Raw genomic sequence first — 72,089 nt, forward strand, 5'->3', positions numbered from 1 at the left:
CACACACACACACACACACACAAGTGTATATTTTTGTCAACAGGTCAAAAATTTGGGCTGCCACCTGAAATTCTTTGTTGGCTTTCTTTTCCTTGATTTTGTTACAGTAAATTCTCAAAACCAGGACATTTGTAAATTTCCTGATATTAGCATGCCACTTTGTGCTGAACAATAAAAAATCAGTTACAGTAAACTTGTCAAATTCTTCAAATTAAAAAAAACATACCAGTTTTCCCTCATTTTGCATTCTGAATTTAACAGATTGGAGAAAGTTACACACACACACACACACACACACACAGTGACACACATACTATGGAATTTTTGAAAAACTGAGCATTTGAAACATCAAATGGAAATTTGTAACCGGAATGATAAATAAAGAACAAAAAGTAAAAGTGTAATAAACTTGCTACATTTCTGATTGAAATGTTACGTTTACACACAAAAAACACTCAATAAATAAATAGATAAAACGATAAATGATTTCGTTTGTGAAATAAACTGCAAGAAAGATAGATGGACTCTTTTCATTATAAATTTATGCAAAGTTAGAAAAGAAACCATGTAAATGTTGCGACCCATCTCGTCATCGGCGCTTTTCCGGAAATGACCTGCGCTTTGTTGGAATTCCAACAATGGCCGCCATTGTAGGAATTCCAACTTTGCGCTACGCGATTCTAGAAATGTACCGCGTGCATTGTGAGAATTCTGCTCTTTCTTAGAATGCGATGTAAAATGATACAAGTCATGATGGCCTATGATGATCCTTGTGTTTTAAAGTGATCAATGCTTAGTCTTGAAAAAGCAGATGCATTGTATAACGCACCATACCAACCAAAAAGCAAAAACACTTTTGATAACTTCGGGGGGCTGTAACAACACAGTTCAGGTGTTGCGACCCATCTCGTCATCGGCGCTTTTCCGGAAATGATCTGCGCTTTGTTGGAATTCTAACAATGGCCGCCATTGTAGGAATTCCAACTTTGCGCTACGCGATTCTAGAAATGTATCGCGCGCACAGTGAGAATTCTGCTCTTTCTTAGAATGCGATGTAAAATGATACAAGTCATGATGGCCTATGTGATCAATGCTTAGTCTTGAAAAAGCAGATGCATTGTATAACGCACCAAACCAACCGAATTACAAAAAGCAAAAACACTTTTGATAACTTCGGCGGGTTGTAACAACACAGTTCAACGACCCATCCCGCTCGACCAAAACGCACCAATTTTACGTAATTTTTAACGTTTCAGATCTTACATTTTACAACAACAAAAACACAACAAGAGTGTTCCGATATAACTTCAGTTTCACTGGTAACTATCGATTGTAATATTTTTTTACTCAGTCTTAACTGATTATATATTAAACTCACAGTCTCTCTGGGCTGCAGAGACAGTGTTGCGTCCCATCTAGTCAGCGGCGCTTTTCCGGAAATGACCTGCGCTTTGTTGGAATTCCAACTATGGCCGCCATTGTTGGAATTCCAACTTCGCGCTACGCGATTCTGGAAATGAACCGCGCGCAGAGTGAGAATTTTGCTCTTTCTTAGAATGCGATTATTAAATGTATGGAACGCCAAAAGGCCCACAGTATCGAGACTGAGTCTCGATACTGGGAGTATCGAGACTTAAAGTCTCGATACTCCGAGTATCGAGACTCGTTCATTTCATTGGTCTTCCCTCGATACTGCGAGTATCGAGTATGGAAATGAACCAATCCGTGGTATCGAGTATGGTTGCTATGCCGCCCTAGTTCAGTATCGAGTGTCTACAAAACGATTGGTTAAATTCTGATCTCGAGTGTGAACAGCACCCTGGTGCGCCAAAAGGCCCACAGTATCGAGACTGAGTATCGATACTCAAAGTCTCGATACTCAAAGTCTCGATACTCCGAGTATCGAGACTCGTTCATTTCATTGGTCTTCCCTCGATACTGCGAGTATCGAGACTTTGAGTATCGATACTCTGTAATTTCATTGGTCGGACTCGAATTTCAAGAGTATCGCTACTGCGCATCTCGATACTGGTTGCCATGCCAATCGATCTGATCAAGAACGTAACAAGACAAGCGATTGGTTCAGTACTTGAACTCCAAAAGGAACTGGTAAATTAAAAAGTGAAACCAATTTTTCTGCTTTTATTGCCTTCAGTGGAATAAGGTTAGTTCATGCTTTGCCGGCAAGGTTATTTCTTTTATTTCCTGTGTGTGTTTGCGTGCGCGACAGATCATCGAGTATTTTCTATGGCATCAGTATTACAAAATTGAAATTGACGTTCATCGGCGCTTCAGCAGTCTTTCATCGGCATGGCCCCTGATGTCATGTTTGAAGAGATCGAACCTGAACTTGATTATTGTATTGAGTGAAAATGCAACCAGAAGTATTCAACTGGTAGGTAAAATACGATGTTCCATAATGACTAACATAAGCTTATCCTTCTCTTCTCCCAATGCCACCCAGCCAGGTCAAGTTGTTGCATTGTTGATCTGTTCGGTATTTTAAAGCCAAGTTGTATCCCAACACTCACTAGATCTACCTCTTCTGTATTTTGGGGGGTATTCATCGTGCTCCTTCGGGTACTAGGAGATATTTCTTTAGCCTATAAGTCTCATGCTTTTGGTATTAATCAGCATTTTCAAAATCTTCAAGCCACAAACAATTTTCGGATTTTTCCTCCTGTTGATACACTTGTTTAGATTTTTTCATTTTAAATTCCGATCTGGATTGCTTGCTTTCGAAGATGACAACTGTTGGACGTCAGCCAGGCTTCTGACAAAATTAACTCTAGACTCACGTACTGCTTACCTGACAATTTCAAGGGGCACAATGATTTGAGGTAGAAAAGATCGAATGTCAAGTTCATATATATGTCAAGCGGATTTGGAATAAATTCGACCCAAAAAATTCGATTTATTCGAACACGCTGAGCTAGATTACGTCCCTTGAATGAAAAAAAAGAAGATTTTGCGACGAAGCGCTTACCTAAGTCAAAATACATTTGTTCACCACAAATTAGATAAATGAGTGGAATACATGGTCCAAAGTTCGATTGGCAGTACTTTGGCGGGTAAGGGGATAGTCAGTATGGAGTTTATGCGACAATGTTCAACTAAAATGTATAAATTTGTTTTTGTAGCGCCACTCCAACAAAGAAGCAAAATAGTGTTTGCAAATCTGTGTGTGTGTGTGTGTGTGTGTGTGTGTGTGTGTGTGTATGCACGCACGCGTGTTTGTGAGTGTCTTAGGGTTGTTGTGGTTAGCTTAGCTTCTTTGGTTGATCGATCGGTACTTTGTGCTCCGATTTATTCTTCAGGAAAATGAGTTTTCAACTGTCCAGCACACCAGTGATATCTGGAAGGATGCGAGCGACATTGTTAAAAAAAAAGGTCAGTCGTAACTCATACAGTTGGGCCCTTCTGAGTTGTTTCACCAATCCATGTGAAGTATTCTTTATTTTCCAAATCAAAGAACATGTACATGAATTTACAACGATAAGTCCATTATTGTACGCCAGCTAATCATAAATGGGTATTTGAAATACGACTCACATATTTGTTAGATTCAGCTGTATATTTTCAAAACTCTATGAACAACAATAAAAGACAGATGAAGTCTGGCAGGAATGTCAAAAGTTGAAAACTAATGTTCAACAGTGCCTCAACTGTAACCATGCGTGCGCCTGTGCACGGACCAGACATAATCATGTTCTGTACTAGTGCCAGTCATGCAACACTGCAGCAAGACTGGTTCTGTGCAGAATTAAAGTCGTAATCCCACCCCTCCTGTTTAATACTTGCTTCAGTCTTGGTATTTTACTTTTTATTGTACACTTATTATTTTGGGTGGTTGTAAGCTTTGAACGTTTACGTTTTATGATGGATTGAATTTGATGAATAAACATTTGGTGCTCGTAGGTCTGTTTGGTTGTTAATCGCGTGCTTGTGTTCGAAATGTTGTGTCCAATGCAGCGCTACGAGACCACAGTCTGGTGGGGAACAGGGCTAGAGAACATTTTTAGTATCACTTTTACAAGGCTGCTAACAGAATAATACTGAGTGTCTCTTGCATGACACCCAAAAAACAAAACAAACAAGAAGAGCAAACGCTCGATCGAGTCACTTTCGCAGTTCTGAATATTATATGAGGCATCAGAGAAACTATTCACAACACAATGCATACCTGAAGCATACCTGTGACCTTGAAAAAGGTCAAAGGTCACCAAAGCAGACGTCAAAGTGTAGAGGTCACTGGGAGTCACGTTCACATAAAATTTGAGCCCGGTCACTTTTATAGTTTCCGAGAAAAGCCCAACGTTAAGTTGTGTGTTGCCGAACAGAAAAGGCTAGTTATCTCCCTTGTTTTTCTGATAACGTTCGTAAAAGGCTACAGATGTAAATACTTTGATGTAAAGAATAATCCTACAAAGTTTCAATCAAAGATATAAAATGTCTAATTTTTCCTTTGACGCTGACCTGTGACCTTGAAAAAGGTCAAAGGTCAACGAAACCATCGTTAAAGTGTAGAGGTCATTGGAGGTCACGACTAAACAAAATATGAGCCCGATCGCTTTGATAGTTTCCGAGAAAAGTCCAACGTTAAGGTGGTGTCTACGGACGGCCGGCCGGACGGCCGGCCGGACGGCCGGCCGGACGGCCGGCCGGACAGACTAACACTGACCGATTACATAGAGTCACTTTTTCTCAAGTGACTCAAAAAGCATTACCAACTAACATGTATAGCAGACTGGCACAAATCATCAGATGACCTTTTTGGGGGCGTTGGTTCAGGTAATAAAAGAATTATTTATTTAAGTAAGTGAATTAAATGTATTTAACGCATTGCCATAGAAACTGATTTTACAAACACAATGCAGACACACACAGAGACAACCAGGCAAACAAATATTAGGTTTATTCCATGACATTTTTGTTAAAGACTACACATACAAATTATACATTTGCCCACCATCTCACTAAACAGATACATGTAAAAATAGGTACACATTAAAAAAATAATACTAAGTCGTGTGAATCATGATAGTTCAATGATAATAAATGTGAATATTTGCCCAGATTTGCTCAAGAGGTGTGCAACCTGACCATGGAGAGTGCAGCCATGGAGAACTGATGGCAGAACAGCTGAAACCTTCGCTGAAGTATACCAATCCTGCCCTACATGTTCCTTATGCTGCCTTGCTGAACACATTGATTTTTGGGTAAACACACACAAAAATTGAGAGTCCATGAGTGATAATCTGCAGTCTGAAATGATTCGCTAAATTTTTATCAGACGCGTATCATTGTGATGGTTTAATATATATAATATATATAAGATATATTTCAGCGAACAAAACATAAACTGAAACAGTAAGTTCAGACTTGATCCAAACACACATTTTCCTCAACAATAGTCCAATGCAAATATGTTGTGGATGTGTCCTTAAATCATTTATAGAATCAAAGAGACACAGGAATTGCTTGCTCGAATGGTTGAAACTGTAAATTTAGACAAATAAAGAGTGATCAAAAATACTGTGTGGAAATGTTTAGGTAATTCTGTTATGGTCATATATGTAACACTAATCAGTTGATCAATTTGCAGACGATTTGTCTTCAGTCAATGGTAAGTAGCAAAGGGCTTTATGTTGCCTGAATGGCGGGGTAAAAATAGTCATACAGGTAAAAACCCACTCGTGCTAAAAACATGAGAGAACGTGGGAGTCTAAGCCCAAGAACGAAGAAGAAGAAGAAGAAAAAGAGTGTCTGGGGGTTGATTATAAGTTGGGGTTGATTCTTGCAGCAGGTTCTTTAGCTGCAATATCCCCCATATAATCAAGAGGGTATAAATAAGATATTCTATGGATATGGAAATGGATATGTAAAACCTATGGAAACCATTGGTACAAAACGAACACAGTTAAAAATTATATGAGACTGTATAATTATGTCTACTGGCAGGAACAGCAGCTTGTCCCTGTGAATTTTAATTTTTCTCTACTGAGACTGTTCCCAAGATATATTCTTGCCTTATTGGCTTTGAGAGCTAGCAGGTTGTAGATAGCACCCTCAAATTAATTCTCCGAGTGATTGTTTGAAGTTGCGCCCCCGGCCCCTTGAAAGTGGAACAAATCAAAAAGCTGTATTTATACACAGCTTGGTGGCCCTGAGATTAGACAAATTAGGAAATCACATTCTCAAATTTTGATTGCCCACATTTTTTGTGAGTAAGAGGAAAGGGTAAAGGGTCAACCACTAAATCAATGACAATGTCTGTATAACCCTCAGTACTATAAAGGTAAAAGGTCAACCACCAAATATATGTCTTTAGCCCTCAGAACAAATGAAGTCCAGGCATAGTATTGATCTATGACTTCAAAACACAAACCATCTGCAGTGTGATCAAATAACCATTTCATCTTCTTCGTTCATGGACAGAAACTCCCATGTTCACTCATGCTTTTGCACAAGTGGGTTTTTACATGTACGACCGTTTTGACCCCACCATTCAGGCAGCCATTTGCCGCTTTTGGGGGAGACATGCTGGTTATTTTCATGTTTCTATAACCCACCAAACTCTAATATGGATTACAGGATTTTTTCCATGCGCACTTGTTCTTGTGCTTGTTGTTTTGGATGGACACACACAGGGGAATAAGGCACAAGCAGGTCTGCACATAAGTTGACCTGGGAGATAAAAACAAAAATCTCCAGCCTCCACCCACCAGGAGCGGGAGCTTGGATTCGTAACTGTGACCTTCCGTATAGGACTAGGAGGCCGATGGCTTATCCACTAGGCCACTGCGCTCGTCAATTAACCATTTAATATAAATCATTTAAATCAATGTAAATACAACACTGAGACTTTGACAGACACCTACTTCTGACCAAATGTACACAGTTTTGACCAATCCAATAATGGATCAAGCATGCTCTTCCTGTGCGTAACTTGGTTTAAAAAGAACATGTATCCACAAACATTTATGTTTCACTATTTCTGAGAATGTTCGTGTTTGAATGGAGTGTCCAATTACTGTTGGAATGTTTCTAAGGTTCATATTTGTATTCTCTCCCTGCATTCTGCTGCCCTATTCGCTTTGGACAAGTTATCCCCTGTGTATCATTGCTCCTTCAGTTTATTATCTCCTAATTTGTACCTTCAAACTTCACAAGATCAATAAAGCTGTACTCTCTCTGTAAGACTATCCTGTGACAGATTCTTTTATATAAAAAAACAAGTCGCGTAAGGCGAAAATACAACACTTAGTCAAGTAGCTGTCGAACTCACAGAATGAAACTGAACGCAATGCAATGTTTCAGCAAGACCGTAGCATCGTCAGTCCACCGCTCATGGCGAAGGCAGTGAAATTGACAAGAAGAGCGGGGTAGTAGTTGCGCTGAGAAGGATAGCACGCTTTTCTGTACCTCTCTTCGTTTTAACTTTCTGAGCGTGTTTTGAATCCAAACATATCATATCTATATGTTTTTGGAATCAGGAACCGACAAGGAATAAGATGAAAGTGTTTTTAAATTGATTTCAAAAAACAATTTTTGATAATAATTTTTATATATTTAATTTTCAGAGCTTGTTTTTAATCCAAATATAACATATGTATATGTTTTTGGAATCAGCAAATGATGGAGAATAAGATGAACGTAAATTTGGATAGTTTTATTAACAAAAATATTTTTTTTTTACAATTTTCAGATTTTTAATGACCAAAGTCATTAATTAAATTTTAAGCCACCAAGCTGAAATGCAATACCGAAGTCCGGGCTTCGTCGAAGATTACTTGACCAAAATTTCAACCAATTTGGTTAAAAAATGAGGGCGTGACAGTGCCGCCTCAACTTTCACGAAAAGCCGGATATGACGTCATCAAAGACATTTATCAAAACAATGAAAAAAACGTCTGGGGATATCATACCCAGGAACTCTCATGTCAAATTTCATAAAGATCGGTCCAGTAGTTTGGTCTGAATCGCTCTACACACACGCACACACACCACGACCCTCATCTCGATTCCCCCTCAATGTTAAAACATTTAGTCATAACTTGACTAAATGTAAAAAGGACCACTATCACTACAAGGCATTTTCAGTGTCTTAACCAGCCACGCCTAAGTGAGCAAATTCTTTCCAATAAGGGGAGACAACACCCAAACGCATCTTTTTGATCACTGCAATACATTATCTAATAGATTTACATATGGGTGCGTCTCAGAAACTGATCCTTTTGTGTGTGCCATAATCAAATTAGCCCACAATTGAAACATACTGAATTTTAAATCATGATATTGGTATGTTTGAGAAGTAAAATGAATAAAGAAATAGTACAAACAAAACTGAGTATTTTGCATGATTATTATGAAGGTTGTTTTGCGAAAGAAATGATTAAATGCGTGAAAAATGAAGGTCTGATCTGTGACATGAACCATCAACTAGTTTTGTACCTCACTACAAGAATCGTTTAGAATGTCCAAGGACTGCTATTTTTGTTATGTGTGTTTGGTTTAAGTGTACTTGACAGTTGAAATGTTATTTTGTCCACAGAATTGTTTTTTTAAACGAAATTAATCGCTTGAAAGTTTGCCATCACTGTCGTAACATATGTTTCCGCACGCGTGCAACAGCAACAAGTCCTAAATTTGAACTTTAGAATTTGCATATTCATTTTCAACACGATCTTGACATGAAAGGGCATAGAAAATCGCTAAGCTAAATGTTATTTAAGTATTATTTTCTCAAAATTGCATCTGCAAACTAAGTTGAAAGTTGCGCAATATGACATGCTTCTTCAAAATTCCGTTACGATGGTGAACGGTTTTGCAAATAATGTTCAGAGTTTTGAAGAAAGATTAGAACTATTTTGCGCGTAGTGACTTAGAGGTGCGGGTGACTACGCATGCGCAGTTACAGAGAGAAATAGTTCAGCTTCCAGCAGCGAAGAAAGATTTCGAGAATGTTTCCGAAGTCTGTGATTTTGTTACGACAGTGATCAACACCCAAGGTTCTTAAGAAAAGGTGAGTTTTTGCTGCTATGATATTCTATGAAGTGAAAAATTAGGCTACACATTTGTTAATAATAGTTTTTCTTTCGATTTCACGTAGTCAAAACTTGACTAAATGTTTTAACATAGAGGGGGAATCGAAACGAGGGTCGTGGTGTATGTGTGTGTGTGTGTCTGTTTGTCTGTGCGTGTGTGTGTGTAGAGCGATTCAGACTAAACTACTTGACCGATCTTTATGAAATTGGACATGAGAGTTCCTGGGTATGATATCCCCGGACGTTTTTTTCTTTTTTTCGACAAATACTTTTGATGACGTCATATCCGGCTTTTTGTAAAAGTTGAGGCGGCACTGTCACACCCTCATTTTTCAATTAAATTGATTGAAATTTGTGTAAAGCAATCTTCGACGAAGGCCGGACTTCGGTATTGCATTTCAGCTTGGTGGCTTAAAAATTAATTAATGACTTTGGCCATTAAAAATCTGAAAATTGTAATATTTTTTTTTTTATATATAAAACGATCCACATTTACGTTCATCTTATTTTACATCATTTCCTGATTCCAAAAACATATAAATATGTTATATTTGGATTAAAAACAAGCTCTGAAAATTAAAAATATAAAAAATTATGATCAAAATTAAATTTCCGAAATCCATTTAAAGGAACGGTAAGTGTCAATGTTTTCTTTAATTGTAAAAGTTGTATGTTCAATGGAATGGTAAGTCTGAACAAAATAATTACTTTATTTTGTTTTTAGCCAGTGAATGTGGATGCATCAAAATCTTGATAGACATTAAACAAATTCATGTTAGTGAAACTAGTCAGGGCCGGACTACCGGGGGGGTTATGGGGGTTGCGCAACCCCCCCCCCTAGCCTAAACATGTACCTTACTTATTTAATTTTTTTTTTATTATTGCTTATTTTATGCCGTCTCATGCAAGGAGCGACCATTTTCCTATCTCAGAATATGACCTACCCGTCAGCTTCAGGGGGCTTTGCCCCCTGACCCCCACAACGAGGGGGGGGGGGGGGTTCTAGGGTTTCCGGACCCTCCCCCAGCCAAAAAATAAAAATATTGAATGAGGTATGCATTTCTTTATTTTACATTGAGTTTCAATTTTGGGGGTATTAATCAGTGACAAAATCTGCTGCCTGAAACTGGTAATGATCATCCTCAGAATGCACCAGATTGCACCATTTTGCATCCTTTTTTTCAAAATTTTCCGGGGGGGCATGCCCCCGGACCCCCCTAGTAAGCTAGGCGCTTCGCGCCGTCGGCTCGGCGCTTCGCGCCTTCACACCCATATCTTCACAATACACTTTTGACAAAAACCAGTCATAAAATGAACTGATCCGCCCCTGCCGCCAGGGGGGACATCCCCCTGGGGCACCACTGGCAACCCCCCCCCTCCTCTTCGCCTAGTCCGGCCCTGCTAGTACACATATTGCATCAATTTTTAGTTGAAATCGCAGGTACTTGCATGTTTCAGGTGCAAGAGATTCGACCTGATGAACTGGTGGTAACGTTCCTTCGAAGGAAACCGGAGGGGAACTACTATTCCAGGGATCGATGATATTTCCTTAGTCCCTACATCTGATGCAACCATGATTTGTGACCCCACCTTCAATGCCAGGGGGCATTATTTCTTTTAAAATAAATTAATTAACTGCAAGTGGCAACTGTTCTATATGTAACCAATGCCTTTGGTTTATTGTCTCAACAATTGAATGAACCACTTTTGAACATTTGCATTCTTCATGTCAAACCTTATAATACATGTCTGGTTGTTCGTTTCCGAGTTACGTGGGTGATGAACTTTTCATTAATGTTTCTCTTTTTTGGGGCCAAGTTTGCTTGATTTTGTCCAGCTTTTTTTCTTTCTGTTCCTGTTTTAGTGTTTGGCATTTTACCTATGAAGAATCTGGTTGCAAAATCAGCTTCATTTAGTAAAGTTTGTGGGAAAAAGCATAACCGTTTCTTTGTTACAAAAGTGATGTTTCCATGTTACATCGGTGACCATTTTGCATTCTTTTGGGATAACTTTCTAACATTTTGTCTTAGAGCAACAAATCTTTGTATATATGCTATTGTGAAGGTTAAATGTCAATAAGACTGAATGAATGCCATGTATCAACATGTTCTGATCAGGATATCATTAATTAATTTTCATTTTTGTATTGAAATTTTGACGAATGCATGGAACTTTGAAAAAAACATTATTTTGTTGTTTGCATGTAGTCATTTCATATTGAACTCTATAATGGCTTGTGATTCAACAATAATAACTGAATAAAAGTCGTTTTCAGCCTTATAAATGCAGTTTTTTTGTCTTTTATTTTTTCCATGTTACACGGGTGATTTTGCACACATGGTCCAAATAATGCTCAATATATGGCAAACTAAAGGCAATGTTATATTTTTTCTTGTTTAAACTGAAAAGGTACACCCTGAGAAGTGTGTAAATAGTATTATCAAAGTTTTCTGGGAAGATTTTACTTTTGGTGATAATGTCACAAACAGAGGACGAGATTCTGAGACGCACCCATATACTCTTCAAAAAAAGTTAAGGATCACTTTTTGACAAGCACACCACACAAAACAGACAAGACCGAATTCTTTCTTTTTTTAAAAATTATATAATTGAACAATCAAGGAGTAATGACAAACAAAGCAAAGATCGAACGCGGCCGCCACAATTTAGCTAGAGTGGTACAACAATGTGAATCAGTGTGCCCTCCGTTGTGTGTCAGGCATTCAACACATCGTTGGCGCATGGAGTGGATCAGGTTGCATATGAATGCTCTGGGAACTCCATTCCACTCCTGCTGGAGCCATTGCAGCAGTTGACCCAGATTGGCAGGAGGAGGGTGATGTTGCTGTACCCGACGACAAAGTTCGTTCCACATGTGCTCTATGGGGTTCAGGTCCGGGCTGTTGGCTGGCCACAGCATCCTGTTGACCCTGGCCTGCTAGATGAAGGTGTTTACTGCTGGGGAGGTGCGTTGTCATCCTGAAGAATCGCAAGAGGGCCGATCACTTGGACTGGAACGACTAGGGGTTGCAGGATCTCATTCTGGTAGCGGACACCGGTCAAGTTGCCCACTACATGGTACAGAGGTGTCCTTAGACGTGTGCTGATCCCTCCCCAGACCATCACAGAGCCTCCGCCAAAACGCTGTCGTTCCAGAACAGCGCCTTCTGAAAAGCGCTCTCCGCGACGCCTCCACACTCGGATGCGACCATCAGCAGGTTCCAAGCAAAAGCGGGACTCATCTGTACACAACACCTGAGCCCACTGCTGACGTTGCCACCTCACATGTTGAGTGCACAAGGCTCAGCGAGCTGGTCTGTGATTAGCAGTCAGGGTTGTTCCTCGGACTGGACTCCTTGCACCCAAGCCAAAGTTGTGTAAGCGGTTTCGGATCGTCTGACCACTAACAACAGTTTTTTTTTTCTTTTTCGTTTATGGGCTGAAACTCCCACGGCTTTTACGTGCATGATCGTTTTTACCCCGCCATTTAGGCAGCCATACGCCGCTTTCAGAGGAAGCATGCTTGGTATTTTTGTGTTTCTATAACCAACCGAACTCTGACATGGATTACAGGATCTTTTTCGTGCGCACTTGGTCTTGTGCTTGCGTGTACACACGGGGGTGTTCGGACACCGAGGAGAGTCTGCATACAAAGTTGACTCTGAGAAATGAATCTCTCGCCGAACGTGGGGACGAACACATGCTGACAGCGGCCAACTGGATACAAATACAGCGCGCTACCGACAGAGCTACATCCCCGCCCCACTAACAACAGTGTTGGTGGTAGCTTGTAGGCGTTGCCTAATGTTGTTTGCCGTAGCCATTCTTTGTTGCATGGCCTGCCTCTGAATGAAGCGATCCTCTCTTTGTGTGGTGTCTCGATCTGGGCCGACCAGAACGTTGTCGCTCCTGCACTCTTCCAGTTGCGTGGAATCTCTGTTTTAGTCTGATGATGACAGAGGGAGCCACTGCAAGCCTCTGAGCCACTTGCCTGGCAGCAACACCGTCTTGTAGCCATCCTATTGCCCTTCCTCTATCCAAATCGCTCAGTTTTCTTCGTGGGGGCATGTTGCTACTGTGCATAATTGTGTCAGCGTGTCAACCTTTAAACACAAGCTGGTGAGCGATGTTCATAGCCAGGACCCTGTTGTAGCACGTGCATCACAACCTTTTGCCCTGGCATGCGTTCCTCAAATTTCATGGAGCTATACAAAACACCCTTTTTCTTCCAAAATGCAGCTTTTGAGAAGTCCCACAAAGGGAAATAACTCTGCCTGCCAAACAAAATTGTAAGTCAAGACTCATTGTTCATTTGTTAATTCAAACACATTAATCTTTTAATTATTATGTCGATGTTTAATTTTTTGACAATGTTTTATAATTAGATCAGTTTTTTCAACCGATCCTTAACTTTTTTTGAAGAGTGTACATGCATTGAGGAAAGTGACAGATTATTCTCTTATTAAAATTCCGTTGTAACTTGTATGCACTACAAAAATGACCTTTGTAATTCCTAGCTGTTATTTCACAAACACATTTCATGGTATTCTGCACAGTGCTTGTGTATCCGCCCTCATGATTATAATGCTTAGGATTGGTGTCATATGATTGCTCTAATTCCAAAAAGTAAATGAGAAGATATTTAACTAAATTTGTCCACAACTCTTCGCAGTAACACGTAAATGAGGAGATATTTAACTAAATTTGTCCACAACTCTTCGCAGTAACACGTAAATGAGAAGATATTTAACTAAATTTGTCCACAACTCTTCGCAGTAACACGAACGAAGAGACAGCTGCAGAAGAAATTGTTACATTTACTTGTGAGCAGCGCAGCACATGGACAGAGGAATAAAGGGTTGCTCCAGGAAACCATGATAAATATAAATCCAACAACTTTTTGATTATTTTACAACTGGTTCAATGATGAAGTGGTTAGATCCTGTTGCGACATTCTCAGTTACTTAACCTCCTCCCCCCCCCCCCCCCCCCCCCCCCGCCCCGATAGTCATAGAGAGATCTCAGCTTAAATCCAAAATTCCAACAAGTAATAATTGTAATAATTATATCCAGCGGGGAAGTGAGTTTACCCAACCGAAGGGTTGGGAATATATCTGGTTGTGTACATTCTCAACTACGCTATAGGCGAGCAGCCATACATCCACAAAATAAAGTGTCTTTCCCTTTCAGCAGCTCATGTACGTGTGCAATGTGCTGGTGTACTCTCACTCCTCTTCTTCTTTCAGGGCACATCTTTTCTGGTTGTTTGAAACTGAGAGGAGGCTGTCATCCAATACCAGCGCCTTGGATTCCTGAAGAACAAAAAGATCACAAAAATCACAAATTTGTTTCAGTAAAATCAGTGAAATCTTATTTTGCAACCAAGGGCAAAGAGTGCTGTCTGCCATTGTCAAAGGAAGACATTACACAAATCGAACATGGTTTTCAGATATAGCACTTGATAACCTACACATTGATACAGTATTTAAATTTCCTGTGAATTTTTTAAATGATCATATGAAACTTGTTTGTAATCATAGGCAATTGTTTCAATACTTTTTTGATAAATTTAAAGGTTTAAAAGTTAATTCTTATCAGGCGTTTTCGTCTTTACTTATTGTTTTTGTATCTGGCTGAAGTTGGCTTATGCAATGTTTTGTTCAGTTCTAACACTTCTCTGGATGGGATGTATGCTATTTTTTGTTCTGCCCCGGAGATCTTTAACTGCTTTCTCATTTGTTTAGTTATGGTAATCATCTGCACTTCTTTCCACAGTGACATTATTTTTGTTTTATTTGGATGGAGAGAAAAAAATGTACTGACAAAATTGTCGTCTTTTTTATTTTATCTCTTTTTACATTCGATGCTATGTTAAAAGTGCATTTGATTTCTTTCTGTCTGTGCTTTTTGTCTTGAAATTGCTAATAACTTCTGCATCTTTTGACCAAATTACTTCATACTAACCTTCACCCTGCTTCGTGGGTCGTGGACGACCCAGAGCCTCACAAAATCGTATTTATATCTCTGAAACTATTTGGAGTTTTTAAAGGCTGACATAGTCCTATTTGATTAGTTTAAAGGCATATGTACGCGCTCCCGTGTTTACAAAGTGTAGTTTGCCCATAATCGATGTCAAACGCACCATAAGACCATATAATGACGATATGTCACCATGCGCGGACCATAATACATGCATTACAGCTTGTTCTAGCCTCTGAAAAAGTGAGGATGTCAACAAAGCCGCGGTGTTAGCTCCCTTGCATCAACGTTACATGTGTTGCCAAATCTATAAATAGGACGATCCAGATCAAAATGAAAATTAACATAATTATCTCAACATTGAAGGGGTCCTAGACCACAATATTTTGCAGGGAACTTAATTTAGCATGTCTCCAGCTGTTGGTAAAGCAATTAGCGTGTATAGTCATCGAGTACATATGCCTTTAATTACATCCAGGGCTTTTCCCATTGTTGCGGGGTTGTATAAATTAAGCTTCCTGCAAAGTTTTAGGTTTGAAGTCGTCACCAATGACGAGAAATAACTATTTATTGCATTGTTTAGCAACAGTTCTCCAAGACTTGGGCTACTTTTAGACCGTTGACCTCACTTCGTGACGTTTCGTAAACCAAAGATGGCATTTGAGACTGTTCTGTTTACATTTGACACTATCAACACCACTTTGCAATACTGAAATAATTTTTTCTGTGTTTGAAAGCTACAGCCAATCGTTATTATATCCCCTTAGATACAGTTTTATAACATTATTGGCACATGTAAACAATATACGTTATTTGCGTGTTTGACCAAAATAGGACATTTTACACAGATCGAGACAGTCATTGTTCTCCGAGACCGCGCTAGCGGTCGAGGTGAACAATGACTGTCGAGATCTGTGTAAAATGTCATATTTTGGTCAAACACGCAAATAACATTTATGTATCGATCGAATTCCTTTCAGGTACTTATGTCTTTGTTGTTGTTTTGACGATTGAACGAGCACACACACACATGCATGCAATCCACATGTGTATGCAATCAAACACATAAGCTTCATATTTGGGCGTTTCAGGTTGACCGAAACTTCAAAGGAACTACAAAACACACGTCATGTACTCACTTTGTTGTTGTTTTGACATTGAACAGCACACACACATGCAATCAAACACATGACGGTTTTTTTTTTTGAGTTCCTTTGAAGTTTCGGTCAACCTGAAAAGCCAAATTATAAAGTTTTGTCGGCCTCTGACGTCACATGACTCAAAGAAGGGAAATCCAATCTCCAATCGATACATTATGAATTAATTAATGAACGCTACGAGTATGGCAGCCTTTAATTGAGATTTCATGTAATCTCCAATCACCATGCGACCTTCCCATTGCCCAACTTTTGAAAGACTATCTTTCTAATCTAAACAAACAAATAAACGATGACGCAATTTGAACTACACAGTCCGGATGATGTTGGTCGTGGACGACCCATATGGTAAGGAATTTTAATAATAATAATAATAATACGAGAATTTATAACGCGCACATATCTCACCACAAGGCGACTCAAGGCGCACTCATACACATTCTTTCGCATTAACAACTCATGCACACTCATATAATAATAATAATAATACGAATATTTGTAACGCGCACATGTCTCACCAACAGGCGACCGAAGGCGCACATACACTCATTCACACACACGGAGACTTAAAGTCATTAACACACACACACCATCAACCATTAAATATGTACAGTTATTCAGGGTGGGATGGGGGTGGGCAGTGTAGAATGCATGGATTATTTGGAAAAAAGGAATGTCTTGAGTGCAGATTTGAATGATTCGAGGGACTTGTGACGGAGGGGGAGAGGTAGTGTGTTCCATTGGCTAGGTGCTTGGAAAGAAAATGAGCATTGACCTGCTGTTTTGAGTTTGGTGTGGGGGATGTTGAGCTTAAGGGAGTCGGCAGATGATCTGAGTGCTCGTGAAGGGACATATAGAGAGAGAGAGTCGGAGAGATAGGCAGGGGCGAGACCATGGAGGCATTTGTAGGTGAGAGTGTTGATTTTGTATGTGATACGGGCAGGAACGGGCAACCAGTGGAGCTGATTTAGGAGGGGGGTGATATGGTCTCTCTTTTTTTTTGTAAGACAAGACGGGCAGAGCTATTTTGAATGCGTTGGAGACGAGAGATAGAAGAAGAGGGAAGACCAGTCAAGAGAGAGTTACAATAGTCAAGACGTGAGAGAATGGTGGAAGTGACCAGTTTGGCGGTAGCATCTGTGGTGAGGTACTTGCGGATAGTGGTGATGCGGCAGAGTTGGAAGTAGCAGGTGCGAGAGACAGAAGAGATGTGTTGTTTCATGGAAAGGGTGTTGTCTAGAGTGACTCCGATATTTTTGACAGCAAAAGACAGCGGGACAGAAGAGTCAGAGAGTTGAAGAGAGTACGTGGCTTTGGAGAGTTTGGATGTAGTGCCTATTAGAATGGCTTCAGTTTTGTTGCTATTGAGCTGAAGTTTGTTTTCTGTCATCCAATTCTGCACGTCAGTGATATAGTGTCAGAGATAGAGGAAAGAAGATATTCAGACTGGTCAGGGGAAGAGCTGTTGTAAAGTTGAGAGTCGTCGGCAAAAGAGTGGTGGAGAACGTTGTGTCGGTCAAAGATGTGGTCAAGAGCTTGAGTGTAGAGAGTAAATAGTACAGGCCCAAGGACTGAGCCCTGAGGGACTCCGCACTCAAGCCTGATGGGGTCAGATTTCAGTTTGTCAATCGAAACAGTCTGGTAGCGGTCGGTGAGATAAGAAGAGAACCAAGAAAGAGCTGTGCTATGGATACCAAAGGTGTGCTGAAGGCGTTGAAGGAGGATGTTGTGGTCGACTGTGTCAAAGGCCGCTGATAGATCAAGTAGGGCGACGGCAGAGATTTCAGCTTGGTCAGTGGCAAGGAGGAGATCATTAGTGATTTTTATGAAGGGCAGTTTCGGTGGAGTTGTGAGGACGATAGGCAGATTGAAGCGGAGAGAGAAGATTGTTGCAAAGAAGGTGAGAGGTCGAGTTGTTTCAGGAGTTTGGAGATGAAGGAAAGGTTTGAGACAGGGCGGTAGTTGCTGAGAGTGTTTGGGTCAAGCGATGGTTTCTTCAGTAGAGTAGAGGTTTGACAATAGCAGTCTTAAAGGAGTTGGGGACAGTGCCTGTTTGCAGAGAAGTGTTGATGATTTTGAGAATAGAAGGGAGGGGGTCAGGAAGACAGTCAGAGTAGAGTTGTGTGGAAAGAGGGTCAAGGTCACAGGTTTTCAAGGTCATTTTTTTGAGGACTTTCTCCAGGTCAGTGAGAGTGGGGGCTGAAAGTGTGTGAAGGGAGTGCCTGTAAATGCAGGAGGAGTTTCAGAGTTTTACGTTGTTTATCCTTATTCAGATGGCGTGGGTCGTGTATGACACATACTTTTTACGTTGAATCATTAGGAAATTATGGGTCGTACACGACCCACATAATCCGGACTGTGTAGTCCAAAGCATGATCTGGTGAAGGTTAACGTACATTAACTTCAGCTATGCAGTCCGCTGATTGACACTTTTATAGGTATACAACCCACACACCCCCTTTCCCAGATCATTGGTGACCTAAAAACAGCAGTTATAGCTAGGTTCAGGACAAACCCTAGACATGAAAGTGCTTTTCATTCACAATTTAGGATGGATAATTTAAATCGGAACACATTTGTTTTACCTTCGGACAGGAAACTTTGTGGAGTGGTCATGAACAAATTTAAATTCATGCACAACTACCAACAAGAAGAGCAAACGCTCGATCGAGTCACTTTCGCAGTTCTGAATATTATATGAGGCATCAGATGGACAGGAAGAAATTGCTATTCACAACACAATGCATACCTGAAGAATTCAAGACATACATGTGACCTTGAAAAAGGTCAAAGGTCACCAAAGCAGACGTCAAAGTGTAGAGGTCACTGGGAGTCACGTTCACATAAAATTTGAGCCCGGTCACTTTTATAGTTTCCGAGAAAAGCCCAACGTTAAGTTGTGTGTTGCCGAACAGAAAAGGCTAGTTATCTCCCTTGTTTTTCTGATAACGTTTGTAAAAGGCTACAGATGTAAATACTTTGATGTAAAGAATAATCCTACAAAGTTTCAATCACATCCGATGAACTTTGTCAAAGATATAAAATGTCTAATTTTTCCTTTGACGCTGACCTGTGACCTTGAAAAAGGTCAAAGGTCAACGAAACCATCGTTAAAGTGTAGAGGTCATTGGAGGTCACGACTAAACAAAATATGAGCCCGATCGCTTTGATAGTTTCCGAGAAAAGTCCAACGTTAAGGTGGTGTCTACGGACGGCCGGCTGGACGGCCGGCCGGACGGCCGGCCAGACGGCCGGCCGGCCAGACGGCCGGCCGGACAGACTAACACTGACCGATTACATAGAGTCACTTTTTCTCAAGTGACTCAAAAATGCAACCCTAAAATTAAAGAATGCTAATAACTCTACATCTGTTGACCGAATTACTTTATATTTGGAAGACATAAATATCAGCCTATGCATGACCCTTCCACAAAGTGACAATTATATAGATCAAATGGTCTGACGTTTGTGCAATTTCAAAAAAGGTTACCGAATTCGGCGATCGACTCAACAGAACAAGGTTTGACATTGAGCGGCAGCAATACTTACCTAATCTGAACCCTCCAGACCTTAACCTTTCGGATTATCTGAATTTCCGAGTATACACAAACACCCCTTAGATCATCAGTGACCTGAAGAAAGCAGTTACAACTAGACTCAAGGCATTCCCCAAGCAAGAAAACTGTCGTCTGATTGACAATTTCGGAGGTGTAATTTGGAACACATTTTGGAGAAAAGGTACATGTCGTACCATTTTACCTACAGACTCAAAGATGTGTAGAATGGTCATAGACGAACTAAAGTGCATGCACAACAACTATAAAAAATATTTGCCAAACTAAAATGACTGGAAAATGTAACCCCTTTGTTGTGAAGTGACACTTCATCCATGGGAAATGCCCTGATCCTGCCTGTAATTGCTGCAACTAAGTCACTGATTGTCTAATGTTGATTAAGGTATACTATGTTATACGAATTACCCCAAAGGTAACAATTTGGAGGGCAAAAATTGGGCAAGTTCGGCTACCGCTCAATGCCAAACCTCGTACAAATGAGTCAATCCCCGAATTTGGCAACTTGTTTTTTAAATTGCACAAGAGTCAAACCATTTGATTTATAGAATTTTCACTTTGTGGAACTGTCATGCATACGCTGAAATGTATGTCCCTCAAATATGAAGTGATTCGGTCAACAGATGTAGAAGTTATTAACATTTTTGAGGGTTGCATTTTTTGGGGGTCACCCTGTATAAAGATTTTTGCTGAACTTTAATGACCCCCTTCATTGTAAGGTTACACTTGCGCAATGGCGCGCAAAATTCATCAATGACATGAACTCATTCCTCTAAGGCAAATGCCCTGATCCTGCTTAATTGTAACGGCTGCATTCAAGTCATTGATTGTCTAGAGTTGGTTAGAGGTTACTAGGTACTAACAATCTGGAGGGCTTAAAACCGGTTAGTATAGCTCAGGCTCAGTTTTCAACCTGGTAATGTTGAGCCAATCCCCAAAATAAGATTTGTTTTCCGAAATCTCACAAAAGTCAGATTCTTTTAGGCTACCATTCTTTTACCTACAAACTGGCAACTTTGTTGAGAGGTCATACATAAGCTGAAGTGAATATACACCAAATATGAACTAATATGTGATCGACAGATGTGGAATTTATTACAATGAGAATTGTTTTTATGGGTTACATTTTTGGGGTTACCCTGTACAAACTTCAGTTTTCTTTTTGAATGTTACGTGAGAGAAAATGTTCTTTCATCAAGTACAGATGAAATTCAGAAAGTAAAAATACTTAACAAATTGCTTTAAATCCAAGAGAAGGTGTGTGAAGGATTGGGGGGTTTGAATCAATAATATTAAAATTAATAAAAAGCACTGACTCGACCACGTACCATATATATTCTTACTGGTTGATGAGCCTTGAATGTGTGCAGACATGTGAAAGGTTTGTGAAGAGCAACAACTCAACTGAACCCCTGACGCATAGGCTCTTCCTTCCTTTTGTTCAGTGAGACTCTTCCATTTGTGTGGATCAGCAGCATTACCGGCATGCCAGGCAGCTACAAAAGATGGAGAAAAATAAAACATTAACAAGAAACAATGGAGAAAAATAAAACATTAACAAGAAACAATCAGCAGTATTATTTTCAAGGTAACATAAATGTTCTCTGAGCCTGTGCCAAAAATAATTTCTCTTTGTAAAAGCAGCAAGTTACTAATAGCACCATACCTTCATAAAGTAAACCCTTCAGAGTGATAGTACAAATAATTTCATCAGTTTTTATCAATTGGAAAGTCTTGAAAATGTTATAAGAATGCCCAAAAATGGCAAAATCAGACACTTTCACAGAGTATGAGAGTTACTTGCCTTGGGAGTTTGCTTGCACTTGCAAGAGATCTAAAGCGAGTTTCTCTGCACTGATCGTTAGATTTGAATTTAGAAAACAACCAAACTCATCGATTTTATATGGAGATTAATGTGTTCAAGCCTGTAGTTGCTAGTTTAAATGCAGTATGTTTGTATTGTTTCGTCTAGAGATGTACATTTCGTACATTAGAGGGTTCGGAACCTTTCAATCGCTAGCTCATCAACCTGTGAGCTATCGAGGATTCAGGCCCATTGTTGGGTAAGTAATTTTGGTTGTTGGTTAAGTTACCAAAAATGATTCCCCCCTCTGCTTCTTTCTCTCTGTAAATGAGTAGGGCTAGTTATTTTTCGGTAACTTACCCAACAACCAACCCAACAACCAAAATCACTTACTCAACAACGCCCCCCCCAAGACATTTATTTATTTATTTATTTATTTATTTACGAGGATTTATATCGCGCACGTATCTCAAGGCGACTCAAGGCGCATGTTACCTATTGACATTTTCAAGACCCTGTTTTCTAAGATATTCTGGTCATAAACTTATGTAAGTTTACCCCCATTGTAAGACCTGATTTTTTCAGGGTTTTGAAAATCTTAAAAGGAGGATTTCACTACCTATGACCGCCACCCCCAATCCCCAATGTTCAACATTAAGCTTTTTGTCCACAGCCGGCCGGCCATTCGTCCGGCCAGACATACCGACTGACAGTGAATCCTAATACTAGTGGATTACTCCTTTTAACTTAAGACATGTTTTATTATAGACAATAAGTTGACATGGAAACCAAACTCTGATGCCCTTGTGAAGAAACTCCACTCTCGCCTGTACTTTTTGAGAAAACTCAGGTCTTTTAACATCAGACAAGAAATCCTTCAGATGTTTTACACTTCAACGTGCAATAGTGTGTTGTACTTTGGCTCCGTGTGTTGGGGTGGCAACATCAACAAGCAAGACAGGGATAGATTAGATAAATTCATCAGGAAAGCAAGTGGGGTGGTAGGGAGGAAGCAGGACAATTTCACATCAACACATGAACGACGACTGACTGACAAGGTACAGAAGATTTTGGCTGACGACTCGCACCCACTCAGACCGGAATTTGACAGTAGACGGACAGACAGGAGCAACAGATTCAGACAACCAACCGCAAGATCCACACGCTACAGAAATTCGTTCATTCCATCTGCAATTCACATCTTCAATTCTCAGGTGGGGCGGTAGATGCTGGTGTTGTCGCTCTGATGCACGGGGTCAGTGTTCTGTATTGTTTCAGTATTGTTGATTTTGTTTTGCATTCTACTCTCTTAATCTTAGACATGTGATAACCGGCAAGGTGCTGACTTTCTTTTGTGCATTGTTGATGGTGAATGCATGTTAATTTATTTTTAATATACTTTCTTATGTGATAACCAATGTGCTATATTTTCTCAGGACAAAGAACAAATGTTTATTTTGAATGTGTTATGTATGTTATTATTACGGACACAAACGCTCAGCAATGTAATTTCTCTTTTAGAGATTAATAAAGTTATTGTATTGTATTGTATTGTATTGTATTTTACTCACCTGAGCAATAAGATAATCAATGTGCCCTGAAGGACCTCTATCGCATTGGTACTGTTAGCTCTCTCACCTATGACGTAAGATAAGACAAAGTATGAAACAGCAATATTTTGTCTGATTTATTTTACGTATGGCGAAGGCGAGTCGAATGAGCATTTGCTTTTCTTGTTGAAAAATTCTAAGGACACAGATTTTCCTCTCAAATCAATGCAATAGAGAAAACTAGAAAGACAAAGTGTGTTGAGATCTTCACTTTTATTTTTTAACAAGAAGAGCAAACGCTCGATCGAGTCACTTTCGCAGTTCTGAATATTATATGAGGCATCAGATGGACAGGAAGAAATTGCTATTCACAACACAATACAGATGTAAATAATTTGATGTAAAGAATAATCCTATAAAGTTTGAATCAAATCCGATGAATAGTTTCAGAGATATGATATTTCAATTTTTTTCCTTCAAGACATACCTGTGACCTTGAAAAAGGTCAAAGGTCACCAAAGCAGACGTCAAAGTGTAGAGGTCACTGGGAGTCACGTTCACATAAAATTTGAGCCCGGTCACTTTTATAGTTTCCGAGAAAAGCCCAACGTTAAGTTGTGTGTTGCCGAACAGAAAAGGCTAGTTATCTCCCTTGTTTTTCTGATAACGTTCGTAAAAGGCTACAGATGTAAATACTTTGATGTAAAGAATAATCCTACAAAGTTTCAATCACATCCGATGAACTTTGTCAAAGATATAAAATGTCTAATTTTTCCTTTGACGCTGACCTGTGACCTTGAAAAAGGTCAAAGGTCAACGAAACCATCGTTAAAGTGTAGAGGTCATTGGAGGTCACGACTAAACAAAATATGAGCCGGATCGCTTTGATAGTTTCCGAGAAAAGTCCAACGTTAAGGTGGTGTCTACGGACGGCCGGCCGGCCGGACAGACTAACACTGACCGATTACATAGAGTCACTTTTTCTCAAGTGACTCAAAAAGGATACATATATCACTATGCAATTCTAACGTTTTCAAAAATTGATATCACTGAGGGTGCCCAGGTTATGCTATCTGCATGTAGTAATTCTTTCTTTCTTTCTTTGGTGTTTAACGTCGTTTTCAACCGTTCAAGGTTATATCGCGACGGGGAAAGGGGGGAGATGGGATAGAGCCACTTGTTAATTGTTTCTTGTTCACAAAAGCACTAATCAAAAAAATTGCTCCAGGGGCTTGCAACGTAGTACAATATATGACCTTACTGGGAGAATGCAAGTTTCCAGTACAAAGGACTTAACATTTCTTACATACTGCATGTAGTAATGACCTAACACCACAGGTGTAGCAGTTCTCTAGTCTGGTTGGCCCAGTTATATTTTGTTTGTTTGTTTGCTTAACGCCCAGCCGACCACGAAGGGCCATATCAGGGCGGTGCTGCTTTGACATATAACGTGCGCAACACACAAGACAGAAGTCGCAGCACAGGCTTCATGTCTCACCCAGTCACATTATTCTGACACCAAACCAACCAGTCCTAGCACTAACCCCATAATGCCAGACGCCAGGCGGAGCAGCCACTAGATTGCCAATTTTAAAGTCTTAGGTATGACCCGGCCGGGGTTCGAACCCACGACCTCCCGATCACGGGGCGGACGCCTTACCACTAGGCCAACCGTGCCGGTCTCCCAGTTATATGACAGTAAGCGTACATGGTAGAGTGATGCCCTGTCAATGTCATGTAGTCTCAAACTTGAACAGAAATCCCAAACATCATTATCATCATTCCCATAACAGTTATAGTCAACAATAATGTCAGCTCTGAATAAGAGTTAAGACAATGAAAAATAAAACGAAAAAAAACAAATGACCTGTATCCATGAACTTATGAAGAGCAGCTAAGATTCTCCCTAGCTGTAAGCTGTAAGCGTTCAAACAAAAGGATGGATTCGTTGTATGTAAAAGCTGGGTGGTCTGAGATCAGATTCTGGCCGTGCACAGGATGCGGATGGTAACATAAATAATTTGTGTAGAGTAAAAACAATCACAACTGGCCATACATTTAAGGCTGGAGTACACTTTGGAAAGTACGTTGGAGTAGCCTCCCTTCCCGGATTTAGAACGTGTTTCGTGTCGTAACAGATTATCCACTTATTAGCCATATCCATATGCAAAATAATGAAACAAACATTAGGAAATGGCAGACGTTTACAAATATCGACATTCTCTATCGATATATCAGTGCAATAAAAACAAGTCGCGTAAGGCGAAAATACAACATTTAGTCAAGTAGCTGTCGAACTCACAGAATGAAACTGAACGCAATGCAACGCAGCAAGACCGTATACTCGTAGCATCGTCAGTCCACCGCGCACGGCAAAGGCAGTGAAATTGACAGGAAGAGCGGGGTAGTACTTGCGCTGAGAAGGATAGCACGCTTTTCTGTACCTCTCTTTGTTTTAACTTTCTGAGCGTGTTTTTAATCCAAACATATCATATCTATATGTTTTTGGAATCAGGAACCGACAAGGAATAAGATGAAAGTGTTTTTGAATTGATTTCAAAAATTTAATTTTGATAATAATTTTTATATATTTAATTTTCAGAGCTTGTTTTTAATCCGAATATAACATATTTATATGTTTTTGGAATCAGCAAATGATGGAGAATAAGATGAACGTAAATTTGGATCGTTTTAGAAAAAAATAATTTTTTTTTACAATTTTCAGATTTTTAATGACCAAAGTCATTAATTAATTTTTAAGCCACCAAGCTGAAATGCAATACCGAAGTCCGGACTTCGTCGAAGACTACTTGACCAAAATTTCAACCAATTTGGTTGAAAAATGAGAGTGTGACAGTGCCGCCTCAACTTTCACGAAAAGCCGGATATGACGTCATCAAAGACATTTATCAAAAAAATGAAAAAAACGTATGGGGATATCATACCCAAGAACTCTCATGTCAAATTTCATAAAGATCGGTCCAGTAGTTTGGTCTGAATCGCTCTACACGCACGCACGCACGCACACACGCACGCACACACACACATACACCACGACCCTCGTTTCGATTCCCCCTCGATGTTAAAACATTTAGTCAAAACTTGACTAAATGTAAAAACAATCGTTAGAACTTGCATTTACGACATGTCGTGCGTGAGAACGTGTCAGTAAACAAGCACTTGTTGCCTGGCTGACGAACCCTACGAGTCAATCTAAAACAGCCAAGTAATGGAAAGCAGTCTGCCGATAAACATAACAAACTACAGATGAAAAAGTGTGTTCATCCCTGCTCTGGATAAAAGACATCGGACTGATGACAACGTGGCAGCGTTCATGCGAAAATATTTTTTTCAGATTATCCATTCTACATTTTATTGCACGTACTTGGGGCAGATCTGAATTTCACACTAGAAGATGACAAATCGGTCTTGTGAGTTGAGAACTACATGTTCTTTGCCGACAGAAATCACGATGGGACAAGATGCAGATTGTGTTGAAGAGATGTTTGCAGATCATTGCATCTACATTTTATTGCTCAGATCAATGCACGTAGTTGGGGTAGATCTGAATTTCGCAATGGAAGACACAAATCCGTCTTGTGAGATAAGAACCACATGTTCTTGGGCGGCAGAAATCACTATGGGACAAAATGAGGATTGTGTTGAGGGGGTTAATACTGACTGACTTTAGATGAAGAGTTCCTAGACCTGGTTTTTGTAAAGAGGCATCATGATGATATCCTGGTTTTTACATTTAGTCAAGTTTTGACTAAATGTTTTAACATAGAGGGGGAATCGAAACGAGGGTCGTGGTGTATGTGTGTGTGTGTGTGTTTATGTGTGTGTGTGTATGTGTGTGTGTGCGTGCGTGCGTGTAGAGCGATTCAGACCAAACTACTGGACCGATCTTTATGAAATTTTACATGAGAGTTCCTGGGATTGATATCCCCGAAAGTTTTTTCTTTTTTTTTTGATAAATGTCTTTGATGACGTCATATCCGGCTTTTCGTGAAAGTTGAGGCGGCACTGTCACGCCCTCATTTTTCAACCAAATTGGTTGAAATTTTGGTCAAGTAATCTTCGACGAAGCCCGGACTTCGGTATTGCATTTCAACGTGGTGGCTTAAAAATTAATTAATGACTTTGGTCATTAAAAATCTGAAAATTGTAAAAAAAAAAAAAAGTTTTATAAAACGATCCAAATTTACGTTTACCTTATTCTCCATCATTTGCTGATTCCAAAAACATATAAATATGTTATATTCGGATTAAAAACAAGCTCTGAAAATTAAATATATAAAAATCATTATCAAAATTAAATTAATAGAAAAAAATAAAAACACATAATTTATATACATGTAACCCTCCACCACGGAATGAGTTGCATGTCACCTTTGCATGATTTTCATATTTTTACATTTATCTAAAGAGTTTTTTATTTTATGCTCTATCCAGAGGTGAAAACCGTTTTAGAAAAGAGCGAAAACTGTTTGAGTTATAAGCCTGTGACTAAGGTGACCCTCACACTGTTACCAGACACTCCCCGGACTTATATTTAAGCCTAGCGCAGAACCGCGCGAGGTGACATGTGACTCATTTCGTGGTGGAGGGTCACATATAAGCTACTTCTAAAGAGAACTTACCTACATTTTTAGAGCAAAGGATGATGTTGATTCTTCACTGGCTCAGTATATAAAACCCTGTCTGCAGATCATCTGTCAACTTTGAAACAAATAGCACTGCAGACTGACCGGCACTGCAAAATAAATGTCATTTTCAGCTGCCAAACATATCAAAACAATACAAACATCCCTGTGACAACAAACACAAGTTACACCGCTTTACAATTTATTTCAGTGCCTTGTCACTGTAATAGAATTCAAAAGAAAAACACGTTGTGGATGGCACTTAAACATTTTATTGAAAAATTGCATCTATATATATATACGACTTGTGTCTGTGTATCTGTGTATTTGTGTATTCGCCATGCACGGCCAAAGTTCTCGATGGATCTGCTTCAAATTTGGTGGGCATATTCAGGTAGACCCGGGACACGACACAACCTGGTCGATATTTCAACACGTGCTCTCAGCGCGCAGCGCTGAACCGATTTTGGTTCAACCTCAGCTATTTTGGTTCCACCTCAGCTACCCGGGCCCCCATACCGACACACCAAAGCCAAAGTTCTCGGTGGATCTTTTTCAAATTTGGACACCGTATTCAGCTACACCCCGGACACAATATCATCGATGAGATATTTCAACACGTGCTCTCAGCGCGTAGCGCTGAAATGATTTTGGTTTTTGTGTTCATTTCACCATTATAAGTAACTCTTCCTTATCTTCTCATCTTCTCCAGGTTTTCAGCGTTTACCTCCCTTCCTTCGTTTGGTGCACTATAGTGTGAGTGGAGCGTCTTCGGATATTCCCGGCGTTCTGTTACTGTTACTATTTTTAGAAGGTCAACGCAGTGTCCAGAACGTAAATTGGACCCGTAAATTATCCTCACTGTCAAAGTGCAAAGGTCGAATCAATTTATAGCCACGCGAAAAATACACTGTCATCTATCTCTCTATAGATACAGCTTCTCTGTGTTTTTGTGTGTGTGTGTGTGTGTCTCTATGTGAGCAACACCTGTGCATTGTTCAGTTCTGTTTGTGATGTGGTCTGGCGGCTTTTGTGTAATTTTATGTACTGGCCTTCCTTTGAGAAGCTCTAACTTGCTCAGTCCTGTTTGAGTGGAGTTCGCCTCCAAAGGTGATTAACACGGTTACATTCGTCGACAAGGATGGGACTCGATATGGTCAGGAATGGCATTATGGCCACTGAATCATTTTCGTGCTGTTCCCATTCCACGAATCTGGGAGGGACCTAAGCTTGGCGAGCTTGGCGGGTCCATTGTTCGGACCCGGCGAAGCCGGCGTACGGCTCTAAGTACTTCTTCCCGGCGAAGCCGGCTACCCGGCGAAGCGGGTATTCATTCTAGTCTATCTATACAGTATATATATACGACTAGTGTCTGTGTGTGTGTGTGTGTGTGTGTGTGTGTGTTCGCGATGCACGGCCAAAGTTCTCGATGGATCTGCTTCAAATTTGGTGGGCATATTCAGGTAGACCCCGGACACAACCTGGTCGATGAGAATTTTCAACACGTGCTCTCAGCGCGCAGCGCTGAACCGATTTTGATTTTTCTGTTCATCTTCCCAGATCCATTCCCAGTAACTCTTCCTTATCTTCTCCAGTGTTTTGCGCTTATCTCCTTTCCTTCATGTGGCGTCAATCCATATTCCCGTTTCTATTTTTAGAAGGTCACTGTCGACAACGCTCATTCCATATTCCCGTTATACTATTTTTAGAAAGTCACTGTCCCGGCGAAGCCGGGTATTACTCTTCCTTATCTTCTCCAGTATTTTATTATCTCCCTTCCTTCGTGCGGTGCGCCGGCAAAGCCGGCGTACACCCGGCAAAGCCGAGTCCCCGGCGCGGCCGGGTATTCGGCTCGACTTCTTCCCGGCGAAGCGGGTATTTATCTAGTATATATATATATGCTAACAAATGGCTCTCATTCAAATAGCCGGTGATAACCCAAAAGCATTAGGTTAAATAGAGAATACTAGTTACTACATGGCTTACTGTGTCGTACCAGATTTACACTCGTTTTTGTAAATATTGAACAGCGAGCGAAAGCGAGATGTTCACTATTTGAAAAAGCAACGAGTGTAAATCTGGTACGACACAGCAAGCCATGTAGTATTCTGTTGATCCTACATACTGTACTTGCATGTATTTGACTGAAAATGTCTTGCAGTCGAGGCAGCTAAATTGAAGATGCTTGTTTTTGAACCTCGATCTCTTCTAAAGCCTCGTGCAATCTATTACGTCAAAGCAAAGGAAGTCACTCATTGAGGGTAATTAGCGAGCACAATTTTTGTTTCTATTATGACGTTTGTCTCGGTGACTTTGGCATCATAAGCAGTGGAAAAACAGCTCCCTGCCAGACTTGCTTGACGTCACATGACCTCATTTACATGATATAAACATGTGTGATTTGAACGATTATTATCTCACGGGTGTCTCTCTCACGTATACAGTAGGATAAGTAGAGGTTACATGCCGAGTCTCAGTGATTATTAAAAATAATGGTCGAAGTTAGCGGATCATGAAAAATGCGAGCTTCAGCGAGCTTTTTCATGACCGCGAACTGAGACCATTATTTTTAATAATCACTGAGACGAGGTGTGTAACCTCTTTATTCCTCCTTTCTTCAGTTATTCCAAAAAAACAGGAGTTTTTGTGCGAAAGTTTGATCGAATCCGAATCACTCAACTAGTCAACCTGCGCAGGCGATCGATTAATGCGCGGTTGTATAGTTCCGTGCAAATCATTCCATTCTGTTAACACTTCTTTTCAGTTTCCCTGTTTTGGACTAAAATCAAGTACACAGATATGCTGTTATTCTGCTGTGGCGGTAAAGGCAGATATTGTGTGTTCTGTTTATGTTTTAGTATCGCTTAGTAAATGTTCTTTCGTCAAATGGGACTAGCAGACGAACTTTTGCACCCGTGTTCCAACGTTAATTACTGTATGAAGTTCAGTTTTCTGGGGAAAATAGTGTATGAAACCGCTTTATGTTGTTTAAATTGATGAGATGTGTGCATTTGGTTGCGTGTGATCTGTTTATAAAATGAAATATTGTTGAAAACTGACCGTCGGATTGCAGTCAGTGTTGTCGAAGAAACTGCGTTAAAAGAAGGGGAACTACTCTTGTCGCCAGAGTATGAGTTACTTGCCTTGGGAATTTGCTTGTGATGAACGGTGTGTGCACGGCAGATCTAGATTCAGAAAACAACCTAACTCATGGATTTTATATGGAGATTCATGTGTTCAGGCCTGTAGTTGTTAATTTAAATGCGGTATGTTTGTATTGTTTGCTCCAGAGATGTATATTTCGTACGTATAGAGCGTTCGGAACTTTTCAGTCGCAAAAGTAGTACCAAAACAGAACAGCTTCTCAACCCATTGCACTATCGAGGATTCAGGCTGTTGCTGGCTCGTTATTTGTTTGGTTGCTGGGTCATTATCGAAAAATAACTAGCTCTACAAGTTTACAGAGGTAAAGAAGCAGAGGGGGGAATAAATGGAAATACATGTACAGAATAAAGATTCATTACACACTTGCTGTAGATAAATGAAAAGTGATACAATTTACAAAGAACACAAGATTGAAATGTGAATACAGACTGACGGTGACAAAGTCATCAAATTCAGCTAGTTTCACTCAGAATCACTGCCTTTGTGGAATTACCTTAACACACTGGTACCAATAGTATTGGGAACATATTTTAACTTTTAAGGCATTATTAACATTATCAATCAATTCAGAGTTTAGTGATAGTGATACTGTTATGTTCTTGTTAAACTTAAAGCAATGAATGACCTGCACAATCATGTATAAGTTATAATGATAAAATTGAAAAGTACCTGAAGAAAAATCAGACAGCTGTGCTGTTTTGATGAATGATGAAGCAGCTCTGGTTCATCTGGAGGTGACATCATCATCACAGCAGGATCAAAAGTCCAGGACAACTGTACATAATATAAATAAAAAACCATATGAATTGCGCTGACCATGATGCATGTATACATGTATCACTATCAATGATTCATTTACATCAATTGAAAAAACAAACATTTTAAAGTAACTTAAAACAACTGAGTCAAATTAGCAGGAAAACATAAAATACTCACACAGATAATCAAACTTTATTTCCTCGATTATAATGATCCTGTGAATTATGAGTCAGTCACACACACACATACTTGTACAGAGTGCAACACATACATCACAATTAATTCACATTCACACGCATAAAGTGACAAGTGTGTGGAACTTTACTAGTTGTACATGCCTTGGCTTGACCTTGTGACACTGACACCATCGGCAAGGGCCACTGCCAACAGCACACCGTATTCAGTTGCCTTTAGAAGCTATGCATACTTACGTTGTGAAATATGATGAATACTTACCATTCTGGTCACTGACAATTCCAAGCAAAATGTTCCCATGGTGATACTGGTCGTCATTTGCGAACATCCGCAGTTTGCATGTAGCTGGCGTCCAAAAGACAACAGTTCAGCCAGTACTTTGCCGGGATCTGTGTTGGCTTTTCGTCGGAGGTGAACACGAAGAACTTGCTCATTTCAACGCACTATACATTCACAGCATGGCCGTCAAAAACAAACAGTGGGCTTTCTACTGCCAGCAATGACTTCAGCTCCTCAGTTTCAGTCGAGAAATTAAATATATGTCATCGATGTCGCACGTTTACTTTCACAAAATAATGAGCTTACCAAAGGGAAGTCACTCACGTCGTTGGACTGGCTATTTACACAAGCAGTTGTGCAACATAGACCGTGTTCGTCGAAGCCAGGCTATCTACACAAGTGTGAAGTGAGCAATCAGCGTTCGAGCTTAGCCGATATTCGTGATTTCATGGCGTCATTTTCTGAATTATTTGTGTTGTTCAACTTGAAGCTGAATAAAAAGTGCCGTGTGTGTGTGTGTGTGTGTGTGTGTGTGTGTGTGTGTGTGTGTGTGTGTGTGTGTGTGTGTGCCAGTGTGCCGGGTGTGTGTCAGTGTCACGGTGTGTGTGTGCGTGTGTTACATGTCACTATTGCCGGGACGTCAGCCAGGCTTCTGCTAAAATAAACTGTCCAGACAGAATGCTTTCCCGCCAAGTTAAAGAGACGGTACAATCATCTAGAGAGACTAAGAAACGCGGCATGTTATATATATACGACTTGTGTCTGTCTGTGTGTGTGTCTGTGTGTGAGTTCGCGATGCACGGCCAAAGTTCTCGATGGATCTGCTTCAAATTTGGTGGGCATATTCAGGTAGACCCGGTACAGGACACAACCTGGTCGATATTTCAACACGTGCTCTCAGCGCGCAGCGCTGAACCGATTTTGGTTCCACCTCAGCTACCCGGGCCCCCATACCGACACACCAAAGCCAAAGTTCTCGGTGGATCTTTTTCAAATTTGGACACCGTATTCAGCTACACCCCGGACACAATATCATCGCTGAACCGAATTTGGTTTTTGTGTTCATTTCACCATTATAAGTAACTCTTCCTTATCTTCTCATCTTCTCCATGTTTTCAGCGTTTACCTCCCTTCCTTCGTATGGTGCACTATAGTATCTTCGGATATTCCCGGCGTTCTGTTACTATTTTTAGAAGGTCACCGCAGTGTCCAGAACGTAAATTGGACCCGTAAATTATCCTCACTGTAAAAGTGCAAAGGTCGAATCAATTTATAGCCACGCGAAAAATACACTGTCATCTATCTCTCTATAGATACGGCTTCTCTGTGTTTGTGTGTGTGTGTGTGTGTGTGTGTGTGTGTGTGTGTGTGTGTGTGTGTGTGTCTCTCTCTATGTGAGCAACACCTGTGCATTGTTCAGTTCTGTTTGTGATGTGGTCTGGCGGCTTTTGTGTAATTTTATGTACTGGCCTTCCTTTGAGAAGCCATAACAGTTCAAAAGGGCTTAGAGATAAGCTCTAACTTGCTCAGTCCTGTTTGAGTGGAGTTCGCCTCCAAAGGTGATTAACACAAGGATGGGACTCGATATGGTCAGGAATGGCATTATGGCCACTGAATCATTTTCGTGCTGTTCCCATTCCACGAATCTGGGAGGGACCTAAGCTTGGCGGGTCCATTGTTCGGACCCGGCGAAGCCGGCGTACGGCTCTAAGTACTTCTTCCCGGCGAAGCCGGCTACCCGGCGAAGCGGGTATTCATTCTAGTTCATAATATATTTAAGCAGATTTGTGCTGACTGACACTGATTTTATCCCACAATTCATCAGTGTTAATTGAATGATCAGTCAATAGCATTCGAAAACGGAGAGTACGTGTTACGTCACTTGGCCGCAAGTGTCAGCATTTTTGTAGGGAGAGGGAGCCAGAGTGTGTGCGTGCACTGTGAAACTTGTACATAGGTTTTTTGTTCATTTTATAGTATTGTTTACTTTCCAGGCTAAATTTGCAAACAGACTGCACAAATTCAAAAACCTCTCCCCACTTGTGTTAATAGGCTGGATAATGTATGTACCCACATTAATTTATGCTTGAGGACGAAGAAAGCCACTCTCCCTACTTGTGTAAATAGCTTAGCCTTGTTGAAAACAATATATACACAATTACTTCTGTATGTATAGCCTTTGTCACAGGGACTAAAGCCGAAAATGGTATAGATTTTGCATAAATGATAATGCAAATGCAGCAAATAGACCGATGTTTACACAAATAATCAACAGTTTCACACTCTGCAAGACAAAAACTGTAATTGTTTGGTTTTTTTAAACTGGAGGATCGAAAAATCACTGAGGCTTCGCTGCCATCCCGGCCGGCGAACGTGCCGCTATCGATCAGTTAAAAGTATCTGTGTCTTAGGTTAATAACTGATTCGAATGCACTCTCATACAAAGTCATTCAAGGGAAAACACAGCGTCATTTCACTTGTACGATATCAGTCTAAAGTACTTTTAGTCTAAATTAGATTTTTTGGGGGGTGGCTCGCATCAAGACTTAGTAGATCGGACATTTCAGTGTCAGGCGCATAAAACACATCCACAAAATAACTTGAACTGTGTTTGTTTGTATTCATGTTTTTTTGTTTAACTTTTTAACTTACCAGCAACGAAAACTCAAACATAATTTATTCTATAACACTGAATACACTTCACTGAGTCTCTCAGTCATTTATCGCACAACACAGTCCGCCACGATTCAGTAAAAAAAAAAAACAGTTTTCTGGTTATACTTTTTAATTTACCAGTTCCTTCAGGAGTTCAAGTACTGAACCAATCGCTTGTCTTGTTACGTTCTTGATCAGATCGATTGGCATAGCAACCAGTATCGAGATGCGCAGTAGCGATACTCTTGAAATTCGAGTCCGACCAATGAAATTACAGAGTATCGATACTCAAAGTCTCGATACTCGCAGTATCGAGGGAAGACCAATGAAATGAACGAGTCTCGATACTCGGAGTATCGAGACTTTGAGTATCGAGACTTTGAGTATCGAGACTCAGTCTCGATACCGTGGGCCTTTTGGCGCACCAGGGTGCTGTTCACACTCGAGATCAGAATTTAACCAATCGTTTTGTAGACACTCGATACTGAACTAGGGCGGCATAGCAACCATACTCGATACCACGGATTGGTTCATTTCCATACTCGATACTCGCAGTATCGAGGGAAGACCAATGAAATGAACGAGTCTCGATACTCGGAGTATCGAGACTTTAAGTCTCGATACTCCCAGTATCGAGACTCAGTCTCGATACTGTGGGCCTTTTGGCGTTCCATATAAATGATAATTGATGGACTACAATGATCAGCGTATGTTTAAAATATCAGTAGTTGGTTGTAATAAAACAGATGCATTAGACAAAATCATACCAACTGCTATTTTTCTTACTTACGAACCTTGGAAAAATAAACACTGACTTCAGTCGGCCGGTGTGACGATTTCATCTTTCCCCTATGTACATCTTTCGATCCCGGTTCTCTGCGCATGCGCGAACAAGATCAGAAATCTCACCACGTGTATACACGAGTTCAGTTTTCTGCCTTAGTTATATTTCGATGCCGGTGTCACTGCGCATGCGTGAACAAAATAAAGAAATCTCACCTGGTAACATGTCTTAAACTTGTTTTCCGAGCACACATGGAGCTGCTCGCGTTTTAAGAGACAACTACGTTTGCCATTTACAGTTTAAATTGCTATTTTACTGACTATAGTGTCCGGATTTGGTGAAATTGAGCGTCTTATGATTGAAAAACTCGTCCGACATCGGACCTCTCTGATATCGGACAAATCTAGGATCTTTCACATGACTAACCGAGAAGTAGTGGAGCAGTTTTCTCAGTACTTAGGTGAACTCGAATTAAATTAACAAATACGTTCACAACAGTCCAAGACATTATTATATTATTTAATTTTGAGATGTACAGCCTCAGTTTAAAGTTTGTTGATCTTTTCCAACACATTGGCTTGATTTAGTGTTTTTTAAGAAAGCATAGAGCACAGATCTGTATCAGTATGGTCAGGGACCTATATTAGGTCTATGGTATGATTTACTTTATATTTAAAGCTGTCATCATATTAACGACCCCCCCCCCCCCCCCATCTCCACATACACTCACACACAGACACACTGTGTTTTTGTTAAAAGAAAAATTAGGGTCGTCAAGTTGGCATTTATAATTTTTATTTTATATAAAGTCGAGTGTGACTGTTTTGTGTTATTAGTGCAAACTTTGTTCCCTGGAAGAGTAACCCTTCTTGTAAAGTCTGTGAAATTGAGTGTTGTCATTTTTTACTTCGTATTTTTCGGGAGGTTTCATTTTAGGTTCTAGGCTTGGGATAAAAAGAATTGGTTTGAATTTGGCCACATGGAATTTTTGTCTTGGTCTCAACATTTATACATGACTGTATTATGTATAAGAGCCTGTATGAACAACAAAAACTGGTTCAATGTAAAATCTTAGGTCGTGTCCCTCCTTTATCTTTCTCCCAATTAACAGCTATTTCAATTATCAAGCAGTCCTGAACCTGTTTTTTCTGTTCTTTGTTGTGCATGTAACTAAACATACTATATTTGTTATAGACCGAGGACAAAACATTTGTCTTGTAAATGTGTTTGAGAATGTTCCAAAATACATAAATTGTGCCAATAAATTAACTTTTCAGGATTTGGGTATCCAGTTTTGGAGCATTAGCAGTCTGCTGTTATGGACTTTTGTATGTCTTGATTTCGATTGAGATGCAGTTGGATTGATGCCAATGTAAAACGACATTCAAAGCGGATAGTATATGATACTAGTAATATTTATTTGGTTGTGGAGTAATGATGGTCGATATGATACATACATTTGTGTTAAACCTTGGTATTTCATCAACATCATATGTTAACCCTCATCAAAATGGTCTTCATTTATTCTGCCTTATTGAAGGTTAACATTTCCAGTACGAGACAAAGAAGGATCCAGGTGCAATGTTTGATCTGCTTGTTGTAATTTCATGTTCATATTTAATAAATATATGATTACCAACTCCAATCATGACACTTTTTCACATTTAAAATGGTTTTTTTGGGTGTCATTGTATAAAACGCTTGTTTGTCTGTGTAGTGTGGATTACAAGGATGCCATTAAACTGATAAGCAAAAGGTTCAGAGGACAGCAGCCACCTTCCCAATGACCTGTGTATATTCCTTTGATAGTGCATGCAGCTGAAATAATAATCTGTACATTAATTTGAGACCTTGTATGGGAAGGGAGTGTGAATGGGTCTATCTCATGAATAAAATATGAGTAATATACCTGTACAAATAAACGATAGAGGGAAGTCGCATAAGGCGAAAATACAACATTAAGTAAGCTGTCGTATTCACAGAATGAAACTGTATGCACTGCATTTTTTTCACCAAGACCGTATACTCAGCCTTGTCAGTCCACCGCTCGTGGCAAAGGCAGTAAAATTGACTAGCCAGAACAGCACTGAGCAGGATAAGCACGCTTTTCTGTATCCCTGTTCTTTTTAACTTTCTGAGCTTGTTTTTAATTCAAATATATCATCTATTTATATGTTTTTGGAATCAGGAACCGACAAGGAATGAGATGAAATTATTTTTAAATTGATTCCAAAATATTTGTGCAGCAGGATAAGCATGTTTTTTGTAACCCTGTTCTTTTTTCTTTTTTTTTAAACTTTTTGAGCTTGTTTTTAATTCAAATATATCATATCTATTTATATGTTTTTGGAATCGGGAACCGACAAGGAATGAGATGAAATCATATTTAAATTTATTCTAAAATATTTATGGATCGTTTAATAAAAAAATTAATTTTAATTACAATTTTCAGATTTTTAATTTCCAACCTCATTATTTTGCCAAAATGTCCATCTATATGATTAAAAAATGAGGGCGTGACAGTGCTGCCTCAAAAAGACAGACATGGTGTCATCAAAGACATTTATCGACAAAATAAAAAAAAAACCGTCTGAGGATATCATACCCAGGAACTCTCATGTAAAATTGTATGAAGATTGGTCCAGTAGTTTCCTCTGAATTGCTCTACACACACACACACACACACACACACACACACACACACACCAAGACCCTCGTTACGATTCCCTGTCTATGTTAAAACATTACCACCTCCGGGACAACCGGTGCCTGTAAGCAGGATGTGTTGGAACTGTCAAAACTTGACTAAAAGATAAACGCACAGATAAAGTAAAACAAAGGCAGAATTTCTTTGGAGACATTACCAACATGACTCGTATATTGTAAAACATCATTTCTATATCACAAGCAAAAAGTACGTAACACCATTTCCTTTTGCCCTAACTTCATTTTGAGTGTTGACATGACGAACAAATGCTCATACATCTCACCTGTAATTCCAATCATAAAAATATGATCCGATTGTACATCACATGTATTAAGTTTTTAATAAAATGGACAGTGAACACCATAACCAGAATTGCCAACCCTTGGGTGCAATAATTTATAGCCTATGAGGACACATTGGTTGAAATCACAAGCAATCATGAATGTCAACCAATCCAACTTCCTGGTTGGTAATTTTTTTAAACTCATCAGCCCAGGATTCAGAGAAAGGGCAAACTGTTGCTTGCTTGTGGTTATTTGTTAGTGTGAAGCAATTTTACGCTTGGCATAACAATATGTTTCCTAAAACTTAGGCTGCAACGCTGAAAGTGTAACAGTTGGCATCTCTTCATCACTCTGCTTAACTTTACGAACTCTGAGCAACTATCACATTTGTTCACAGCCACACACAGACACTCTACGAGACACACACTCAACATGCTGTTGTGTCCATTGGTTTTCCAGCAGGAAATTGACAACATTCCAGACACATGCAAATAAAAATAGGTAGGGTAGGGTATTACACAAAATCCTGACAAACACCAATATCACCTTAGTCCACTGCAATTCGTAATGATCACAAACATAACCTTGTTTGTGCAGAAGGGTTTTACACAAAAATTGTGTGCATTTTACACAAAATCCTGACAAACAAAAGGCTAAGAGGGCTGTCATACAGGCGACTCAGTCGTTGCGATTCAGTCGTCGCGATTCAGTCTTTGGCCGATCGAACATCACATCGTAGGCCATGACCCGTCACACTATGAACGATTGACGAACGATAACTCCACGCGAGCGGGGCGGAAGTGCCGTGTCACGGCAAATGTGCTTTGCGAGAGCAAACGCTAAATGTTCGAACGTCGCTCTACCTTTCTGAAAAATTCCTTTCAGCATTACGCCTTTGCAAGAAATAAAGTTCCCAGACAGTTGCAATTAATGTTTTCCGACCGCTGTACACGCCTAAAACGTCTCCTTTATATCTGAGTAAAAAACTGTTCTTCCAAAAAGTTTTGAATCGACGAAGAGACGCTGTACGCCACTGTCCGCCATTATTTTACGTCACGACGTCAAGGCCGCAGCAACGCGTTCTGATTGGCTCTGTTGGCTCTGCCCCTGCGATTGACCGACGACTGGATCGCAGGAATAGAACATGTTCTAAACCTCAAAGCTACGAGGGAATCGCATGAGACTGAGTCGCAGACTTGTCGTAGCTGTTTTCTACGACTGAGTCGGCTGTGTGACAGGGTAAATCACGCGACTCAGTCGCATGTGTGACAGCCCTCTAACACAAATATCACCATTGTGCTCCGCAATTTGTTATTACCACCAAAACTATTGTCTTGCACACACACACACAGCCAATGATAAAACAAGAAGGGCAAAGCCCAGACGACTCACATGCTTGACCTTGACATGACCTTGACCTTCAGGGTCAAGGTCAAATAACTAAACCTAGCAATGACATCATACACTAAGAACTGCTTTACACATTTTTCCTACCAAAATACATGTGACCTTGACCCAAGGTCAAGGTCATCCAAGATCATGCAACACAAAGCTGTTAATTCAAGACATAGGAAGTACAATGGTGCTTATTGGCTCTTTCTACCATGAGATATGGTCACTTTTAGTGGTTCACTACCTTATTTTGGTCACATTTCATAAGGGTCAAAGTGACCTTGACCTTGATCATATGTGACCAAATGTGTCTCATGATGAAAGCATAACATGTGCCCCACATAATTTTTAAGTTTGAAACAGTTATCTTCCATAGTTCAGGGTCAAGGTCACTTCAAAATATGTATACAATCCAACTTTGAAGAGCTCCTGTGACCTTGACCTTGAAGCAAGGTAAACCAAACTGGTATCAAAAGATGGGGCTTACTTTGCCCTATATATCATATATAGGTGAGGTATTCAATCTCAAAAACTTCAGAGAAAATGGGAAAAATAGCTGTTTTTTTAGACAACATTTATGGCCCCTGCGACCTTGACCTTGAAGCAAGGTCAAGATGCTATGTATGTTTTTTGGGGGCCTTGTCATCATACACCATCTTGCCAAATTTGGTACTGATAGACTGAATAGTGTCCAAGAAATATCCAACGTTAAAGTTTTCCGGACGGACGGACGACTCGGGTGAGTACATAGACTCACTTTTGCTTCGCATCTGAGTCAAAAATGGCCTTTTCAACTATATTTGTCTCATCTGCCATCTTTATATGGCCAAGAATCTGTCAAGGTGTCTAAAAAAAAGTGTAACAATGTTTAGACTTTTCTAAAAACCTTTTCAATTTCTCAGTGTACACTACATTGGGGTGTGCACGTTAAAGATCCCACGATTGACAAAAGGGTCTTTCCTGGCAAAATTGTATAGGCATAGATAAAAATGTCCATCAAATACCCGTGGGACTTGGAATAAAGTAAAAAAATTCCATCTCACACGGCATTAAGTCTCAGGAAACATGAATACACGCATGCAGGAAAAAAACATATGGGTAGCGCCGTATGTATGGCAGCTCGCTTTCCCCGGGGAGAAAGCAGCCCGAATTTCCATGAGGGTAACCTCACTGGACTGTAAATCTTATCCAATCCAATCCAATCCAATGAATAAACATCTCGGTACTCCTGTCTTTCAATTGCAGCATTTGATTTTCCAGTCAAGTGTCCAAATTATTAAATATTTGCAGATAAAGCACAAATAATTGTATGTTACATTTATCAATCAATCAATATGAGGCTTATATCGCGCGTATTCCGTGGGTACAGTTGTAATCGCAGGGATTTTTTATTTTTATTTTTAATTTTTATGCAATTTATATCGCGCACATATTCAAGGCGCAGGGATTTATTTACACTATAATATTATTTGAAGGTACTGTCATTTTCTTAGATTCAGCTTTAATCATCTGTTTCACTATCCAATGGCTGAATGTAGTAGAGTTGATCTGTACTAAGCAACACTTAAAAATAGTTGCTCGTACCTCAATATAAGCAAAATCATTTATTTGTTTGCTTAACGCCCAGCCGATCACGAAGGGCCATATCAGGGCGGTGCTGCTTTGACATATAACGTGCGCCACACACAAGACAGAAGTCGCAGCACAGGCTTCATGTCTCACCCAGTCACATTATTCTGACACCGGACCAACCAGTCCTAGCACTAACCCCATAATGCCAGACGCCAGGCGGAGCAGCCACTAGATTGCCAATAGAAAGGTTTCCGCCAGTTATCTCTCTTTGAGGTTTTGGGTGCTTACAGAGTACCGTGCCCCTTGCGGGTGCATCAAACATGGCGACAAGTGATGCGACAGAAGGAATTTGTGCTACAAACTTTGCTACTTTTGACGTACCTAGATTAAAAAGGTATCTTCAAGAGAGAGGAATTACGATAACTGGATACACGAAGAACAGCTTGATCCAGTTGGCAAAGTGTGCGGAACAACTGCAAGTGCCCACCGACCACAATAACCAGAACGTGTGTGTGCAAGGTGAGGTGCGGTTTTCCCGTTGAGGATCCTTTCTCATTGACTTTTGCAAACAATTTTGTTCATGCGCCAAAGATTGGACTTTTTGACATCTTCGGCTTTCTCATAGAGCGGAAGAATGACTTTGACCGGCATTCTACGAAGGCCTACAAGACATTCACAAAGGTCACAAAGCAGGGTCAAGCTGATAGCTTCGGGACGACCACTTGATCCACAGTCTACACAGGATTCATTTTGTATTCGGCTTTGGAATCGGGTGCAAAGTGACTCGAATAGATCTCTGTGTGTACTTCAAGTCAACTTTTTATTCTCCATACACACAGTGCACTTTGCCAGTCACCTGAAGAACACATGATTTCGTGCAGTCCCACTACTAAAAGGGACGAAGTACGCCCCCAGAAAATGTCCCGCCAAAAGGGGAATAACCGGAATCGAGGTCACAAGCAGGGTCAAGGGGAAGGTCGGCTGGGCGGACAGGAGACTATTTTAAAGTCTTAGGTATGACCCTGCCGGGGTTCGAACCCACGACCTCCCGATCACGGGGCAGACGCCTTACCACTAGGCAAATCGTGCCGAAAATCATTTATCCGTTACTTTTTACCAAAGTTCAGAATCAAGGATACATTTCAACATTTATCTATTTACACTGTTTTCAAAACATGAAATTCTCTATGGAAGTGCAGAAAAGGTTCCAGTTAATTGTTATGTCATTTGTTTTTCAAACTTTAACCTCTAAGTCAAATCATCTTGTTATAATTACGTAATTTGAAAAAGCATGGTCACCCGTGTAATAATTATGATCAAATCTTTTTAACTCTATTTGTGTCTGCAGTTTCCTGAGTTACAAACAATAAATCATAACAAATCCTTTTCACGATATAATAGTCAGGTGGGTACTCCACTACGATACGAAATGTTCGTTTTACCCATGAAGTGTATGTTACTTAACACCAAACTGTAAGTTCAAGGTACTGAATTGACATTCAATGGGCTATGATCATCTTAGTAAAATGGTATTTCTAACTGTTTGTTCTAAGCTCCCTGTTTGAAGTCAAAATAATGGGTATTAATGATTGTGCCTTTTGGGTTGTGTGTACATCTTTACACTAAAGGATGGTGTAAAGTAACATACAGAAGGCTCTGAACATCTGCAGGTCCATTTGATGGGTAATTTCTCCTTTATTTAGCTCATAACCCTGGAACAGATTGTTAGGTGATGTTTTTAGCATTATTATGTGCTGTAAAAAACACCAACCCAAGGTGATGTATGTTACATTTACACCTGAATGTCCCAACAGTGGCCCTTCTGAGGTAAATGTTGTCATTCAGTGTGCTTGTTTTCATGTTGAAATGAAGGTATAGTCGCACTTGTTCTTAAGCACTAACAAGTTATCTTCTGTCTCTCAAACAAATCCATTGTCATTTTCAAGTAATCTCTGTATGTAGGTTTCAGTTACACCCTAACCAGTAGGCCTCACTTAAGCTGAAGGGGTCTATGACTACCAAAAGAGTGAGTAGGTGGAGTTCCTGTAGAAAGTATATCAGCACTTAATCTTGCGCCTAGGGCATGGCTGCCGTAAACCGATTTTAGTTACCTTCGTTACTCCCCCCCTTCCAAAATGGCGGTTCAACAGGAAAATAAGTCAGAATTCCTGAATTCGCATGAGACATTCAGCCAAGCTAAGATGCTTTGGCGAGAACGTCGTATAATTCCAATTCTATCGATGTCGCTGAGCATCAAGTGACTTTCAGCAGCGAGATCAGCGAAATTCTACAGGAACTCCACCCAGTGGGATTCCCTGTATACAGGAAATCTCCCTGCAGAAACTCTACCTGCAGTGAATCCAGTCTTTTGGTCGACTTAAGTTACTCTACAAGCCAACAGGTGCAGGCACTATGAATCCTGTGACCACAACCACTAAGCATTCACCCGACATGAACCTAACCATGTTTCTGCTGCTGTTTCCCTAGGCTTTCTTTCTTTCTTTCTTTATTTGGTGTTTAACGTCGTTTTCAACCGTTCAAGGTTATATCGCGACGATTCCCTAGGCTACTAGTACTACTTTTTAGTTGGAGCAGACCGCGAACCCCATACAAGGTCAAAACAGCAAAATAAAATGAACATTGAAATTTAGATTTTAGTTAACTATTTTATCATTCCCCTTCACTTATACAAAGAAATCCAAAAACATGCCCCGTACATACACAACAAAGCATTAGCAACCACAGATGTGGTCAGTAAGTTATCAATTGACACTATACAAAGCACAAAAAAGACACAAAATCCAGCCATTAGCAATAAAACAACATGAAAAGGCTCCAGGCTGCTGCACTGGAAATGGAAAGCGCAGCAATTGCAGCCGACACAGACCCTGAAACATAGCAAATACATGATTAGACACAGTTCTATGGCATTTTTAATGTTTTTATGCACCAGCAATGATAAGAAAAAGCAGGGAAACTTTAAGTAAAGAACCTGTTATAAAATTGGAGCTAACCGATACATGAAGGAAACTACATGGGCTACCTGTTTGATACCATTTTACATCAGTAGTTTTCTTTTAAACATTGAATTGCGAGCGTAAGCGAGCCCTTCATCACACACAAAAAAACAACTTATGTAATACAATATCACACTGAAGGCCATGCAGTATTCTGTTTATCCCACATTCTGTGCCAACTCTTCCATAGCACTGGAATTTTAGTTGTGTTTTTGAGTTAATAAGTCATATTTCGGCTCAGCAATCCCTAATTAGGTTTGTCATTCAGTTCGTCATTCAGAAAACTCTTCATTGTCAATGTCAGAAAAATCTCAAATCACGGTCACCATTTTGTTGCAAAAGTATGCATAGCTGACCCATATGTGCAAAAGTGGTATAGTCATGAATTCTTTTTGACAAATGTAGGATAAAGTGCATTTCCATATGAAATAAAAAGGCCTCAAACTATCACACCAGACTTGCAAGCACAGGATCTACAGCTGACACAGAACCTGTAACATACACAAAAAAAAGATCAGACACATACATCACATGGCATCATGCCCATCAAAATGTACCACACAGATTAAGTGCTGCATCATGCCCATCACAATGTACCACACAGATTAAGTGCTGCATCTGCTGCAATGAAATACGGTACGTTTCTTCACAACCGTCGGAACTTCCTGACAAATGCGATGAAACCACTCTTGGCAAACATCACATGCAATCATGAATTCACCCCGCAGATCAGGTTGACGGCAGACACAGTATACTTCCTCCTCGTGAGTGTAGACAACACCGCGAGGTCGGCGATGACCTGAAAAAGGAGGAAAACTTATCTGGTCAACAGAGAGGCACTTCAGGAAGTGTTTCCACAGCTTTGGCTGGTTCCAGGCACAGCTTCCCGGATCCGCGCCTGCACACAGAGCAAATGCATTAGAAATGGCAAAGAGTCCACATGCTTGACCAGACACCTGACTCTTGACATCCTCCCATTCAACTTTGATCATCTTTGCATCAGTATGCAACATCCAAGCTAGCTGCTCCATGGTGACTTGCTTGGCTCGAGTGTTGGGGAAGTCTCGGTAAACGGAGTCGTAGATCTTGACCTGCCCAGGCAAAGCACAGTGCATATTGCTGACAGTAATCCAGTGATTATCACTGAAGTGAAGAATCTGCACAAATTTGCCAGTGGGTGTTCCAACATAAATATTCTGTCCTGGTGAAAACACACAGCATCTCTGCAAGCCATTAACACTTGAAAATTTCTCCTGCAACAAAGCAGAATAATGATCAATTTCGGTATCTGTCAAACAGTGTTCCTTTTGCAGGCGTGCCTTCATGCTGACAATCTCTCTGGGTGATTTGCAGGCCTTTTTGGTCTGCAAGGGCTCAGCTCCGCGATGCCTTTGTCCGCAAAACTGTTTGATGACAACGTCATCATGCTCTGCAAGTGAGAAAATCTCATTGTTAGAATGCGCAGATGACACAGGTTCTGCGACAGACATCTCACCGTTAGTATTCACCTGCAACTCCTCAGTCATCACCGGCTCTGCAACAAAAGAAGTTTCATCGTTAGTCCTTGTTGGTCCTCTTTTGGCTTTGTTCAAACAGAGTTTGTTTTTTCGTCCATTGACATTTGAGGGATGTTGACTTACCGAACCTGTACCTGCAGGTGCATCAGAAGGCACAGGTATCTCCAGTGGTTGGCTGTGGATGGAGTCCCTTCCCCTAACGGGCTTCAACTGGCAGTACGCCACCCGCACTTTCAAGGGGTCCGTGCCCCCCTCCTTCATCAGCTGCACTGTCTGCCGTGAGTCGATATCCAGAATTCTGAAACAAGATCATGATTCAGAAAATAGAGACAAACACTTATAACGGGCACACAAGTCCAGAAAGTTAAAAAAGTTCCCTTTAAGTCTTGCTATTTTGAGCTGACAGGCAACACAGGATAATCAATATCTGTGAGCATGCAGAAAAGGAATAGGCCACCAGCCATGCGTTGCTCAGAATCACAATAGCCAGCTCAGACAAAAGTCGCTCTGGATTGGTCTATGCAACGGGCTCACAACGAGGCAAATCGCTTCATGATGGCGACGAAGAAAGCACAATTGCTGCGAGATATGAAAAAAGTTGTACTTCTTAAACTAGTAGACGATTCGGTCAGTGAAATCGTCAGAGAGAATGTAGTTATGATGAACCTTGAAAAGCGGTGGATCCCTCGGGTCACGTCGAAAACCACGCCGAGAAGATCGAAACACGCTACACGGCATCGCAGTGTAAACACCTCCGCCATCTTTGATAACGCGGCGGGAGGTGGGCGAGCATATACCAAAGCCGCTCGCCGAGTGCTTCGCGAGCGCTTTCCTGCACTGCCCTAAGAAACGGTTTTTTGTCATTCACACTGCGAGCGACCCGTGGCGACCCGCTCTGGGCAACTAGTCTCAGGCCTTACTGACAATTTTTTCTTGAAAGACCTGGCCATTCCTGCTTCTCAGCATATCATATATTTGAGAATCAATCGCTCACCTGTAAGGTCCCATCCACAAGGGATTCATGGCACCCCCCTTTCGGCCTGCATCTCGCATATTCCTCTTCAGCACCAGTTGGCCCACTTCAAGGTCAAAAGACTTGATGCCCTTGGCAGCCCTCCTTTTAAAGAGCTCTTGCTGTTTTTGGTGCGCACGGGCCTGGTTTTCCTTCACCTTTTGTTTGATAAAAAGACAAATTAAAACTTCATTAAACAAGAACAGCAAATGCTCCCACATTACTTGCCTACATTACCCCCGCCACTCCCTGAACCACCTTACCCCATAGAAGAAGCCATCAGAGGGACATATGACCGGACCCATGAATCCTAATTCTGACCAATTACTCAGGTGACAAAAAGAATGCCAGAGCTGTACCAGGACCACTGCTGCATTGAACTGTATGTTTTGGGACATGTTTGTAATAGAAAATACTACATGAAAACACACCTTTTGATAGCACACATCTGTGTGCATCTCCATAATGCCAACCCTGGCACGAATACTTGGTTCGGCTATCTGCGTTGGCGCAGGCGTGGCAGCAGATGGTAACAAACTGATGGTTGGTGCAGACGTGGCAGCAGATGGTAACAAACTGATGGTTGGTGCAGACGTGGCAGCAGATGGTAACAAACTGATGGTTGGTGCAGGCGTGGCAGCAGATGGTAACAAACTGATGGTTGGTGCAGACGTGGCAGCAGATGGTAACAAACTGATGGTTGGTGCAGACGTGGCAGCAGATGGTAACAAACTGATGGTTGGTGCAGACGTGGCAGCAGATGGTAACAAACTGATGGTTGGTGCAGACGTGGCAGCAGATGGTAACAAACTGATGGTTGGTGCAGACGTGGCAGCAGATGGTAACAAACTGATGGTTGGTGCAGACGTGGCAACAGATGGTAACAAACTGATGGTTGGTGCAGACGTGGCAGCAGATGGTAAACTGATGGTTGGTGCAGACGTGGCAGCAGATGGTAACAAACTGATGGTTGGTGCAGACGTGGCAGCAGATGGTAACAAACTGATGGTTGGTGCAGACGTGGCAGCAGATGGTAACAAACTGATGGTTGGTGCAGACGTGGCAGCAGATGGTAACAAACTGATGGTTGGTGCAGACGTGGCAGCAGATGGTAACAAACTGATGGTTGGTGCAGACGTGGCAGCAGATGGTAACAAACTGATGGTTGGTGCAGGCGTGGCAGCAGATGGTAACAAACTGATGGTTGGTGCAGACGTGGCAGCAGATGGTAACAAACTGATGGTTGGTGCAGACGTGGCAGCAGATGGTAACAAACTGATGGTTGGTGCAGACGTGGCAGCAGATGGTAACAAACTGATGGTTGGTGCAGACGTGGCAGCAGATGGTAACAAACTGATGGTTGGTGCAGACGTGGCAGCAGATGGTAACAAACTGATGGTTGGTGCAGACGTGGCAGCAGATGGTAACAAACTGATGGTTGGCGCAGGCGTGGCAGCAGATGGTCCGGAACTGAGAGTTGGCGCTGCAGCAGTTGATGCTGCCACGTCTTCTGTCTCCACGTCCTCGTCACCCATCTGCAGGTTCCAAAGAATAGTATTATGGACAAGCAAGAATGTTACCCTTTCGAGCAATGCCTAAGATAGCAATAAATGTAGAAAGAGATGGATAAGTAGTGTCCACAGCACTTATAAGAGCATCTTGTAAACATCAGAACGCCGTAACAGGTAAAACATCATATGGCGCATATTTGGCACTGCGACAATTCACACTGAAAAAGTATCAGCAAATAATACAGCCCACAGAAATGAACAAACCTGCAACATTTGTCGGGGGTGGCGTCCAAACATCAAAAAAAAAGGTGAAAACTCCGTAGAAGCCTGGTCCTGGATTCTCAGCGAGTAGGCCACATCATCAAGGAATGTGTCCCACCCCAAGCCATGCTCATCCACCAGCTTGCCTAGCCTGGTCTTGACGGTCTGGTTTGTTCTCTCGTCTAGACCGTTGCACTGCGGGTGGTAGGCTGAGGTTACGGAGCGTCGTATTCCGAACATGTTGCAAACTTCTTTGTTCAACTGTTAAGGATGAAAAGTAAAAATAATGTCACACAAAGCTTCATGTACACATACAGCTTACATTTTGTAAGCAAAAAAGATATTGATTTAGCTTCACTTAAACTAGAAAAGCAAATGCTTTCATAAGTCCCCTTTAATGCCTTTATCATACTTCATTGCAAACACCCCTCCCCCACACACATTACCTGATAGAATACTCAAAGAAATGTTCAAGCAAACTCTCAACACATTTAGTCATCCAATCCTTAGAATATCCCACAGATACAAATTGCACCACCCTAGACCTACTTCCCACCACCATCATACTAAACACTCTGCACATTTTGAAAAGAGTAACAAAAAATATGTTTTATAAAAAAACATTGATTTTGGGCTCACTAAAATAAAATATGGTACCCAGACACTATAATTTAGTATACAATCTAAACATGTCATCACCAATAGTGTGATGAGGTCAAAATGTATTTTCTTAATAGCTCAGGGGATATTTTCTGTGGTTATATAATCTCCAACAAACATTTTGTAACCTTAAAATTTGACCCAAAAAAGCCCAATTTAATTGATGTCATCTGATTAACATCTACATTTGGTTGAAATGTTGAGGCTTTTGCTTATCAGAGAAAACCCCAAATTAGAGTTTTTCTGTGACCCCAAAATGTGTCAAGGGTCACCCAAACAGGGATTATGACGGGAGATTCTCAAACCCTAGAATTTGAAATTCTCATTTCAAAAATATTTGTAAAAACGTTAGGGTTTCATTCATGGACGGCCGCCCATACGGATGGACACTGATGAATACTAACTAACTAAGACACACCAATATTTTCAATGTGAATTTGATTGAAATAAGAATATTACCTGATTCACAAATTCCTTGCCTTGGTCCGACAATATACGTTTTGGAGCCCCCCCATCTGAAAAATTATCATCATTATAAAAACTAAATCCACTTAAGCGAGTCAAATAACACGTGGACAAGCAATCAAAGTGAATACCTGCAATACACATTATCGGGCATTTAAATAGATAAAAGAAAAGCAACACTCACTTAGCTCCAAGTCATGAATCAGAAGAAAAAAAAGTTTCATATACCTGGTATATATATGGAAGAAGGTCACAAGTTGGGAGGTCAGCAAACCCTACAGCGTTAATATTTATAAAAACATGTGACAGACAAACTAAGCTCATTGCCGAAGCAATGATTACTCAGTAGGGAGTAACATGCAGACCTGCCAACCCCTGTGAAACCTCAAGTGTAACAATTCACTATTATTATTTTTTCCCCTGAAGCAAATGGTGTGTTACTGTTAGTGCATCATTTTCTACAATGCATTTGCACATCCATAATTTGACATGAGAATATGTACATTTTTGAAGTTATTTCAGATAAACAAGAAACACAATGGCCAATAGTGAGAGTCTGCAGTGTCAGTTTACAGTGAGGATAATGTTATATGACACAAGTTCTGACCGCTACATGGTGTAAGATTCAACAAGAAGGGCAAAGCCCATACGACTCACATGCTTTACACATTTTTCCTACCAAAATACATGTGACCTTGACCCAAGGTCAAGGTGATCCAAGGTCATGCAACACAAAGCTGGTAATTCAAGACATAGGAAGTACAATGGTGCTTATTGGCTCTTTCTACCATGAGATATGGTCACTTTTAGTGGTTCACTACCTTATTTTGGTCACATTTCATAAGGGTCAAAGTGACCTTGACCTTGATCATATGTGACCAAATGTGTCTCATGATGAAAGCATAACATGTTCACCACATAATTTTTAAGTTTGAAACAGTTATCTTCCATAGTTTAGGGTCAAGGTCACTTCAAAATATGTATACAATCCAACTTTGAAGAGCTCCTGTGACCTTGACCTTGAAGCAAGGTAAACCAAACTGGTATCAAAAGATGGGGCTTACTTTGCCCTATATATCTTATATAGGTGAGGTATTGAATCTCAAAAACTTCAGAGAAAATGGGAAAAATGTGAAAAATAGCTGTTTTTTAGGCAACATTTATGGCCCCTGCGACCTTGACCTTGAAGCAAGGTCAAGATGCTATGTATGTTTTTTGGGGCCTTATCATACACCATCTTGCCAAATTTGGTACTGATAGACTGAATAGTGTCCAAGAAATATCCAACGTTAAAGTTTTCCGGACGTCCGGATGGACGACTCGGGTGAGTACATAGACTCACTTTTGCTTCGAATGTGAGTCAAAAATGAGTACGAGGACTCTCACATAAAGAGCAAACTGCAACATGCTTTTAATAATTTGTTTGAGCGTTGCAATTCTAACCTTTGCCTTAAAATGCAGCAGCAATTTGCAGCTTTGAAAATATATGTGAAAGACAAGTGCTTTATAAATTAAGGAGAGGCTCAAAACTTACCGAGTGATAAAGGTCTTGATTGCTGAGCAGACTCCTTTCCCTTCCTTGGTGGCCAATGGATACATGTCCACCCACTTGGTGAAGTAATCCGTCATGGTGAGCACATACCGATGCCCTTGGTTGGTCAACGGTAATGGTCCTAAAAAACATCAAATAATAACTTGTTAGTCCAGGTATAAGAATTCATACTCAAGAACATCAGTGGTGTTATTATAAACTGTAAAATTGCTATCATGTCATCATCTACAATGCAAAGAAAATGACGTTTAAGTACACAATGAATAATAGATCAACACAACACGCAGCAGTAATTTGAGCTTTTTCAATCATATATTTTAAGAGAGATGCTTACTGAAAAGAGAGCAGCTGCATGAAAGTCATGAGAAAACAGGTTCAACTCCAGACATGTCAGCCTACGAGAAAGCTGATCTAGTCTAAAGGAGAAAACCGGGCTCATGGCAAAAAAGCGACGAGATTTCTCTCTTGCTCAAGCGCAAAGACCATATATGCAAAAACTGATCTCTTGCGTACACCATCAAGTGATACTTTGTCCTCCATTCCGAGATGTAAAAAACAAGAAAAAGAAAATCAAGCCCTTTGTGAAGTGCGTCCGCATCACAAGCACTATAATGTAATCTCAAGAAGTAGTAATACACACCAATCAGGTCAATCCCCACAAGCTCCAATGGCTCCACAACGACAATCTGTTTCAGCGTTGGTGCTTGTGTCTTGAGCTTTTCAAAGCACTGGCAGGCCTCGCAGGTAGAGATCTGAACAACACAGTCATATTTTCTACCACAAGAAGTCATGTGCTCAGACAATCTACCTGTATAAGTGTATGAATATTTATTTGCCCGCTTTGAAAATTGGTTTCCAGTTATATTGCACAATATAAATGTATGTGTATGTTTTGTAAGTTGTCTGTTCTTTCATATAATAAATGAAAGAGAATGAAAGCAGATTACTGAATCTTTACATATTTCTACATTACTGTTAGGAATGATGACCCTAAATTTGACGAATAATGGTCATGACATCCCCAGCACATCTGTTTGTGTACATTACCTTGGTTTAAATATATATTATATCTATAAAAACAAATAAGGCAAAAATAACCAAACAAGCCTTCTTGTCTCACCAATATTTGGTCCGTGTGAAGCTTGTCTAGATCTTCTAAAATTAGCACAACCCTAAACATATATATTATGCCAAAAATTCACTCAATCCCCCATGGGCATTTGAGACAAGAGACACACAAAATAAGGAGAAATCTCTCTTGCTTATGACGCAATTTTCTCTCTCGCAGTCTTGCTAATTAGGTAATAATATACTCACAAATGCCTCAACATCTCTCTGAATGCCATTCCACCAGTAATGCTTGCTGATCTTTTTCACGGTTGCTGTCACACCGCTATGGCCGCCCATCGGTACAGAGTGGTTGTGTCGCAGTATCTCCTGCACCCGTTCAACAGTGGTGATGACCTCCCTCAGTGGTCCTGGGTTCTTCACACTGCCACGGTAGTACAAGACACCACCTGGGACACAAAGATGTGATCATTGCAATTTCAAACAGATACGCTCAAATTTGAACAAAGCACTTTAGACTTTCTACCCCACCTATGTTGACCAAGATTTTTGTAGCCAAGACCAGCTGTGCTGCAGCAGGTCACTCAGATTTGTAGTAACTGTGTATCAACATGCTAGAATGCAGGTGTTAGATGGACGTTACAGGAAGCGACTGAAGCTTACACTAACAGTCTGAGCGGATATATCCGCACCTTGTCAGTTAGAGCCATATGAGTGGGTATGGATATATCCGTACCTTAGAGACAATGAGTTACGGTAACGGTTTTTTAAATCTCCTGGACAATAAGTCCTCAAACTTATTAGAAAGATTCGATGATTTTTACAAATTATGAAGAAACTAAACTTCAATAGTACTAGTAGTAGTTAGTATGCAACCAAAGCATGGGACAACTTATGGGCTGCGTGGCCTAGGCAACAACGCCTGGGCCAAAACTACTACTACCTGGGACAAAATGACCATGATTTACTGGCGTAAGTGTAACGGAGCATTCTACGCCCCCCAACTCGACACTATCAAATGGACGAACACATTGAAATCCATGTCTTCTTCTTCTGCGTTCGTGGGCTGAAACTCCCACGTACACTCGTGTTTTTTGCACGAGTGGAATTTTACGTGTATGACCGTTTTTACCCCGCCATTTAAGGCAGCCATACGCCGCTTTCGGAGGAAATTGAAATCCATGGATCCACAGTGACAAAATTGCATCACAGTCACACAGGACTACATTAGGCACGAGAACACTGGTAATGACCACAACATTGTGATGAACATGTTGAAATCATTGTCAATGTCAGTGGCTACCAGTACAACGTTATCTGTTAAATGTTCTTTAATCTTTACACTGTGAACCACCAGTTGTTGAACTCATCTTAGAAAGAATATTTGTCCACTGCATGGGAGACCCAAAAATAGTATTATGTATGCCTTTTTACTAAACTTAGATCTAGTACATTAAACTTGTAAGCAAAGTCAAACGTTGAGGAACACGTTTGACGAACAAATAATGTTTCTGAGTCTGACTCATCTGTGGTCTCAATGGTCCCAACTAACCAAACTGGACATACATGTATACTAGTAGACTTATTCTTCTCCAAAAGTGTGAAGGTCAAGGATCCTTCGAAAGTACACCAAGCGTTGGCAAAGTGCCATTTTGAAAACGAGACATTGATTTGGAAGGCAAACAGAACACATGGTTACTGGTACATGACTAGGGTAACATGCACATCACTTTTCATTTAGAAAGCAAGCGGAAGCATATGAATTTGCTCCTGGAGTGCATTGATTATGGTCGCTGAACGCCACTTGCCTACTAATACTATCCCTGTTGTCACTTTTTATGACCAGTCAGACTCAGAGTCAGGAACAAAAGAAAAAAATGTAACATTTGACAAATTTGAAATTATCGCTTACCTCGCAACACGTGCGTATTGCACTGATTCAAGGTTGTTTTCTGTTTATTTTTCCCCCATCCTGGCTTGTGTTCGCCAGTACGCTTGTAGTTCACTACTGCAGCCATTCGTTCAGCAAAGTCCTCCATGGTAGTCAAATTGTTGGAGTAGCACGCAAAAACAAGTAGCCTTTCCGCTCACAAATTAAGGTGTCGAAAGCTCACCACAGCGGAAGCGGCGTCACAGTTTTGGGCATGCGCAGTGACCGGGATCGAAAGATGTACATAGCGGAAAGATGTAATCGTTACACCGGTCATGTCGGACTGAGCAGCTTGCAATTTGTCTACACGTTTTCTGGGTAAGTGTTGGGCTCGAGCGCCAACTTTGTGTCTGGTGCGGCATGTTTAGCATAGTTAAAATTGTTCCCCTTGCATGTTGTATTTAGGCGAGCAGTAGCAGCTTCAAAATTTACCTGCAAACCTAGTTCTTTGTAAATTTCCTGATTTCCAACGGCCGTGGGATTTTTTTTCTCTTCAGTTTTTTACTTATTGGGAATCTTTTTGTTGTAAATGTAACCCAAATGCACCCTTATACTTATTTTTCATCTGAATTTTCTACAAACCCCCCGACTTTGACACATTCACGTACATGCATACACATGTACAGATACATGCATACACATGTACAGACCTAGCAGACTTTGCCTCTGGCTGTAGCTGTGCCGTGGCAGTGGCAGTAGTGAGTAGATGTTGAAACTGGCACTGACAGTCTTTGAAATAAATGTTTTCTGGAAATAACTGGAGGAGTAGGAGCCCCTGTACCGCAGGCAGATTTTTCAAGTCTTTCTTTACTTCGGATCGGCTCTATCCTACGATTGGGACGAGCAACTGACTGTGATGTGTGTACTATGCCGTATGAGGCGTGTTCTAGATTATATGATTATGATACCATTTTCTTTCGATAATATAACTATCAAAGCCACGGATCGACTTGCTGATCACTGGAAGTGTTCGCTAAGCACGTGTGTTTTTATAAACTCACATAACCTACTGAATTTCCCAGTGATGGGACAATAGAGTAATGAAAATGAAAAAAATATGCACTTTAGAAAACAAAAGGGCGCTTGAAAATGTGCAACGCAGTGCTGCTCATCTTGTAACCAACAACTACACTGACAGACATCCTGGTGCTTTGACCAACATGCTTGACAAATTATATGACAGTATTGACCCACTGGGGTACGTACGTGGGCTTCTCTGGAGGATGCACTTTATGCAGTACAAGATCAACAAGGGCGTAGTTGACATCAACAAGAACACTTTCTACAAACGGCCCTTTTACTCAAAGTCAAACTTAGAATAATGAGGACATTCATAAACATAACTGTTGGACATTTGTGTTTCAGCCTGATCGAACAACCACAATGGAAACAAGCGGTGAAGACCGCGCACCAGACTCGGAGGAGACGGATGTCCGCAAAGTGCATTTACCTGAAACATTCAAATCTGAAGCTGTTGATGATCCACAACAAAGTGATGCAGAAAATGGTCATCACTCTACTCAGCCAGTTTTTCCAGTGCAGTTTATTCCTAGAAAAGACACATTTCAGTCGGCCATGGCTGACCATAAAAATGTGTCACACTGCGTTCAAACCGTGAAAGAAGAGAGCGAACTTGTCTGTGAATCTGCAGGGTGTGCAGGCGAGGGAAAGCATGGGGATTATAATGAAGACAAGTTATCAGATGGGGGTGATAGTTCTTCAGCTGAGAACAGGTGTGGGAGAGCAGCAACATTTCACGAAGCTCAAGGTGACAAAGATGACACTGGTTTTGTGATTAAACTTGAGCCTGAGAGTGACACTGAGGAGGATGGCTATGCATACGGCAGTGTGGCACATGGCCGCAATGGCTGCATTTCGAGTAACTGGAAGAACCTTTCCATGGGTGATGCACTTGCTGGCAGAATCGGGGCAGCAGTACAAAGCAGTGACTCTATGAATTCAACTGAAGGCGATTCTGTCTCAAGACTTGCTAACAATGTTGTGCCTATCAAACTATACAGAAATGAAAATCATAAGACTGAGAGAGAGTCCGATCTGTTCGATTCAGAATGTGATGCAATGCCAAATTTGAGAAAGGTTGGTAAAAGAAAAGCTGTCAAGACCAGGAAATTATGCAAGATGACCCTGGGGGATCCTGAACAGAGAACTTCAGCGCCAGACAAGAAGACGAACGTGCCTGGCAGTTCTACAAAAGGCAAAGGCCCATGCGACCTATCTTTACAGAAAAAGCAGGTATATTAAAATAATAGAAACTTCTTACTCTAAATTTTGAACGTGTGTGTGTGTGTTTGAGAGGGGGGATGGGGGAGGTTGGCGATTAAAAGCACAGAATGTATATATATATTACACAGGTCACAGCCGGGGGGTGGGCCTGGGGATAGGAATGTTAAATTGAGGAGTCATAAAGGTTGGGGAGGGGGGGGGGGGGTGTTCAACTGCAATGAAGGGTTGATTGGTGAACAGCCAGATTAACAAAATTTTACAAACAGTAGTGTAATTTGTAAACTTATGACAGATGGAGATCAGACTCAGTGCACTTGAAGTTCATAACTGACTGCCTTTGCAAGTGATTTGCAGTTTTTGACTGTTTCAGAAAATCACTGAGGATGATCAAGCAGGGACTGTCACCAAACCAAAGAAGACTCGAGTTAGACGTCAACACAGGTTAGAACAGTGGAACCCTCTGTTAAGACCCCATTCTCCTGAAAACAGATTATGACTGCCTGAACGGCAGGGGAGGGGGGTGGGGGTGGGGGGGCGCGTGAAACCCCTCTCATGCCTACAAACTTGGAATTCGCAGAGGAAGACGAAGAACATGCCCTATTTTAAAATATATATATTTATATAATGAGAGCGCTGCTAAAAATGCCAAAACATGCACTCAATCGCTTGTACTTTGGATGAAAAGTTAAATATAGATTGACGTCAAAAGCGAGAATGCGGGAACAATTATGTCATGAGCAAGGGAGGTCATCCTTTACTCTGTGTGTGTCTCCGCCGCTTACATTCCAACACGGAATTTTGAAAGCAGCAAGCACACACACTATATATGGTCAGGAATCTGTCAAGGTGTCCAAATGCAAAAATCCTGTTCTGGATACTTTTATTACTTTGTATTTTATTCTGTTTTTAAATGACTACAATATAAACAATACCATTATGAAGTATTCCTCATGCAGATTCTATCCATACCAAATTTATGTCTGTCAGTCGTCTGGATGCTGAGAAAATTGACTTTGTTCAAGAAAAAAAGCACCTTTTTGGGCACACAAGGCGTTACGCGAAATGCATGGTACATTGGGCATTGAATAACCAAGTTACTGATAAAGGTATCATCTCAATCTAATTTTTAATAGGTCCAGAAATGGATAGAGAAACATATGTTAGATTAATGAAAGTTTGATCTGAACATAGGTTTTGGATTTTGAGCGTTCTTTTTTAGCTGGTCTGTATGTTACATTTGGTGTAAATAATCATGAAAAAAGGGAAACTATCTTAAAAAAATGTTTCTGGTCAAACTTACTTAAAAATCATTGCAGAGGAAGGTCATTAGGTAGGATGATTGTAATTTTTTTTAAATTGAGCGAAAAAGTTCTGTTTGTTGTAATGTAATTGTACTTCTAATCTAAGTTAAAAATGCGTTTGGTGTAAATTAAATTGTATCTACTTGCCCAAACAAGTTTTGTCACAGTCTTTAAATAATGGCATAATACTCAAAAGTGTGTGTTTTCTTATACCTCAGACACCTGGTAATTAAACTATGGTCACAGGATTCCTAGTGCTTGCACCTGTTGGCTTGTAGAGAGATTTAAGTGAGGCCTTCTGACAAGGGTGTAAATATAACGTACATACTGAGAATACTTGAAAATGACAATGAATTTGTTTTAGAGACAGAAGATAACTTATCAGTGCTTAAGAACAACCAGCAGACCAAACCTTTGTTTCAACATGAAAACAAGCACACTGAATGACAAAATTTACCTCAGAAGGACCACTGTTGGGACATTTTGGTGTAAATGTAACATACATCACCTTGTTTTTTTACTGAGACCATATGCAGCACATAATAATGCTAAAAACAGCACATAACAGTCTGTTGAGGGTTTATGAGCTAAATAAAAAACGCTCGCGCTGGACCCGAGTACTCTTCAGACTGGCTCGCTCCCCCAGTATGAAAGTTTTTGTCTTGTGCACGTGGATTAAAAAAAAAAAAAATTTTAAATTTATTTTACACAATTAAAAAAATTATTAGAGTAAAATAAAACATTAAAACGTTCATAATAAACAATAGTAAACAAGAATTTAATAAAAATTAAAAATAAAATAGATCGCCCATGCCGGGAATCGAACCCGGACCACTTTGGCCATAGGCGGACGTGCTTTCCACCAAGCCACCAACTCTGACAATGTTGCCAGTGAACTCAAATGCATTTAAGGTGCTAACTTTGCTCGTTCAGGTCGTGAAGTGGCTCACGCACGCAAAGCCTGGTCTGGCTGGCTGGCTGTTCTATGGCTGGCTGTTCTATTAGCCGAACAGCAGTTCTATCCCACCGCGAATTGCGCCCACCGCCAAGAGTCGTTTTTGTGGATTATTTCGCATTTAGGTCCCAGGTAACATTATGAAGTTTTAATACGATCAATCGGACCTATTATCAAGTTAGTGTATCAACTTTTGAACGAACTGCGCCCAGTAGCTTCCCAGCAATAAGCTGTTAAGTGGAGAAAGACACACACACACACACACACAGACACACGATTAAAGTCTGCTGAGCCCAAGTACTAGCGTACTCGGGGATAAAAGAGAAATTACCCTTCAAATGGACCTGCAGATCTTCGGAGCCTTCTGTATGTTACTTTACACCATCCTTTTGTGTAAAAATGTACACACAACCAAAGAGGCACAACCCTTTATTTTGACTTGAGACAGGTAGCTTAGAACAAACAAGTTAGAAATACTGTTTAACTGATGGGGGCCCGGTAGCTCAGTTGGTAGAGCACTGGACTTGTGATCGGAAGGTCGCATGATCGAATTCGGGCCGGGACGGACACGGGTCAACTTTATGTGCAGACCCAGAGACGGAAGCCATGTCCCACCCCCGTGTCATCACAATGGCACGTAAAAGACCTTGGTCATTCTGCCATAAGTGCAGGTGGCTGAATACACCTAAACACGCAGACATCTGGTAGCGCGACTCCGTTGCTGCTAGCTTTCCACTGGGAGGAAGCGACCCGAATTTCCCAGCGATGGGACAATAAAGTAATGAAAATGAAAAAAAAATGGAAAAAAAATAGCCCATTAAATGTAAATTCAGTACCTTGTACTTGCTGTTTGGTGAAAAGTAACGTACAGATCATGGGTAAAATTAACATTTGGTACTGTAGTGGAGTACCAACCTGACTATTCTATCGTGAAAAGGATTTGTTACGATTTCTTGTTTGTAACTCAAAAAACTGCGGACCAAAATAGTGTAAAATTTTTTAAAGAGGGTGATTTAATAATAATTTCTACACCGCTGACCGTGCTTTTTTCAAATTACATAATAACCTGATGATTGAGGTTAAGGTTTGCAAAACAAATGACATGAAAATTTACTGGAACCTTTCCTGCACTTCCATAGAGAATTTCAGTGTTTTAAAAACAGTGTTTGGGTGGCCGAGTGGTAACGCACTTGCGCTCGGAAGCGAGAGGTTGCGAGTTCGACCCTGGGTCAGGGCGTTAGCAATTTTCTCCCCTCTTTCCTAACCTAGGTGGTGGGTTCAAGTGCTTGTCTTTCGGATAAGACGAAAAACCAAGGTCCCTTCGTGTACACTAGTGATTGGGGTGTGCACGTTAAAGATCCCACGATTGACAAAAGGGTCTTTCCTGGCAAAATTGTATAGGCATAGATAAAATGTCCACCAAAATACCCGTGTGACTTGGAATAATAGGCCGTGAAAAGTAGGATATATGCGCCGAAATGGCTGCGATCTGCTGGCCGATGTGAATGCGTGATGTATTGTGTAAAAAAAATTCCATCTCACACGGCATAAATAAATCCCTGCGCCTTGAATATGTGCGCAATATAAATTCATATAAAAAAAGTTAAAAAAAATAAAAATCCCTGCGCTTAGAACTGTACCCACGGAATACGCGCGATATAAGCCTCATATTGATTGATTGATTGATAAATTATTAAATAGGTAAATGTTGAATTGTATCTTTGATTCTGGGCTTTGGTGTAAAGTAACTAACGGATAAATGATTTTGCTTATATTGAGACAGGAGAAACATTTTTCAAGTGTTCCTTTAGTACAGATCAACTCTACATTCAGCCATCAAGCCATTGGATAGTGAAACAGTTGCCTAAAGCTGAACCTAAGGAAATGACAGCACCTTGAAATTATGTTATGGTGTAAATGTAACATACAGTCATTTGTGCTTTACCTGCAAATATTTGATAAACCGAACACTTGACTGGAAAATAAAATGCTGCAATTGAAGGACAGGAATACCGAGATGTTAATCCATGTAAATTTAAGGAGGTTTAAAAAAAGTCTAAAAATTGTAACACTTTTTAGACTCTTTGACAGATTCTTGGCCATATATATATATATAAAACTCCAGTGGATCCCACTTTAAGACCCTTTGTTTTCAGGAGGGGACTAAGATATAAATTTATGACCCACATCTTGCCTATTTCAGAATGAGTTATGTGCAACTGCAAGCTGTGCACACTGTAGAACTGTACAAGTTTTCATTAGTTCTTGTGCATGTCAATTATAATACCTTACAGACGCTGACAAGAAAACATACATTTGTGACAAGTACATAAGCAGTCTGCTTGTTAACGTTCTTAATGTTGTTATTGTTTGTTGTTGTATCAAAGAAAATGAATAAAACATGCCTAAAACAAAACTTTTTTTACATTCATTTGGTTGTAAAGCATACCTTCAGTCACAGTGTTTCTTTGAGGGTCTAATGATAGTATTAGAATGCTGTTATGTGAACTCCTACTTTTTAGTTTCCCCTGTTTATTGTAGATTCACGTGCGAGTGCGGCATGGCCTTTCGCTGGCAGTCACGGTATGATGAGCACCAGAGAAAACACACCGGAGAGAGACCCTTCATCTGCCCCGAGTGCGGCGACGCCTTCACCTCGGCTTCATACCTCCGTATCCACGAGCGCAAGCACAAGGGACAGCACCCCTACCCCTGCACGTTCTGCGGCAAGGAGTTCATGACTGGCCGACACCTGACGGAGCATCGCAAAAGCCACGCCGACGAGGGCGCCTTCGCCTGCAAAATCTGTGGCAAGAAATGCGCCAACCCGGGTGATCTGAACAGTCACATACTAACTGAGCACCCAGAGGATAGCAGCAACAGACCCTTTGTTTGTGAGCTCTGCCCGGCCGCCTTCCAACGCAGCTGCCATCTTGAGACGCATATGCGGTCACACACAGGTAAGACGATGTTCGTTTCTTAGTGGTGAACAAAGCTGGTGTAAACAAGACTTTCTTCAATTTTTTTCGTCGCGTAAACAAATATGTGTCATTTAGGATTTCTCACTCACAGTCACACACAGGTAATACGATGTTCGTTTCTTAGTGGTGGACAAAACCCCCCGCGGGTTAGGGGGAGTCCCATTTTGGTTGGGACGAGAAAGAATTTACCCGATGCTCCCCAGCATGTCGTAAGAGGCGACTAACGGATTCTGTTTCTCCTTTTACCCTTGTTAAGTGTTTCTTGTATAGAATATAGTCAATGTTTGTAAAGATTTTAGTCAAGCAGTATGTAAGAAATGTTAAGTCCTTTGTACTGGAAACTTGCATTCTCCCAGTAAGGTAATATATATTGTACTACGTTGCAAGCCCCTGGAGCAAATTTTTGATTAGTGCATTTGTGAACAAGAAACAATTGACAAGTGGCTCTATCCCATCACCCCCCTTCCCTCCGTCGTGATATAACCTTGAACGGTTGAAAACGACGTTAAACACCAAATAAAGAAAGAAAGAAAGTCTTAAATTGGGGGTGAATTTACAGAGGTAAGGAACAGTTAATGTGAGAAAACAGGGTCTTAAAAAGGAGGGAGTCTTAAAATGGGTGTGAATTTACAGAGGTTAGGAACAGATAATGTGAGATAACAGGATCTTTAAAATTAAAGGGAGGGAGTCTTATATTTGGGGGTCTTAAAAGGGGGGTTCCACTGTAAAGTGAGAGGTTTCCGTTGGATTCCGATTGCTAGCAACGATGAAGGCTCGGCTGAAGAGGCTTCATGCGACTTTAATGCAGTCCTCTTGGCTGTTCACTGTTGCCACTTAGTACTTACGATGCAAACCATTCTTGTTTAAAACCTTCACTGATGTCTCTCGGTAATGAGGCACCCACACTACCCATAATTCTTTAGTTTTTAACATTACTATCAAGAGATTGTGGGTAATCTTCAGGGATGTTGATCTGAAGATTGTCAGCATAAAAAATTTATGAATTAATACAGTTGGTAAACGTACACGCAAACAGACGATAAATATGTGAGTGTGGCATCTGAATGTTCAAATAACAAGCATTAAAATAATCACTTTTTTCTTCTTTTTTGTGTGTGCATCAGGGACTCAGATTTTTGTACAGTTGTTTGTTTGAGGCTGAAAGTCGCTTGTTTATTTCAATGCTTGTTATTCTCACTCTCAAACAAGCATTAAGAAGTAAACTGGAGCTGTTAGTGTTATAAAGTTAAATAAAATTAAATGGTCATCTTGTGTTACAGTAATAAGATGCAGATCTTTATGTTAGAGCTGTATTTGGGCATAGACCAAATAGCCTGGACCGCCAACTCATCACGTGACCCTTCGAGGTTACGACGCTCGATTTTAAGGGGCGCTTAGCGTCCGGTTTGAAAGGCCAGCGATTCGAAGACAGTGAAAAGAAAGCACGCTGCAGTTATTTGTGACAATGGGAGGTGACAATGAACTGGATTTTCCAAAACTCCTAACTAAACTTGACAAAACCCATCGAAAAACATGTTCCATATATATGCACTTTAGCTGAGTTTATTTTAGCATTTTCAGAACTTACCTCGGCAACTTCGTCCATGTTTACAATCGACACCAGATATGACATCCCCCTGATTTCTGAAAGGCCATGTAAGCGTAGGTTCCTAAATGCGAGAGGCCGCTACCTCGTAATAGAGAGAAAGAGCGGAGAGAGAGCTAGTTGGCGGTCCAGGATAAATGGTCTATGATTTGGGGGAGTGATATGTGTGTGTGTGTGTGTGTGTGTGTGTGTGTGTGTGTGTGTGTGTGTGTGTGACACAAACACTTAGATCACGGCCTGTGCCTTTAAATTTAATGTCACCTACTCTGTAGGCAATAATAACATTTCCTGGACTATGAAAGAAAAAAGGAAAAAAAAGAAAAAGCAGTCTCACTTTTTTTGTTACATCATCTGTTAATTTAAATAATAAATGATATTCAAGTCTTACTCCATCAGACAATGGAGATGTCTTAATGTTTACAATGTGATTTTGTTTCATTTTCAGGTGAGAAACCCTTCACATGCAACATCTGCAACCAGTCCTACTCTACAGCCGGGTCCCTGAAGGTGCACATCAGGTCACACACTGGAGAAAGACCCTTCCAGTGTAAAGTATGCGGTCGGGGCTTCATCACCTCAGGACAACTGAAGAAACATTCTCGCACTCACAACAAACCTATCGTCACGGTCTCAGATGACAGCAAAACAGTTTTGGTACGGACAAGGAAATCTGCGGACATAGACGCTGCTGGGTCTGGCAAAAGCAGAAGGCGAAAAACGATGGAAGAGCCACCTCCTGTCCTTCAAGAAGAAGTCCAGAGTTTTCCCATCGATAGCACCTACTCTTGTGATGAATGCAGTTCAGTATTTGTGCGCTCCTGCGACCTGGCCTCACACATACGACACGATCACTCTCAGCAAGAAAAAATCTGTGGAGAATGTGGACTGAGCTTCTCCAGGGCTCATGCCCTCAAAGTGCATCAACGAACTCATTCCGGCGTGAAACCGTTCAAGTGCGAAACATGTGAAAAGGAGTTCGCCCAGCGTAGTAATTTAACAGCGCATCAGCGCACACACACGCAACACAAACCTTTTCAATGTCCTATCTGTGAGGTGAGCTATTCCTCTGCCAAATATTGTGAGATTCACAAAATGAGCCACGGAGAAGTGCGGCCGTTTGAGTGTGTTGTGTGTGGGGCTACTTTTTCCTCCACCCACCTTCTCTCCACTCATTTGAGTGGCCACAGTGACTCGGAGGCTGCTGAAGCGTGTCTGTTGTCTACAACAGTACCAGAACCTTCAGGTAGCAGCGTGACTAGTCATGATTTGAAAGTAAAGGTGGAGCCACATGAAGATGAATTTTCAAAGAATGAAGACAAAAATGTTCCATTTGAGGCAGGAGAGCATGCATCATCCACTCTTTGAAGATGAAAATGTTTGTGCTCAGAGCTTGAATTATTAGCAGTAGTAGGTTTTTCACCCTTGATAGAAGATCTGATAAACAAAAGAGAAGTAAACGCACTAAATGCATGCGACATGTGTAGTAGAGTAAGTCAAAGTGAGAGTTATTCGGAACGATTCTCCTGGCACCTGAGAGAATGACAAGCATTGAAATGAACAAGCGACTTTCATCATCGATATCAAGCGACTTGATAGAATAAATTTATGCATTTTTCAATTTATCAGACTCGAGTGCGAGCGCTTCACAAATAATGCCATTTAAGGGTGTACATATTACCATGTGTTCATGAGACAGATGCTGTCTGTTCAGCCCTGTTCTATATACAGTACACGGTGCAGTGCAGTGCAGTGTAATTCTAGATTTTCACATTACAATAAAACTGCGATCAGACATGTCACTGAAGATTATACATGTCACTAAAAATCAGACGGGTCACTAAAAAGAGACTCAAATGCTACTCACTTACATGTAATTAGTCCCAGAAACAATAATACTTCTTGTTGTGCCACATACAGAGTAATCTGATGTGCATTTGCACACACACAAAAACAACAACTCGCAGCACAAAATGGATAATTCGAGATCAAGAGCCGATTGTAAACGTAGGATGACACGTTTTGTTGGATGTTATTGAAGCTAGATCTTGTCAACTTCACACGCTTTCAGGTTTTCATCAAGTTAATGACCTCCCAACTTGATGGCCTAGTGGTAAGGCGTCCGCCCCATGATCGGAAGGTCGTGGGTTCGAACCCCGGCCGGGTCATACCTAAGACTTTAAAATTGGCAATCTAGTGGCTGCTCCGCCTGGCGTCTGGCATTATGGGGTTAGTGCTAGGACTGGTTGGTCCGGTGTCAGAATAATGTGACTGGGTGAGACATGAAGCCTGTGCTGCAACTTCTGTCTTGTGTGTGGCGCACGTTATATGTCAGAGCAGCACCGCCCTGAAATGGCCCTTCGTGGTGGACTGGGCGTTAAGCAAACAAACAAACAAACCTCCCAACTTGAACCAAGTCTTGTTGATTTTTGTCAAAATTAAAGCAGGGTCCAGTTCAGGTAAAATTATTAATTTCTGTGCTGAGTTAGAGTTAGACATTTGTGAGGAATTAATTTCTGAAAAAGGCTCCAATGCCTTTTACAAAATTAATTGTTGAAAAAAAAAAAACCGCTGTGTACATAGAGCACCCAGTCTGTTCAATTTTCAGGGGTGGGACTTTTAATCCGCGGATTTCCGTGGACACAACTTACGAATTGCCCCCGTGGGTTAGGGGGAAGAATTTATCCGATGCTCCCCACAGCAAATAAATAAAGAGGCGACTAACGGATTCTGTTTCTCTTTTTACCCTTGTTCAGTGTTTCTTGTATGGAATATAGTCAATTTTTGTAAAGATTTTAGTGAAGCAGTACCCCCTGTGGGTTAGGGTGAAGAATTTATCCGATGCTCCCCAGCATGTCGTAAGAGGCGACTAACGGATTCTGTTTCTCTTTTTACCCTTGTTCAGTGTTTCTTGTATAGAATATAGTCAATGTTTGTAAAGATTTTAGTGAAGCAGTACCCCCCGTGGGTTAGGGGGAAGAATTTACCCGATGCTCCCCAGCATGTCGTAAGAGGCGACTAACGGATTCTGTTTCTCTTTTTACCCTTGTTCAGTGTTTCTTGTATAGAATATAGTCAATTTTTGTAAAGATTTTAGTGAAGCAGTACCCCCCGTGGGTTAGGGGGAAGAATTTACCCGATGCTCCCCAGCATGTCGTAAGAGGCGACTAATGGATTCTGTTTCTCTTTTTACCCTTGTTAAGTGTTTCTTGTATAGAATATATAATATAGTCAATTTTTGTAAAGATTTTAGTCAAGCAGTATGTAAGAAATGTTAAGTCTTTTGTAAACTTGCATTCTCACAGTAAGGTAATATATTGTACTACGTTGCAAGCCCCTGGAGCAAATTTGTGATTAGTGCTTTTGTGAACAAGAAGCAATTGACAAGTGGCTCTATCCCATCTCCCCCCTTTCCCCGTCGCGATATAACCTTCGTGGTTGAAAACGACGTTAAACAGCAAATAAATAAAGAAACAACTTACGAATTCCGCTGGAGTAATCTATTTTTCCGCGTCCCATTTCATCACAGTATCTATAACTTGTTGACTGAATGATATGGAGAGAAGTGAAGATGGAACAGAACACTGGACGCTTGAGAGTTAAATTATGCTGACTGAAAACTCCTGATAACTAATAGTCATTTTGAGCTTCAATGCATTGAATCATACTATTGGATTATGGATATGTACATGGTTCATTATGTAAGTATGCACCAGTACAATGTTACCATTGATGTGTGAAAGTGTGTTTTGTGTTTGGTGGTGGTGGGTTTTTTTTTTGTGGGGGGTGGGGGGGGGGGGGGGGGGGTGAGGAGAATGCCTGTTACTGTTACAGACTGTGTATGGGGGGGGGGGGGGTGTCTTGGTCTTGTCAGGCATTCTATAGTGAACACAGATGTGTGTGGGTGGGGGTGCGTGTAAGTAACATGATGATTTTCCTGAATTATTTTATCTTTTTTGTTTCATTTCAGTTTTCTTTTAAACATGGCATTCTTCACTCTTTCTTCTGAATGACAAGTCAATGTGAATTGTTTTGATGCGATTTCTTTACTGACTGATACAATTGATGAATAAATTGGTATCATACATGCAATATGTGTAGGGTTTGCTCTGTCAATTCTGAAAGCAGTGTGCGAGAGGGGGAGTCTATGTTTGCTGTACTGTGTTCATACAATTTCTATGTCTTACACACACACACACACACACACACACACACACACACACACACACACACACACACACACACACACACACACTGATGCACACACTGTCAAATGCACACGCCTATTAAGTATGTCGTACAATTTCCTCGAAGTTTATCAACAAACACACGAAAAAAACAATGTTTGAACACCATGTCATTGTCAAAGCAATCACAGGCCGTTTTGCTCTGAACTATATACACGTACTTTGGCTAATGAAGAAACAAGCACTAAATACAACAGTTACTATTTGGAATTTTGAAACAGTAAGCAAAATATAAAACATACATAATATAAATACCCAGAAGGATAAATAAACAGTCACATACAAAAAAGGTATGACTTTAGAGTAGCTGCATTTCTTGAGAGAAATTATATTCTTTGACAATACAGAACAAACAAATACATTTATTTGTGGAGTAGATATACATCACTTGCAATATACACGAGAGTATTCTGAACCATGTGGCTGAAAGAAACTATATAAACGTGATTTTTTTAAGTAAAAGGAAGCAACCACCATTTTGCTTCCCCCTCATAAACTGCATCTCTTTTTGGAAAGATAAGTAATTTTAAAATACACACACACACACACACACACACACTCACACACACATGTGCATACATGCATGCACTCGGACATAAACAAACACACACACACACACACACACACACACACACACACACACACACACACTCTCTCTCGCTCCAATTCCTACTACAAAACAACAGAACACAAGGACTGCAGGCCCATCACTGGCTGATTTCTTTTTACCGAACCCCTGTCAGCTGAAGTGAACAATTCACGGTAAGGGAGAAAACCAACGTGCGTTGATGCTTTGAAAAACCTGAGAAGACAAAGAGTTGTGCCGCTTTGTGCTGAAGACGCTATCTTTTCTAAGATGCTGCCCCCGAGAGCGCTGTTGAAACAACGATTTGTCTTTTTGTCTCAGATGAGGATATAAACAGTCAAAACATTTACACAACCTGTCCACAGATGACTACACATACCTTTAAACCTGTTCTTAATTGAGCCCGAAGTCACAGTCGAATACGCGAATTCGGCAAATTAATTATCGAAAACTCAGCGCGAAAGCGTCTTCGTGTGGCCAGCTTTGCGAACATTAATATACTTCGCGTAGTCGACGGTTCGCCCAGTCAAGGACAGGCTTTAGTAATGCCGGCCAAACGAAACTTTATGTGATTTGTCATTTCGCACCTCCCAACCAGGGGCGGATCTGGGGGGGGGGGGGGGGGGGTGCAATGGGTGCAATTGCACCCCCCCCAGCGGGACAAAAAAAAAAAAAAACAAGTCGCGTAAGGCGAAAATACAATATTTAGTCAAGTAGCTGTCGAACTCACAGAATGAAACGCAATGCCATTTTACTCGTAGCATCGTCAGGCCACCGCTCATGGCAAAGGCAGTGAAATTGACAAGAAGAGCGGGGTAGTAGTTGCGCTAAGAAGGATAGCACGCTTTTCTGTACCTCTCTTTGTTTTAACTTTCTGAGCGTGTTTTTAATCCAAACATATCATATCTATATGTTTTTGGAATCAGGAACCAACAAGGAATAAGATGAAAGTGTTTTTAAATTGATTTCGACAATTTAATTTTGATAATAATTTTTATATATTTAATTTTCAGAGCTTGTTTTTAATCCGAATATAACATATTTATATGTTTTTGGAATCAGCAAATGATGGAGAATAAGATGAACGTAAATTTGGATCGTTTTATAAATTTTTATTTTTTTTTACAATTTTCAGATTTTTAATGACCAAAGTCATTAATTAATTTTTAAGCCACCAAGCTGAAATGCAATACCGAACCCCGGGCTTCGTCGAAGATTACTTGACCAAAATTTCAACCAATTTGGTTGAAAAATGAGGGCGTGACAGTGCCGCCTCAACTTTCACGAAAAGCCGGATATGACGTCATCAAAGACATTTATCAAAAAAATGAAAAAAACGTATGGGGATTTCATACCCAGGAACTCTCATGTCAAATTTCATAAAGATCGGTCCAGTAGTTTAGTCTGAATCGCTCTACACACACACACACACACACACACACACGCACGCACGCACGCACATACACCACGACCCTCGTTTCGATTCCCCCTCGATGTTAAAATATTTAGTCAAAACTTGACTAAATATAAAAAGAAGAAAAAAAAAAGAAGAAAAATGTATCACCTGAAAATAGCACTTTACACGCTCAGATTGCACCAGATTGCACAATTTTGCTTCCTTTTTAAAAAAAAATTCCGGGGGGGCATGCCCCCGGACCCCCTAGCATGCTCGGCGCTTCGCGCCATCGGTTCGGCGCTTCGCGCCTTCGCTGATAAGATACACAAAAAAAAAAAAGAACTTTGCACCCCCCCCCCCCCCCCCCTTTCAAAACCCAGATCCGCCCCTGCCCAACAAAACGTATTTAATCACTGAGTAGGCCTATATTCCGTGAACACGTCAGTTCCGGGGCTAAAACACATACACTAAACGCGGCACACACACTGACACACTGACACACACACACATACACACACACACACACACACACCGACGGTCACACACACACACACACACACACACACACACACACACACACACACACACACACACACACACACACATAGAAAATGAGAGACGAGACACTAAAAGAGAGAGAGAGAGAGAGAGAGAGAGAGAGAGAGAGAGAGAGAGAGAGAGAGAGAGAGAGAGAGAGACTAGAGGCTGAGAGAGAGAGAGAGAGAGAGGGACACACACACACACCGTGGGACACACACATACACTTAACACACACCGTGACACACACACACACACACACACACACACACACACACACAAACACTCAGTTAACACACACACAGACACACACACACTGACACACTTAAGACAAACAAACGGCACACACATACACACACACACACACACACACACACACTGGCACACCGTCACACACACACGCACACAGCAAGACAACGGTCGGTCTTACCGCAAATTATCCTCAACTGATGCTTTCGGGTGTTCGGAGTTTATCGATCACCACCGAAAATGACCGAACAATTCCGAAGCAGTGATCCCGAAATGAATCACTTTCCGATATGCGCCCATTCAAGAAGTACGAGCGGTTTGTGAAAACGAGGTTTTGCAGAGTGCTCAAATTGAGAAAATCGACTGCAACCATGCTGCTTTTTTTTCTCCGGGTCTAGACTCGAAACAAAAGTGCTGGGGTAAAAAGAAAGAGGAATGGGGGGATTGCAGAGTAATGTCTAAGTATGGAAAGCAGCTGGGCGCTGTAAAACAAAATCAATGTCTCAGCAAATGGATAGGAATTGGGGATACCGCCGCTTTTCCTTTAAAATTCGGTCGAAGAGCTGTTTTCTTTCAGTGTTACTGTGTGTGGTTTACGACTTTACGCAAATAGTTGTACTGCTCTTAGAGTGACTGAGTGTGTGTGTGTGTGTGTGTGTGTGTGGGACTGTGTGTGTGTGTGTGTTTGTGTGTGTATCTCAGTGTGTGTGGGACAGTGTGTGTGTGAGTGTGTGTGTGTGAGTGTGTGAGTGCGTGTGTCACAGTGGTGTGTTTGTGTGTGCGTGTGACTATGTGTGTGTGTGTGTGTGTGTGTGTGTGTGTGTGTGTGTGTGTGTGTGTAACCGTGTATCTCAGTGTAGTGTAGTGTGAATGTGTGTCAGTGCGCGCGCGTGCGTGCGTGTGTACTATGCGTGTGTGTGTGTGTGTGAATCAGTGTGTGTGCGTCAGTGTCAGTGTGTGTGCGTCAAAGTGTGTGTGTGTGTGTGTGTGTGTGTGTGTGTGTGTGTGTGTGTGTGTGTGTGTGTTTATGTGTGTTTGCGTTTAAGTTTATTCGCAACTCGCAATATTTGCTCAGAGCTGGAACATTTTCAACAGTTGCTCAGAGCCCAGGACATTTTGCGATCAAACACTGTGACCTCAGAGCTGGAACATTTCGTTTTTGCTGCAAAGCATGCAGATTTTACAACTTTGATGCCATCCACTGATAAGAAGTGCTACATGTATATATGCTATTCTTTCAACAGGAGTACATATTTCATCTATACGGGCCTTATTTCGTCTGTTTTGCGAATTGCGTCAGAGCTGGAACAAACTAAGCTCCGCCCATTTCGCTCTTGCTCAGAGCTGGATCATCGATTAAACGAATTATTTAATTTTGAGAGAAATCTAGGAGCAATCTGAAACTTTTTTTGACGCCAAAACATTGTTTTAGCATTGCGTCAGCTCTCTA

The 72,089-nt window shown here is 40.8% G+C and overlaps 2 protein-coding genes and 1 long non-coding RNA gene across 4 annotated transcripts; 2 read left to right on the forward strand and 1 right to left on the reverse strand.

Annotated features, from left to right (window-relative positions):
- Positions 1-14,052: 14,052 nt before the first annotated feature.
- On the reverse strand, positions 14,053-33,189 carry LOC138950585 (uncharacterized). 2 transcript variants are annotated; one of them, XR_011450744.1, is made up of 6 exons: positions 32,136-33,189; positions 31,590-31,694; positions 27,757-27,865; positions 23,131-23,197; positions 21,084-21,251; positions 14,053-14,359 (listed from the first exon to the last, which is right to left on the reverse strand). It is a non-coding gene; the product is annotated as an uncharacterized lncRNA (long non-coding RNA). The 2 variants fall into 2 exon arrangements; XR_011450743.1 differs by having other exon boundaries at positions 27,753-27,865.
- Positions 33,190-47,750: 14,561 nt separating this feature from the next.
- On the forward strand, positions 47,751-48,692 carry LOC138949923 (autotransporter adhesin EhaG-like). Its single transcript, XM_070321707.1, has one exon. The coding sequence runs from the start codon at positions 47,751-47,753 to the stop codon at positions 48,690-48,692; it is 942 nt and encodes a 313-aa protein (XP_070177808.1).
- Positions 48,693-54,815: 6,123 nt separating this feature from the next.
- On the forward strand, positions 54,816-67,404 carry LOC138951480 (zinc finger protein 345-like). Its single transcript, XM_070323082.1, has 5 exons — positions 54,816-54,858; positions 55,906-56,793; positions 57,155-57,225; positions 61,582-62,000; positions 64,073-67,404. Exons 2-5 carry the CDS (start codon positions 55,924-55,926, stop codon positions 64,990-64,992), a joined length of 2,280 nt encoding a protein of 759 aa, XP_070179183.1. The 5' UTR covers positions 54,816-54,858; positions 55,906-55,923; the 3' UTR covers positions 64,993-67,404.
- The last annotated feature ends 4,685 nt before the right edge of the window (positions 67,405-72,089 follow it).

This window comes from Littorina saxatilis, linkage group LG16 (genome assembly GCF_037325665.1).
Source record: "Littorina saxatilis isolate snail1 linkage group LG16, US_GU_Lsax_2.0, whole genome shotgun sequence".
Classification (NCBI taxonomy): domain Eukaryota; kingdom Metazoa; phylum Mollusca; class Gastropoda; order Littorinimorpha; family Littorinidae; genus Littorina; species Littorina saxatilis.

What these genes read in the sequence shown, in the direction of transcription:
- LOC138949923 (XM_070321707.1), top strand. Translation starts at nt 47,751, where the DNA reads ATGGTTGGTGCAGACGTGGCAGCAGATGGTAACAAACTGATGGTTGGT.
- LOC138951480 (XM_070323082.1), top strand. Translation starts at nt 55,924, where the DNA reads ATGGAAACAAGCGGTGAAGACCGCGCACCAGACTCGGAGGAGACGGAT. An exon ending in TATCTTTACAGAAAAAGCAG is followed by an intron (nt 56,794 to 57,154) that starts GTATATTAAAAT and finishes TGACTGTTTCAG; the next exon opens with AAAATCACTGAGGATGATCA. An exon ending in GCATATGCGGTCACACACAG is followed by an intron (nt 62,001 to 64,072) that starts GTAAGACGATGT and finishes TTTCATTTTCAG; the next exon opens with GTGAGAAACCCTTCACATGC.